Source organism: Centropristis striata, chromosome 2 (assembly GCF_030273125.1).
Source record: "Centropristis striata isolate RG_2023a ecotype Rhode Island chromosome 2, C.striata_1.0, whole genome shotgun sequence".
Classification (NCBI taxonomy): Eukaryota; Metazoa; Chordata; class Actinopteri; order Perciformes; family Serranidae; genus Centropristis; species Centropristis striata.
Window position 1 is genome coordinate 41,836,124 of NC_081518.1, and position 71,449 is coordinate 41,907,572.

At 35.9% G+C, this 71,449-nt stretch overlaps 6 protein-coding genes across 6 annotated transcripts in view; 2 read left to right on the forward strand and 4 right to left on the reverse strand.

The window, feature by feature from the left end:
• The first annotated feature begins 443 nt into the window (after positions 1 to 443).
• On the forward strand, positions 444 to 8,145 carry slc7a6 (solute carrier family 7 member 6). The gene is made up of 9 exons (XM_059351628.1): positions 444 to 987; positions 2,119 to 2,244; positions 2,783 to 2,927; positions 3,535 to 3,658; positions 4,335 to 4,438; positions 4,517 to 4,613; positions 5,368 to 5,517; positions 6,277 to 6,460; positions 7,305 to 8,145. The coding sequence occupies exons 1-9, from the start codon at positions 498 to 500 to the stop codon at positions 7,370 to 7,372; spliced, it is 1,488 nt and encodes a 495-aa protein (XP_059207611.1). The 5' UTR covers positions 444 to 497; the 3' UTR covers positions 7,373 to 8,145.
• A 695-nt stretch (positions 8,146 to 8,840) lies between these two features.
• Positions 8,841 to 16,959, reverse strand: slc7a6os (solute carrier family 7 member 6 opposite strand). Its single transcript, XM_059351603.1, has 5 exons — positions 16,706 to 16,959; positions 13,453 to 13,779; positions 11,274 to 11,480; positions 10,940 to 11,072; positions 8,841 to 9,789 (listed from the first exon to the last, which is right to left on the reverse strand). Exons 1-5 carry the CDS (start codon positions 16,892 to 16,894, stop codon positions 9,656 to 9,658), a joined length of 990 nt encoding a protein of 329 aa, XP_059207586.1. The 5' UTR covers positions 16,895 to 16,959; the 3' UTR covers positions 8,841 to 9,655.
• A 3,713-nt stretch (positions 16,960 to 20,672) lies between these two features.
• Positions 20,673 to 22,298, forward strand: LOC131982120 (E3 ubiquitin-protein ligase TRIM39-like). The gene has a single exon (XM_059346692.1). The coding sequence runs from the start codon at positions 20,673 to 20,675 to the stop codon at positions 22,296 to 22,298; it is 1,626 nt and encodes a 541-aa protein (XP_059202675.1).
• Positions 22,299 to 25,450: 3,152 nt separating this feature from the next.
• LOC131982127 (adhesion G-protein coupled receptor G1-like) lies at positions 25,451 to 37,454 on the reverse strand. Its single transcript, XM_059346705.1, has 11 exons — positions 37,417 to 37,454; positions 36,312 to 36,399; positions 35,555 to 35,683; positions 34,281 to 34,475; positions 34,137 to 34,185; positions 33,956 to 34,047; positions 31,934 to 32,052; positions 29,887 to 30,167; positions 28,491 to 28,590; positions 26,892 to 27,217; positions 25,451 to 26,150 (listed from the first exon to the last, which is right to left on the reverse strand). Exons 1-11 carry the CDS (start codon positions 37,452 to 37,454, stop codon positions 26,041 to 26,043), a joined length of 1,527 nt encoding a protein of 508 aa, XP_059202688.1. The 3' UTR covers positions 25,451 to 26,040.
• A 2,358-nt stretch (positions 37,455 to 39,812) lies between these two features.
• Positions 39,813 to 54,777, reverse strand: LOC131986542 (adhesion G-protein coupled receptor G2-like). The gene is made up of 13 exons (XM_059351553.1): positions 54,710 to 54,777; positions 51,358 to 51,573; positions 51,090 to 51,258; positions 48,409 to 48,568; positions 47,381 to 47,503; positions 47,079 to 47,198; positions 45,971 to 46,010; positions 45,403 to 45,506; positions 45,100 to 45,218; positions 43,805 to 44,073; positions 43,433 to 43,538; positions 42,734 to 43,062; positions 39,813 to 42,172 (listed from the first exon to the last, which is right to left on the reverse strand). The coding sequence occupies exons 1-13, from the start codon at positions 54,759 to 54,761 to the stop codon at positions 42,060 to 42,062; spliced, it is 1,920 nt and encodes a 639-aa protein (XP_059207536.1). The 5' UTR covers positions 54,762 to 54,777; the 3' UTR covers positions 39,813 to 42,059.
• A 4,478-nt stretch (positions 54,778 to 59,255) lies between these two features.
• The window catches only part of LOC131986559 (adhesion G-protein coupled receptor G5-like), an 18,735-nt gene continuing 6,541 nt past the window's right edge, over positions 59,256 to 71,449 (reverse strand). Inside the window, exons 7-13 of the mRNA XM_059351578.1 lie at positions 70,581 to 70,681; positions 69,807 to 69,922; positions 67,692 to 67,960; positions 65,531 to 65,627; positions 62,695 to 62,824; positions 61,082 to 61,238; positions 59,256 to 59,416 (exon numbers count right to left, since the gene is read on the reverse strand). Coding sequence (XP_059207561.1) covers positions 59,322 to 59,416; positions 61,082 to 61,238; positions 62,695 to 62,824; positions 65,531 to 65,627; positions 67,692 to 67,960; positions 69,807 to 69,922; positions 70,581 to 70,681 — 965 coding nt within the window. The 3' untranslated portion in view covers positions 59,256 to 59,321. The remainder of the gene's footprint in view (positions 59,417 to 61,081; positions 61,239 to 62,694; positions 62,825 to 65,530; positions 65,628 to 67,691; positions 67,961 to 69,806; positions 69,923 to 70,580; positions 70,682 to 71,449) is intronic.

The window sequence follows — 71,449 nt, forward strand, 5'->3', positions numbered from 1 at the left end:
TCAAAAAAAGACACAAATAAGACAGAAAATGACCAAATAACACACAAAATGACCCAAAAAAAAGATATTAAGTGACCAAAAAGACATTAACACATTAACACTTTAACACAGTGGAGACAGAGCTGACTTCCAAAATGATTTGGCGACCCCCAGAAATCATCTTGCGACCCCAAGGTTGAGAATAGCTGACATACACAACAGTGTTTTGTTTTCCGATGTATCTTGTGTCTTACTCATATCATTATATTATCTGCCTCTGCAGTTAATGTTTCCATTCTCATTGTCCTTTTCCTATTATCTGTTCATCCAAAACCTCTTTCCTGTTTCCCTGCCGACTCTGTGCTCCAGCCATGACCTTTCTTTCACCAGTGTTTGACACATTTAAGATGAAATAAGACTCTCTTTTCTCTCTAAATATTTCACTCTTCCAGAGGTCACCACACAGGGACTGTAGTGTCCACCTCAGCTCCTGCTGGTTAAGGCTCTGAGACGGCGCCATGGCTGACCACGAAGGATCCCAGAAGATGAACGGCAGTGCCGGTCATGCCTCCGATTCTCCGGAGCCCCCCAAAGAGAGCATGCAGCTTAAGAAGGAGATTTCACTGCTCAATGGAGTCAGCCTCATAGTCGGAAACATGATTGGCTCCGGCATCTTCGTCTCCCCAAAGGGCGTTCTGATCTACAGCGCCTCCTACGGGCTGTCGCTGGTCATCTGGGCCATCGGGGGGCTGTTCTCTGTGGTGGGGGCCCTCTGCTATGCCGAACTGGGCACCACCATCACCAAGTCAGGAGCCTCTTATGCATACATCCTGGAGTCGTTTGGCGGCTTCATTGCATTCATCCGCCTGTGGACATCTTTGTTGATCATTGAGCCGACCAGCCAGGCCGTCATAGCCATCACGTTTGCAAACTACCTGGTGCAGCCGCTCTTCCCAACATGTGAGCCACCGTACGCAGCAGCCAGGCTCATCGCTGCAGCTTGTATATGTAAGTATGTCTGATCTAAATCAAATCAAATCAACTTTATTTATAGAGCCCTTTAAGACAGTGTTAGCTGATACAAAGTGCTGTACATGGCAGGACAGACCAACAATAAAAAACAATAAAAACAAAGAACAAGCAAAAACAACTAAAACAAAGCGAGTCTCATGCTGTAACAGTAAATAAAAGTGGGTTTTAAAATTAATCTCAATTTTAAAATTAATCTTAATTTTAAAAAACCACAAAGAACAAATAAAAACAAAAAATAAAACAGAGCAAAGGCTCATGTTGAGTTAAAAGCCAGTGAATAAAAATGGGTTTTCCAAAGGTTGGGAGTAGCGACAGAGAAAGCCCGGTCCCCTCTGAGCTTACGCCTGGACCTCAGTTCCCTAAGGCAGCTATTCTCAACCTTGGGGTCGGGACCCCAATTGGGGTCGCGAGATGATTTCTGGGGGTCGCCAAATCATTTTGGAGCCCGCTCTGTCTCCACTGTGTTAAAGTGTTAATGGGTTAATGTGTTTTAGTCTTTTTGGTCATTTTGTGTCTTTTTTTTTTATCATTTTGTGTCTTTTTTGGTCATTTTGTTTCCTTTTCTTGGTAATTTTGTGTCTTTTTTTAGTCATTTTGTGTCTTTTTGGTAATTTTGTGTCTTTTCTGGTCATTTTGTGTCTCTTTTGGTCATTTTGTGTCTTTTTTGATCATTTTGTGGTCAATTTGTGTCTTTTTTGGTCATTTTGTGTCTTTTTTGATCATTTTGTGGTCAATTTGTGTCTTTTTTGGTCATTTTGTTTCTTTTTTGGGTGATCTGAACTGTGCGTGTGAGATTGTGTTCAGTGAGCGGGGGTCACGGACAACATGCATGTTAAATTGGGGGTCGTGACTCAAAAAGGTTGAGAACTACTGCCATAAGGAGCAGCTGATCGGCCAACCAGAGGCAACGTGCAGGGGCGTAGGGGTGGAGGAGCTCAGAGAGGTCGGGCGGGGCGGGGCGAGGCCATTTAAAGACTTAAAAACAAATAAAAGAATCTTAAAATGAACCCTAAAGTGCACCGGCAGCTAGTGGAGGAGGCCAGGATGGGTGTGATGTTGATCAGATGTTTCCAGATGTAACTCATAGAAACTCTCCTTTACCACCAGGCTTACTGACATTCATCAACTCTGCCTATGTGAAGTGGGGAACCCGCGTGCAGGATGTTTTCACCTACGCCAAGGTGGCAGCCCTCATCGTCATCATCATCACTGGCATCATCAAGCTCAGCCAGGGTGAGTGGGCTCATTACAGCTCTGACTGTTCATACTCTTCTCCTGTATACCATGGCTGTTATAGGTGCCACAGGCTCTAACATGCTTGGCTCACAAAGTTAGACATGAACTGTACTGTATTCAGTCCTACTAGCATGGAAGCCCATTTCCACCAGAGAAAAGAAGGAAATGGATGAAAACTAAAAAAAACTAATTCCTGTAAGATTACAATGTTAACCTTATTAAAATAATGAGAAACTGTCAATATAAGGGCTTGCATGTCTGGAAATAATGACTTGGTATGTCGAAAACTCATTATTTTGAGAATCTTTCTCATCATAATGCTTTTGTTTTTCATCACAATGACAGAAATTGGCTTCCAGATATAATATAGATATAGATATAATGTCTTGGCTGAAACAGTCCATACTTGACATACTGAATTTATAGAAAGTTTGATATCATCGACAAACAACAGATGATGTTTCAGGACTGACCAACAACAGTTGTGACTGGCCACAAATGCACAAGTTTCATTGATTGTCTCTCTCTCTTTTAGGTTACACAAACAACTTTGAATCATCCTTTCAGGGATCGTCTACAGATCCTGGAGACATTGCCTTGGCGCTCTACTCTGCACTTTTCTCCTATTCTGGGTGGGACACCCTCAACTTTGTGACTGAGGAGATCAAAAACCCAGAAAGGTAACTTTTACGTTTTTTTGCCCTTCTCTGTAAACAAGCTGAGTAGTTTTTTTTCTTTTCTTTTCTTTTCTTTTTTTCTTTTCTTTTATATACTTTATAGGTATGTATATGTGTGTTTTTGTGTATGTATATGTGTATGTATGTATGTGTGTATATATGTATGTATGTACGTATGTATATGTGTATGTATATGTATGTATATGTATATGTATATATATGTGTATATATGTGTATGTATGTGTGTATGTGTATAGTCTTTTTTTTTATATGTATAGTCTTTTTTTTTATTTTAGCAGTCGATTCAGCTGTTACCTTTTTTTTTTTCCTCCTGTTTTCCTTATTGCATTACTTTCTCTGTTGTATTCTCCTTTTTTTTGTAGAAGATATGGGACAATGGGGTGGGGTGGGGGGAAGGGGGGAGTTATTGTGTACACTTACAGAATCTGTAACCTGTTTTATGTTTAATTACAAATGCCAATAAAAAGATTTTTCAAAAAAAAAAAAAACCTAGAAAGGTAACTTTTCCTTTTTTTTGCCCTTCTCTGTAAACAGGCTGAGTACCGTATTTTTGAATCATCCTGGTAATGATCCAATGTTGTCGTTCCAGGAACCTTCCCCTAGCCATCGCCATCTCTATGCCCATTGTCACCATCATATACATCCTCACCAATGTGGCCTACTATGCTGTTCTGGACAATAGCGCTATACTGGCCAGTGATGCAGTAGCTGTGGTGGGTAAAATAAACTAACTAATAAGCTGATGAGACGGAGAACTGATGCATGTGAGTGTTCTAAAAGGTGCTAAACTAGTTTCTTTGTCTGATTCAAGGTTATAATAGTTTTGGATTTTTCATTAGTTTTAGTTTTAATTTCGTTGTGAATTTTTGTTTTCAAATTCAGTTAGTTTTAGTTCGTTTTTAGAGGGAGTTTGCTAGTTTTACTTTAGTTTTTATTTTTTTAAAATGCTTAGTTTTAGTTTAGTTTTTATTAGTTTTAGTGTTAGTTTTAGTTTTTTTGTAATGGGTATGTGCCTTCATTTCCTTTGGTTTATCCATCTCAGCCTCAATAAGGTTATTAACTCTTACAGTTCGGGGTGTTTTGTATTTTGGTTGAAGTGTAAACATCCCAGTCTCAGTAAACATATTCACTGTGTGTTGCATGTTGAAATAGAAACACTGAATTATGTATGAAAAAAGTTGACAAAGATGAAAACGAAGGACATTTTCACTATAATTTTAGTTAGTTTTAGTTAGTTTTGTAACCACACAATACAGTTTCAGTTAGTTATCGTTTTTTTAAAAACTCTTGTTTTTATTTTATATTTCAGTTAACGAAAATGTTTTTTCAATTTTAGTTTTTGTTATTTTGTTAGTTTTCGTTAACTATAATAACCTTGGTCTGATTTAGACTTTTGCAGATCATACTCTTGGTGTGATGAGCTGGACCATCCCCATTGCTGTGGCTCTGTCCTGCTATGGAGGCCTCAACGCCTCCATTATAGCTGCTTCCAGGTAGAACACACACACACACAGTAACCCACAGTAGCAGCACTGTGATTATGTGTCTTAATTCCTGTTTGTTGTGTCCAGGTTGTTCTTTGTGGGCTCTCGTGAGGGTCACCTCCCAGACGCTCTGTCCATGATCCACATCCAGAGATTCACTCCAATCCCTGCTCTGCTCTTCAATGTATGAAAATGCATCAATTACATTTAATTGTAACAGAGGCAAAACAGGAAACTTTCACTTAATGCTTCGAGGTGAAGCCTTCAGCAAAAAACTTTATTGGTGGTAATGGAGGCTAAAATCTGGCAACTCTTTACCCACTAATGGATTTAACAGTTCTTAAGTCTTTCAGTTATTTTCATTTAATTTTTTCATTTTTTATTAATTCTTCTTTTCAAACCGAAAAAAAAAAAACAACATAAACTACAACAGCGTAGGCTAGATGCATATACATATTCATACACATACTCACATAGACACAATTTACCGGTTGTACATAAACATATAAACATTTACACACATACAGTATATAAAGCCCTATACATATACATGCATTTGCCCCGTTTAAGTAATAAGATAGAAATAAGAACCAGTTAACTTAACATTCACTAAGCATTTCCTTATATAATTTTGGTTCGGAAAAAAAAGGGAGTAGACTGAAGTATAAAATACTTATCTAGGCCTCTCCCCTGATACTCAACACTTCAAAAATAAGAAATTGTATCTCTATATATAGCCACTTAATGTCAAATAAATATGTATTATTATTTATTTACTTATTTTCTTATTAGTCAACCATAGTATATCAAACAACTTAGATCTGAGAATTTCTATTACTCCCGCAAAGGTGAATAAAAATCAGAGGTGAAGATGTTGCAGTGTACATTCATTGACACCTTTTTAACTATTTTTGTTTCCTCTCACTGTTTCTGCCTAGTGTGTCATGTCACTGATCTACCTGACGGTGGAGGACGTCTTCCAGCTCATCAACTACTACAGCTTCAGCTACTGGTTCTTCATGGGTCTGTCTATCGCAGGGCAGATCTACCTCCGCTGGAAAGAGCCGGACAGACCCAGACCTCTCAAGGTGAGACCAGCTAAACACACCAGTGTAATTGTGGCGACAGGAATTAAGAATAACTAGAGAAATAGCCGATCTTTTCACTGATGGTCTTGTTTGCTAATATAGCTCATGAAGATCCATGTTTCATAGCCAGTTAAAACTCCATGTAGAACACGATAATGTAATAAATTCCTGATAATGTAATAAAAATCTGCACTTGAGTCCATTGAAAATGTAATAAAACCTAATAATGTAATAACTGCCCGATAATGTAATAAAGTATTACATTAATGGGAGGTTATTACATTATCAAGTTAGCCTTCGCAAGTCCTGATAATGTAATAATTCCCCAATATTGTAATAATTTAACAGCAGACCACCCATTACTTGGGTTCAAGTGGTGATACTGTGTAGGCAACTCTAGCTCAAGAGCTCTAGCGCCACCAACAGGTCAAAGTTGAATGTTTATTCACTTGACCCGTTCATCCGTTTTTCACAAAGGATGTATCACTGGAACCCTTGGGCCAATCCCAGCTCAGTGCATCCTCAATGGGGTTTTTCGGCCATATTGGATTATCGGGAATTATTACATTATCAGGTTTTATTACATTTTCAATGGACTCAAGTGCAGATTTTTATTACATTATCGGGGTTATTACATTATCGGGAATTTATTACATTATCAGGTTCTACACTCCCTATTGCTAATACTTAAGTATTAAAATACAAGGTGTTTTTATTCTGTTTCTAGCTCACAGTCTCTCCTGATTCCTCCCTCCACAGCTGTCTTTATTGTACCCCGTGGTGTTCTGCATGTGTGCTATTTTCCTGGTGGCAGTTCCTCTCTACAGCGACACCATCAATTCACTGATTGGCATCGCCATCGCCTTGTCAGGGGTCCCGGTCTACTTCCTGGGTGTCTATCTACCAGAGTCCAAACGGCCACCAGTCATCACCAAGCTACTGCGTGAGTGTTCAACTCTTCCAGACATGACACTTCACGTCATTTACATCGATCCTCACCATCTGTCAGCAGTGGCGGTTCTAGACCAATTTTCCTGTGGGGGCCAATGAGGGGCCAGTGTTTAATCAGAGGGGCACATTAGCACATGAAAGAATGGCAAAGATGATATTTAAGCATTCAAAATCTTTGAATGTCTTGAAAAAGACACAAAATGACCAAAAAAGACACAAAATGACCAAAAAAATACACAAAATGAGAAGACAGAATAACAAAAAAAATCCCACAGAAGACAAAAATGACAAAAAAAGACACAAAATGACCAAAAAAATACACAAAATGAGAAGACAGAATAACAAAAAAAACCCACAGAAGACAAAAATGACAAAAAAAGACACAAAATGACCAAAAAAATACACAAAATGAGAAGACAGAATAACAAAAAAACCCACAGAAGACAAAAATGACAAAAAAAGACACAAAATGACCAAAAAATGACACAACAACAGACACAAAATTACCCAAAAAAGACACAAAATGACTTACAAAGACATGTAAAGACATGATTCAAAAATGGACAAAATAGCCCAATAAGACTCCATAGAGTTAAACTATTATACAATGTACACATTCTGGGTTTCTTTTGTGTACAATGAGATATTGTTTGAACAAAAAAAAGGTTAGAATTGTTCCATTGTTCATTGTTATAAATTGATCATTTTATTATTGATTTGACACAGGGGCCACAGGCTTCTTTACAGGGCCAGTGGCCCCTCTAGGACCCTGTGTAGGACCGCCACCGTCTGTCAGCAACAGCTGGTTAACATGTTGTTCTTGTCTCCTCCTGCAGGCTCTCTGACTCACTCCACCCAGTACACCTGCTACTGTGTGCTGACAGAGCTGGACAAGAGTGAATAGCATCTTGTTTCAGCAGTCTCTGTATCCTTGCAGCTGACAGTCAGACGAGGGATTCTTGGGTGTGTGACAAAAGGATTTTATCGTACCGCTCACCATGTTTGAAGCTCTCAGGACTCCACTGACTTGTTTACAACTCTGAAAATGCTGCCACAGATGTTCACCTGCAGATTTATCCTGGAATATAAGGACATTCAAAGACAGGATAGACCGTACTGTTATACTGCATATTGTGGAAATTCTTCATCACAGTATTTAATGACCTTGATTATAACTCGCCCTGTTAGCTCCACAGGTGAATGTATATATGCCTTTGAAACACTATGCACCTGTGAGGTCATACAGGTGCTGCACATGACCCCAGGGAACTGATAATGATGCAAGTACATTTTTAATAATTATATAGGTTTAACCCATGTTGTGTGCAGTATGTGTGAATGTGCTTAACCTCACCTGAGAATTGAAAAAAAATATATAAATTGTCTCATGTTAATTTCCTTACTGAAAAAAAGGGAAAACATTTTCTTTTTCTGCTGCTATGTGAAGACTGAGTCCTCATTCTAATGTTATTGCCTTTATGTACTTTTGGTGTCATTGTCTGTCACGTTTGTCTTGCATTTTAACTTTTATATGTTGAGAAAACTTATTTTCATGTGGTGGCTGAAGTGGATTAACTGTCTGCTGAACCCACTCTGACTAGTATTGTAGGAAGCTGTAGCCTTCCTGTTTCTTTGTAATGGCTTTAAACTGTGTGGCAATAAATACATTTCTAATTATTTATAGTGTTCAATGTGCCATACTTAAGACATCAATAGATGTTTAGACTGTTAAAACTGCAATTTAGGTATGTTATAGTACTAATTATTTCTCTAAATCTGCAAATAGTTTGAATTAGAAAAATCTCCTAAGTTATTGTTTCCCCTGAAGTTCTTAACCACGTTGCTGATCATTATAAAACGAATTATAAACTTCCTTTTACTGAAACTTGTAGGCTTTAATCTTTAGTTGTGGATTACTAAACTGATCTCTTATTGTTACATTTTAGGTTAATTCTCCAAACTGATCTTACTTCACCGTTTACAGATAACCCCCCAGTTTAGACACAAACTGGACAACAGTAAATCAGAACTGTGCACTAAGTGTAATGTCGAGGTGGGGAGTTTTATTCATTGTGTCTGGACTTGTAGATATATTGATAAATACTGGCAAGATGTAGAAAACCGACTACAACTAGTTTTTGACATTAAACCCAAAAAAGACACGCGTCTACAGTTTGGACTGGCAGACACACAACTTAAAAGTGCACATTCCAAAAGAGTCTTTTCTTTTCTCACTTTTTGTGCAAGAAGAATATATTGTTGAAGTGGATAGACTGTAAACCCCCCACAATAGCTGGATAGCATAAAGTTATTTTTGATATGTTACCCAAACTGATCTTTTGTGTTTATCATGTAGAACAAATTGACACCGAGATGTTTAAAGTTTATTTTGAAAGGGTTTTTTTTATACACATCTACATATTTACAAAATTCAACAGGCATTCATGAGAAACAATCTGAACTTCAAAGGGAAATTTCTGAACCAAACTCTCACATCCACAACAGAACATATGCGTCACGCTTTCACATTATGCAAAAAATCTAACACACAATTATACCTACACACTCTACCATGCACAAAATGCACTCTAAATTGCAACCACGCGCAGCCCAAGACGTCTCACTAACAGAAGTGTTAACAGCACAAAGCATACGAGGCATATCACACTAATGTGCAACATTTTTTAACACACATCCACATTGAACAAACACCCACACACAAATTCACTCCACCACAGTAAAAAGAAAAAGACACTCTGGAAATAACACACACTCCTTTACCATCTGTGTAGCAGAGATAAAGATGGGTTTCACCTTAAAAATGTTAACTGATATTTGGTATGTATGCAATGTTCTGAACCACTAGTGGTTGAAAAGCTTTGTGACTCGTGACATTTTTAATACTTTTGTACATAAAATTCAACTTCTTTTAGACATACAGAATGGTGTTACAGGTATTACAATAAGAACAGGATATTTTCATTCAATTTAACTTAATTTTCAAATTAAATCTGATGAGTGCTACACCTTAATTGCTACACTTTAAGATGGGATTTCTTGAAGTACATTTCTCAGGTTTCTATTTTGTAGTTTCCCTCCAATCTCAGCTACACAGAGGTCAATAGAGTGTGGCGTTTTTCATGGAGAGGACATGGAGAATATCCACCGTCAAGCGAGGGTTAACAGATCAATCGGAATTATATTTGTCTCCATCCTCATCCTCATCTTCATCTTCACCACGGCCGCCCTGCTCATGCAGCACTTCCCTCTGGTATTGCCCCCAGCTCCTCCGGCTGTAGGAGTGCTCCTCCTCCCAGTAACCTGCAGACATGACCCACAACATCAGCAAATTAATGGCATGAATGAAGGAGTGACCAACATTTGGAACTATAGCCACACGTCAGTAATGCACCATTGCAAAGCATGGATTCTTTTAAGTCTTGTAGTAAACTGACATATGTTTTTCACAGAGCAAAACTGTATTAACCCTTTGATGCACAACATGGTCTAAAGTGACCCGACTGAGGTTTTAATTTTCTATATTTTTGCAATAAATTAATTTCATCATTCAGTATTCCAGGTTTTCCTCAATCAACTTGTTTTTGATCATCATACATCCTAATTTTTAGTTTTTTATTTCTTACTTTTTGAATAAAAACCCTTTTTGTATCACTACGCTTCTAATGCACAACATGGGTCAAAACATTTCATTATGGGGGTATTGTGTGTGTATAATTTTAAGGAAAAATGAATTTAATCAATTTTGGAATAAGGCTGAAACATAAAAAAATGTGGAAAAAGTGAAGCGCTGTGAAAACCTTTCAGATACACTGTATGTGTGTGACAAAATGATACATAAACATGTTAAATATATTAAATATATGAGTGTGGAAAGTAACTATTTGAAACAAATTACTATTATTATATCATCTAATGTCATCTAATTTTAAATCAAATTTGGATGAATGAGTCATTTTTGACCCATGTTGTGCATTAGAAGTGTTGTCCATATGTTGTGCATCAAAGGGTTAAATTATGTAGACTGAGTTTAGAAAAAGTACAAATCAGACTTCTCATTAGAGCTCTAATGGCTTGTGTAATCGTACCAAACAGTCACAGGGGTCACGGTCAGATGCACACATCTGCATGCAGAATACATGCTTTGAAGATTGATGCATGTAATGTGGAACCAAAGTTCACAAGTCTGTGACACTTGCACAACAGTCCTGTTATTTTTCTTGTTAACTTGCACTATGTGACACAAATATGCAAGCTAAGATGGTCGAATCCAGTTCCACATTCTTCAAAAAATAACTACATAAAAATACACTACTAGACATATAATAGATGACATTCATTCCTTTCAGGCATGAGCAAGAACGATATTCTCAATACAATTTTTAAAGAGAGAAATGAGGGATTTTGGACAAACCTACACAGACCTCAATGATATAATTTAATAAATACTCACCACCATATCGCTCCTCTCGGTCACTGTCTGCATCACTCTCCTCATCTGGGTAGTCATTCCTCCAGTTGCCTTCCTCGTTTTCATCATCCTCATCTTCATACACCTCTTCTTCATGAACCACAAGGTCAGGAACCTGGAATAAACCACAGACACCCGTTTATCTGGAATATTCGTTTTTATCTATTCAAATAATTTCATAGGCGGTTTGCACATTGCAGGTGTGAACTCAGAGCCCTCGTTTTCCCCATGTCTAGTTTCTATTTCACCCATGTTTTCATTCACTCACTCCGATTCCAGCACTCATTCATCTGTCCGTCCATCCATCCACACACACCAGTTCTCCCTCGTCGGCGTAGGCCCTGACAGAAAGGATGTCCTGGATCCACCCTGGTGTGACCGTTTCTTGGTAGTAAAGATCATAGACGTAGTCCTCATCCTGCTCCCGGTGCTCGTCCCCGACTCTCTCTCCAGATATGCTCAGCCGCTCGCGCAGCATCTTGGTGCTGTTACACAGGATCACCTCTGGGTCTGAGGACAGCGTCTTAAAGAAAACAGAGCGAGGGAATCAATCACTGCTGAGGCTTTTAGACTTTCAGATGTTGCCTAGCCCCTTGAATTAGAACCACCAACCAGTTAACAAAGGCAGTTAACACACCATGTAGGACGGAGTTGAACAAACAAACAAACAAATAAAATCACAAACTCCACAAAAAGACACGTCACAGCGATCAGCTGACACCTCTGAAGAAGACTGAAGTTGTCAGTTGAAACATGTCAGGTAAAAAAACATCTCCTACTTACCCTTGTCTGAACAAAAGAAACTAAGAACAATATTCAGAAGTAATTATTATTCTATTTTATTTTTTAAATATTATTTACTTCTATTTTATTTTTTGCATTGTTTATCTTTCGGCAACTCGTTTCTTCTTCTTTGTATCTGTGCATTGTATTGCTGTTAGATAAAAATAAATAAATAATAAAAATAATAATAATAATAATAATAATAATGCTCTTCCCTTCAAATAACTTGCTAGTAATTGCTGTTCTCGATTTTTCTAATGCTTTTCATCCAACATAATCTAACATAAGTAGACAAAATGAATTTGCTGGAAATAAATAAATAATTTGTATATACACACACGTATATATATACACACACTGTAATTACCACTCTTTTCTTAATAATTCTAACCTTTCATTAGAGGGTTCTCCCCAGGATTTTGACTAAGATGAGGGAGGTAAGCATTGTGTTATGGCAGACAGGTTAAAGCATGAAATAAATTAAAATACAGTTAATGCTTACCGGAATGGGCAAACTAAAAGGTTGGTAATTGGTATATCATACATTTGTAGTATTTGGACACTGAAGAAAGCTGCTTCAGCACCAACTTCAATACAACCCATCCCCTCCACTAGCAGGCATTACCCCATTAAAATGTGAGTAATAGGACCAGGTATTACCCCATAATAAGACACCAGCACTAATTGAGATATTGTGATTTACTTCCATTTCTCACAGTACTGTTCCATAAAACGCCTTTCTTCTTTGCATTTGGGGACAATCTATTCTAGTCAATGTTTCTCAGCTTTAAGTTAAAGTTAAAGACATGTAGCTGGGCAAGCCTAATTGCAAGACATGGTTAGCTTTGTTTTGAATCTGCACAGTGATGTGATATTAGTCCAACAAGTTCCGTATGGCTATGTTAAACATACTGGCTATGGATGAAGTGACAGAGAGCAGACTGTGAAGTTGTCAGGTTAATGCAAATTTATTTTAGGCTTCACAGGTCAATTTGTTTTACACTTAATTACTCTGTTGAATGTAGTCTTTGAAAGATTTGTTGTACCTTTTATTTGTAAGTATCAATTTTAATAAACAATATGACACTTTGCTATGTTATTAATGTTATTACTATTATTATATATACTGTTGCTGAAATTACTATTCTTATTATTACTATATACTGTAATATACTACTATAATTATTATACCGGCCTTATTTTATTATAATTATTATTATTACTAGTACTATTATTATTATTATATATTATATACATCATACTATTTTATTTATATTTTATTTATTTTTATTTTATATTGTTACTATTTATTATTACATATTATATTATATACTGTACTATTATTACAATTATATACCGTCTAGTCACTATAGCATTGTTGCCATCATATCATCAGTATAATTATAATTACCATCATCTTGCCAACCTACCAACTGATCTGCTTTTTTTAAACTTATTAAGTGTCCTTGTTCTATTCTGTGTTTTTTTCCTATTGTTGTTTTTATTTATGCTACCTCAGTATTTTATTGTATTCTATTGTATTTTATCGTACTTGAATACCGGACTGCTGTGACAACCGAATTTCCCTTCGGGAATGAATAAAGTAATCTATCTATCTGAAAACTGATGATACTACTACTACTACTACTACTACTACAGACATATACCCTAATAATACTCATTCTAACCGACTACATTTACTCTCAACTCACCTTGCCAGATTTACCCTGGTCCTCTACATCCTCATGCACCAGATCCACCACCTGGATCGCACCAAGACCCAAACATTTGTCCTGCTCCTTCACAGTCTCCTCTGCTCCCTCAGAGGCTTCTATCTGGGGAGTCTGCTGCTCCGCTTGGCTCGACAGACCTGCGCGGTGGCTGGCGAGTATTCTGTAGCGTTCCTCCCTTCGGGTGCTCCACTTCGTGCTCCGCAGGTCCCCGTTTATCCGTTGTGAACTGGCAGCAGAGGGGCGCAGTGCGTGGGCCACACGAGGCCGGGCCAAAGCCTGTCGCACCTGCGTCTGAACAGGAGCATCCTGGTGGGAAATCAAAGGGACTCTTACATATAAAGATGAAAAAACATTTGGCTTTACTTTATGAAACCTAGAAGTTGAAGGGAATTACTTTGAAAACATGTATTTACAGTTACTGGCTATATTAGTCCATATTTTACCTTCTGAACACACTTCTCCACATTTAGTTTGAGGACAGGCTCTACAGTACCTATTATAGATAATTACTATTCACCATCTCATATTCTATATAGTTATTTCAGTGATTATTGTCCCAATTCTCAAATTTTATATCAAATTACTGTAACCTATTTTCGATCTATGACATTTGACATTTGTTTACTGGACAGGTTTACCAAAATGCCACCAGAATGGTCTTTAAGTTTACAATTAGTGCTACTACCTTTGTACTTTGCAGAAATGCCCTTATTCTTTTCAAGAGTACTGTAGGAACTTTTCAGTTTTCAGTTTCAGTAGTACTTAATAAGTTTACATAAATGCCAGCAGAAATGCATTTGAGTTTACAGTAATGATTTCTGCAATTTGCAGAAATACCTTTATTTTCAAACTTTATTTATTTTTTCATATTAAGTTATTTGGAAAAAAATACAGTGCTGTAAACTTCAAGTTTTGTATTTTTTTGTGTCATATTTGTATGTTTTGACTTGAGAAATATACAAACTATTGTAATTTTCTGTTGTCCTTGATATTCAAGCAAGTATACTTATGACACCATTCATTTATAATACAGCAAATCGCAATATAGTCCACAATAATCGCAATCGCACATTTTCATCAAATCGTGCAGCACTACTGGACAGTATGTCCTCCGAATTTGCTGTATTAGCTACTGGATACCTGATTTTCCCTCTGAATAAATTAAGTAGTATCATCTATTTATCTGCCGGTCTGAGTCGAAAATTAAGTAGGCACCAACAGAATCCTGTAAAACATCTCACCACCCAAACATCCTTTTCAAACCCAATCCACCGTGCATCAATGAAAACATTCCGGTTTTTGTGAAATGTCACAGTGATCAGACACACATAAGCCGGTTAGCATCACAACATCTAAATAAAAGACCACAATCATATTCACTTTTATCAAAATTGTCACCCTGTTAAAATAATCGCCTAACTCATTATTTCAAGTTTTGCAGAAAACACAAAAAACTTCACCAAAAGTATAACATATGACATTTAGTGATCATTTCACTCAAAAAGGATGTAACAAAGGCTGACTACTGCCATAGTAATAACACTGTGTGTAAATTATGCAACTTAAGAGAAATAAATTACTTAGGCAATTTTTTGAAAATGCATTTGACTTAAGCAAGAAATGGTAACACTTTATTTTAAAGGTGTCTACATAAGAGTCACACAAGCCTGTCTGAAACATGACATGACAAGTATCATGAGCATTAATGTTACTTCAAAGTGTCATTAATGTTCATGACACATCCCATGTCATGTTTATGACATGCTCATGTCACTCTTACTTAGACACCTTAGAGTAAAGTGTTACCAATATTAGTGTCAACAATAAAACACTGATAAACTAACTTAAGAGAAATAAATGATTGTTGAATGAATTTTTTGAACATGCCTTTGTGACTTAAGCAAGAAACGGTAACACTTTATTTTGAAGGTGTCTACATAAGAGTCACACAAGCCTGTCAGAAACATGACATGACACGTATAATGAGCATTAATGTTACTTCAAAGTGTCATTAATGTTTATGACACGCTCATGTCACTCTTATGTAGACACCTTAGAGTATTGCCAATATTAGTGTCAACAATAAAACACTAATAAACTAAACTGATAACTAAACAATCTCCCTCTAGCTCTTCTTTGTTGGGTTCTTATCTGATGACTATGAAAGTGGCAAATTGTCAAAGAAGTGATGATCTTAAAATAAAAAATAAAAATCACATGATCTGATCAACTGAGGATGTAGGTGATTTTACCATAGGTGGCAATTAGGAGATGATTTAGGAAAAAAAAACAAATGTTGACAAAAAATGACTTGGGAGATTATTTTAACAGTGTGACGATATACCAAACATGTTTACCTGCTAAACTAATTAGCATAGCTTTCGTGATGGATGAGGCTTGTTTGTGTTGTTGTGCATTAAAATCAAAGCGTGTTTACGTTGTTGTGTCAAAGCTACGACGGCTCTGACATTAATTTGAGTCATGGGATTTTTTAGGCCTTCAAACATATCACAACTACGTCATCAACATCAACAAAACGAGCTAACGGTGGCACAGGCTAATGCTAGCTCATAGAGTTACCCAAACGGAGTATTATGCTAACAACAACTAGCACGACAGACGCGTTGTTTTCCAACAATATAAGCAGTTAAATTCAGTTTGTTTTCAGTTGGTCAGCGTTACGTCATTGGTACGTTTGTACCGACAAGCTAACAAACGTTTCCAGACGCAGCTGCTGCGCTAACATTAGTGAGCTAACAGTAGTGAGCTAACAGTAGCAAGCTAACAGTAGTGAGCTAACAGTAGCGAGCTAACAGTAGCGAGCTAACGGCTAGCGAGCTAACATTAGTGAGCTAACATTAGCGAGCTAACAGTAGTGAGCTAACGGCTAGCGAGCTAACAGTAGTGAGCTAACGGCTAGCGAGCTAACAGTAGTGAGCTAACGGCTAGCGAGCTAACAGTAGTGAGCTAACGGCTAGCGAGCTAACAGTAGTGAGCTAACGGCTAGCGAGCTAACAGTAGTGAGCTAACATTAGTGAGCTAACAGTAGTGAGCTAACATTAGTGAGCTAACATCAGTGAGCTAACATTACTGAGCTAACTATGTGAGCTAACATTAGCGAGCTAACGGTTAGTGAGCTAACATTAGTGAGCTAACAGTAGTGAGCTAACATTACTGAGCTAACAGATAGCTAACAGTGAGCTAACGGCTAGCGGCGGGCCTCTCCTCTCACCTGTGTCGCTACGGTCGCCACGAGTTTGAAGACAGAGTTTTCCACCTCGGCTTCATTCGGCTCCGGGACCGTGTCGCCTGAGCTCTGGGACGTCTCCGGTCGGATACGTTTGCAGGCAAGCAACAACGCATCCGCGGGGTCGGTCCCCCTTTTCCTCTTGACTCGCAGGATCGTCGTGTTTGGGTCCATGTTGTCCCTCTGTGTCTGAGTTTGTCTGGTTTGTGTCTGGCAGGGAGAAAAATGGAGAGCTCCGCCTTTATTTCCGGGTACCACAAACGTCACAGCACGGCACTATAATAATAATAATAATAATAATAAGTCAAATAAAAAATGTGAACGCACTCTGCTACACTAAAAATGTATTTTCAGAAGCCCTAGAATAATATAGGAGAAGCACCTTATACCCTTATGTTATTTTATTTTTATACACTGTATTAGACTTACTGTTACTGACATTTTTCTTTGTATATCTTGTTTATATACTGAATGCCTGTATTTCCTTCATTCTTAAATAAAGATCTGAAAAAAAAAAAATAATAATAATAATAACCACATACACAAATGTAAGTTTTTCAAATAAAAAAACTAATTTATTTTTGTTGAAGTCAGAGTTTGAACAGTATATCTCAACTCTCTCCTGTCTACAAAACAAAAAAGCTGCGTTTAATTTCTTTAACATGTAATCTTGCAACTGTTTATTTTATTATTTATTTGTTGTTGTTTTTTTCATTCTTTTCCATTTAATTATTATTCTATTTTATTTTTTAAATATTACTTACTTCTATTTTATTTTTTGCATTGTTTATCTTTCGGTAACTCGTTTCTTCTTCTTTGTAACTTTGCATTGTATTGCTGTTTGATAAAAATAAATAAATAACAAAAATAAAAATAATAATGTAAGCATATTTTTTTTAATTATTATTATTTGTTGTAATTGTTATTTTATATTCACACACTTTTTTATTTTACTTTCATTTTTATTCATTTTATTTTATTTATTTTTTGTGTATGTGTGTTCAGCGGGGTCCGCCTGCTTTTCATTATGTTGCTAGTGTGGTGAGTGTTGATGTGTTTTGTATGTTCTTATTGAAAATTAATAAAAACATTGTTCAAAAAATATATAATAATAATAATAATAATAATAATAATAATGCTCTTCCCTTCAAATAACTTGCTAGTAATTGCTGTTCTCGATTTTTCTAATGCTTTTCATCCAACATATTTCGCTCACAAAAATGTAGCCCAACCGATATATTGAATTTTATCTCCGTACAGGTTTATAAGACACATTCATATAAATATAATTGCAAACACATGTAATATAAATATAATCATTTTTTTCTTTTCTTTTCTTTTTATTCAATAAGCTAATTCTTGGAAGTCTGGACTCTGCCATTTTAATAACAATGGCTTAATTACAACAAATTCAATTTAAAATTAGAAAATGACATTCAAAAGCTAAATGAGTAGCTATTGTTATTTATATTTCATTATTGTTTGTTTCAAGAAAGCCTAAATTAATTTAAAATATGAAATAGATGGACAAGTTATTAAAAAGGCTTGTAGTATTGTACTTTGTTTCCCTTTATGTTATCCGGGTGTTTAATTTTATATCGCATCTCACATCATTTATCATTAAAGTTTCTGCCCTAAAGGAAGTCCAGTCCACAAATCAGTTAGACCAGTTCATGTCATTGGCCAGCAGCTATTAGTGTGTGGGAAATTATATGTATACATTTTAAATGCTCTGTTATAAATGTAAAAAAATAAAAAAAAGTTATGATTTCAATATAGTCAAGTGGAATTATTATTTTGAGCATAATTTAAATGTTAGAAAAATACTGATCAGATTTTCAGTATGACACTTATGGAACTTATTAGCTCAAATTTTCACCAATTTTAAATCTTATATGTGAAGGTATCTTTCTTTATTTGTGTCTCCTGAATCATGTGCTGAGACTCGCTGTCTTTTCAGCTCAGACTTGTTACCTCCATATTCTTGATTTGGTGTAACACTGCAGCTTCAGCAGTTTAACCGTGCTTTGTAAACATTCTGTGCATGTTGGGACAATGACCATAGCCACTACTGAGGTCACCACAGCTCGGATGACTGCAGTGTCATTGGTCACTGGTCTCAGGAAAGAGTCAAATAACCAGTTTAACCTCATCACTCAAGAGGTGGAGCCACACTTAAACCCCCTCCCTACACACACACACACACACACACACACACACATTGTCAGTCAGCTGTGTTGGGGTGACAGATGGTCTGCAGTCTCCATTTCTACAAAGAAAAACAGAAATTTGGTTCTTTCGGCATTATTCAAGAAGTTAATTCTTCAAGTCTTAAAGTGGGCTGCATAAACTGGTAAGTGCAAATTATTCTCAACAACATAACATGGGCATATTTGGAACATTACTTTGATATGTCACCATTTCTGACAGTCAATCCAAATAACCAGTAGAACCTGAAAATGTAATTTAATGTGCAATTAACCTGATCTCAAATGTCATAAATAGCCTAATATAATGATGAAACCAATAATGTAGGTTGAACCCCAACTGATATTGTAATAACATTGTTACAGATAATGTAATACCTTTCAAAACACCACTTCTGTAACGTGGGTGAAATACTGCCTGCGTTGCTTTTAATATTAAGTCGCCACGTTACTGAACAACATTTCGAGGGATACCATTATTAATTACATAATTTCAGTGCATTACTTTTTGTAGGTAATCATAGAGAGTCCGAGGAAAGCCCCAATGTTACGTTACCTTACTTTATTTAAAACGGTTGTGTTGTTTACCTTGGAGTTAAGGTGCAGGTTACGTGGCATATTCAAATAATGAATACAGGATATCGCATCCTTATGACTTCTGACGTAAGCTTCAGACACGTAAACGTCATTTTTTACCGAGCTTGAGAGTTTCTGCCGGTGGGCGTGGCTTCTAGACCAGTCTCTGTTTGTGAAGAGAAGTGCATGGAAAATTGGGCTGATTTTTTTTTAAAAAATGGTGGAAAAAAATTACCATACTGTTGTATTATCCATTAAAGATATAATATTGTCAGTTTTGAAAAAAAAAAAATGACCACCTGAAATCAGTGGCGGTTCTAGACCAATTTTACTGTGGGGGCCAATGAGGGGCCAGTGTTTAATCAGAGGGTCACATTAGCATATGAAAGAATGGCAAAGATGATATTTAAGCATTCAAAATCTTTGAATGTCTTGAAAAAGACACAAAATGACCAAAAATAGACACAAAATGAGAAGACAGAATAACCACACAAAAAAACCCCACAGAAGACATAAAAATGACAAAAAAAGACACAAAATGACAAAAAAAAGACACAAAATAACTAAAACAGACACAAAAAAGAAACATAAATGACACCAATGACAAAAAAAGACACAAAATGACCAAAAAAAAGACACAAAATAACTAAAAATTACACAACAACAGACACAAAATTACCAAAAAAAAAGACACAAAAGTCCAAAAAAGACACAAAATGACTTACAAAGACATGAAAAGACATGAAAAGGATTAAAAAATGGACAAAATAGCCCTATAAGACTCCATAGAGTTAAACTATTATACAATGTACACATTCTGGGTTTCTTTTGTGTACAATGAGATATTGTTTTGAACGGTATATATATAATAAATAATTAAAAGTATAATAATAATAATAATAATAATAATAATTAAGTATTCATAAAAAATGTTACAATACAGCAGTAAGAATATTTTTATTAGCTACATTATTGGTGAAGTTAATACAATATTGGGGTTAAATACATTTCCAATGTGATTGAGTGATCATTTTATAACTTAATATTATCAGGTTCTACAAGCTATAATATTCTAAAAACTCAACATTGATATTCTTCAAACAAGTATTAAAGAATTCAGTGCTGTCATTGTTATTTCTCATCCTTCCTTTGTTCTCAGTGTGTTTAACATGTCATCTGCGGCCTGCCTGCTGTCTGAGGATCACTTCCTGTGCTCCATCTGCCTGGACGTGTTCACCTCTCCCGTCACCATCCCGTGTGGACACAACTTCTGCAAAAACTGCATCACTGAAAACTGGAGAATCAATAGAAAAGGCCAGTGTCCCATGTGTAAAAAGTTTTTTGACAAAATGCCTGAGTTGCATGTAAATACTTTCATATCTGAGATGGCGTCTCAGTTCAGACAGTCAGCTCTAAAGAAAGCCTTAGAGGAGGCCGGACTAGGAGAAGTACCCTGTGATGTCTGCATCGGGGTCAGACTGAAGGCTTCAAAGTCCTGCCTGGTGTGTCTGGCCTCGTACTGTGAGACTCACCTGGAGCGACATCAGACAGTAGCCGGCCTAAAAAGACACACGCTCATTGATCCTCTGGATAACCTAGAAGACAGGGTGTGCACAAAGCATAATAAACTCATGGAGCTCTTCTGCAAGACCGACCAGGTGTGTGCATGTCAGTTTTGTGCAGAGTCAGAACATGCAACACATGACGTCGTCCTTCTGGAAGAAGAATCTGAGGGAAAAAAGACGGAGCTGGGAAAGACAGAGGAGGAGTTTCAGCAGCTGATCCAACAGAGACATCTGAAGATACAGGAGCTCAGACATGCAGCAAACCTCAGCAAGGGGGCAGCAGACAAAGAGACAGCAGATGGCGTTCAGGTCCTCGCTGCTCTGACACAGTTTGTTGAGACGGGCCTGAGCGAGCTCATTGAACAGATCAATAAGAAGCAGAAAAACACAGCAAAGCAAGTTGGGGACTTCATCGGAGAGCTGGAGCAGGAGATCTCTGAGCTGATGAGGAGGAAAGCTGAGTTGAAGCAGCTGTCAGGCTCCAAAGATCACCTTCACCTCATCCAAAGCTTCTCGTCCCTGAATGCATCTCGACCCACAAAGGACTTGACCAACATCAGCGTTCCTCTGCCCTCGTATGAGGGAACTGTGGCAAGAGCTGTAGCTTCACTTAAAGAGACTCTCGATAACAGGATAGAGAAGCTGCTTGAAGCCGAGCTGAAGAGGGTGCAGCGGTTTGCAGTGGATGTGGTTCTTGATCCGGACACGGCACATCCTAAACTCATCCTGTCTGACGACGGGAAACAAGTGAGTCACAGTGACGAGGCGAAAGATCTGCCCGACAACCCAGAGAGGTTTTCATTTTGTGTCATTGTGTTGGGAAAGCAGAGTTTCTCTTCTGGCAAATTCTACTATGAGGTCGAAGTAAAAGACAAAACTAAATGGGATATAGGAGTGATCAGCTCATCGGCCAGCAGGAAAGGAGAACTCACATCGAGCCCGGAGTGCGGTTACTGGACTCTGCAGCTGAGGAATGGAAACGAGTACGTAGCTCTGGCCGACCCTGATGTCCTGCTCTCTCTGAGGTCCCAGCCTCAGAAGGTGGGAGTGTTTGTGGATTATGAAGACGGTCTGGTCTCCTTTTATGACGTTGAAGCTGCAGATATTATCTACTCCTTCACTGGCTGCTCCTTCACTGACAAACTCCACCCGTCCTTCAGTCCCTGTTTCAATGATGGCGGTGATAACTCTGCTCCTCTAAGGATCGCTGCTGTCCATAACACTGATTGAAAACTGAGTGAAAACCCCCATAATGCACCAAACGTGTTCACTTGGTTTGACTTTAAAATGGACGTTGTTTAACTACAGAAGCCCTATAGGCCAGCTGTTCTCACCCTTAGGGTCGGGACCCCAATTGGGGTCGCGAGATGATTTCTGGGGGTCGCCAAATCATTTAGGAAGTCAGCTCTGTCTCCACTGTGTTAAAGTGTTAAAGTGTTAATGTGTTTTTGTCTTTTTGGTCACTTAATGTCATTTTGTGGGGGTTTTTGGTCATTTTGTGTCTTGTTTTTGTCATTTTGTGGTCAATTTTTGTCTTTTTAGTCATTTTGTTTCCTTTTTGGTCAATTTGTGTCTTTTTTTGGTCATTTTGTGTCTTTTTTTTGTCATCTTGTGTCTTTTTTGTCATTTTGTGTCTTTTTTGGCCATTTTGTTTCCTTTTTGGTCAATTTGTGTCTTTTTTTGGTCATTTTGTTTCTTTTTTGGCCATTTTGTGTCTTTTTTGGTCATTTTGTGTCTTTTCTGGTCATTTGTTTACTCTTTTTAGTCATTTTGTTTCTTTTTTGGGTGATCTGAACTGTGCGTGTGAGATTCTGTTCAGTGAGCGGGGGTCGCGGACAACATGCATGTTAAATTGGGGGTCGCAACTCAAACAGGTTGAGAACTACTGCTATAGGCAAGTTAGGAAAAAAATGCAGGTAATCTATTCAATTCTAAATCTAACCTAAATAGTTTTCTCTTCTGCATTCACACTAAAAAACGGGTGGAAATAATTGACAGGAAGACCTTCCTAACTTCATAAATGACCCTTTTTCATGTGTGAAGACAAATGACAAGTATTTAGTGGCATGTATGTATATATTTATTGTATAAAATTTGTTGATGTAATACTTATTTCAACCACAAGAGGCTAACATGCACTACTACCTTGTGTTTTGAACTGGACTAAAAGCTTTCACATTTTCATTTAGGTGACTTTTAATATCTCCATGCACTCTAACCACAAGGGTGATGCTACATAACAAACACACAGTATATATTATGTTTCCATGCATGGAGAAGTAAAGGCTGAATTTACACCTAAAGCTCTACTATCACTTGTGTGGCAGATCACTTTACTTATTTGTTGAAGTTTATTTGAAGCCATCAGTTCATCTGTTTAGACATTTATCCTGTGCATGGTTGTGGGCGGGCTTATTCTAAACCAGCTGTTCTCAACCTTGGGGTCGGGACCCCAGTTGGGGTCGCGAGATGATTTCTGGGGGTCGCCAAATCATTTTGGAAGTCAGCTCTGTCTCCACTGTGTTAAAGTATTCATGTGGTTTAGTCTTTTTGGTAATTTTGTGTCCTTTTTTGGGTAATTTTGTGTCTTTTTTTGTCATTTTGTGTCTGTTTTGGTAATTTTGTGTCTTTTTTGGTAATTTTATGTCTTTTTTAATCATTTTGTGGTCAATTTGTGTCTTTTTTGTCATTTTTTGTCTTTTTCGTAATATTTTTGTCATTTTGTGTCTTTTTTTGGTCATTTTGTGTATTTTTTGAACACTTTGTGTCTTTTTTTGGTCATTTTGTTTCTTTTTTTGGTCATTTTGTTTCTTTTTTTTGTAATTTTGTGTCTTCTTTGGTCATTTGTGTCTTCTTTGGTCATTTGTGTCTTTTTTTTGTCATTTTGTGTCTTTTTTGTTCAATTTGTGTCTTTTTTGACACAACTGTGCGTGTAAGATTGTGTTCAGTGAGCGGGGGTCGCAGACAACATGCATGTTAAATTGGGGGTCGCGACTCAAAAAGGTTGAGAACTACTGTTCTAAACTAATATATTATATTTATTATATCTAATTTATATCCATTAAGCCATGTCATTATAACATTTTTACATAAATAAATAACAGACAAACAAGTTTGAGTTTACATTTCTACAAGTTTAAACTTCAAAACATTAAAAAAACAGAAAAAATTAACTTGAAAATGTGTGAAGCATTCTTGTGGTTCTTTTTTTTTCTTTATATGCCAAGAATGACTTGACATGTGGTAGATACATCAATACAATCAGAAATGATATAATCAGCATCAGTAGTAAATGTGCACTAAATGTGGGCTGTGATGATCTATGATGTAAAATTATTATTTCCCTGGTGTTTTGCAAGAGAGGACAGAAAGTATGTTTGTTCATGATTTTATTTTTTACAAATGGTACAGACAATATATGTAAGAGGTGGCTACATCTTATGTATTTTGTACACCATTCTTTTTTAATAAAGCTCCTCTGGACCAATAAATATTACTTTTTAAAGGTATCTCTTGAATGTAATGTGAAAGAGCAAGCAGAACACGCTTAGAGCTGCTTTGAAGTATATAGTACATATCACTTTACAGAAAGACAAAAGCAAATATCCAGGCAAATAATGATATTTCACTAAACAAATGAATACAACAGAGAACACGAGGATTTCTCAAAGAACAAATGAGATTCTGTGAAATGACCTTTGACCTTTCTTGTTGGAGTTTTAAAGGAAACAGGCTACTGACCAATAGCAATGCTAATCTTTCAGGAAACAGAGACAATGAAAGACAGTTACTTGGCAATAATAACATAATAACACTTTCAATTGTTCACAGCTTTTTTTCATCAATACTTTTTGTTCAACTGTTCTGTGCGTTTTGGACAAAGGGGGTTTCTCACATGTGACTTTATTTTGAGGTCATCAAGCAAAATTCCTATAATAACCTTTTAGCATATTGTAAGTGACAAGTTGAGACTTTGGCCAATCACAGAGGGCTTTCCTATTGTCTGTTACTTTAGATCAGACCTGGGCATTGGGCGGCTCGCGTGAGGTTACCCAGAAATTAGAAATCAATACAACCGCCGTGCTTTTATTTTGAAGGCGATTTACGTATAACTGAGTTACCCAGGTTACCGAGGTACCTTGTCAAAAACACGTATTGCTTTTTGCATAAAGTTAATAAATTAACAATTAACAAGTTAATAAATTCCTCGGTCACCTTGTGAATTCACCGTAAGAGCTACGAGGTGGGAAACAATAACAAACATTAGCATTAGCACTTGAGCTAACAAGCACTTTTACTATAGTTAAGACAACAAATATAGCCACTAATATATATATGACAGAAGAAAATAAACTTTAACAAACCTTGTGTCCTGTCAGCCACTATAGAAGCCTTTTTCATACTTAACATACTAATTACATTGTAAAACACCTAGAAAATGTACAAACATGACAAACAAGCTATATAACACAAAAATACCAATAGGAACCTTGCTAAATGTCATTTACAGTTGTGTTTAAAATAAATGTTAAAGTGATATAGTGATTGGAGTATTTACTACTTTTTACTGCTATATTTGATTTACTCCACATTAACAGTCTTATCATAACATGTATTGTTATCAGTAGCAGCTCAAAACCAGATAATTTACTGTATTTCATAAAGCGATTAAATTAATATTGAGCAGAATTTAGTTCAGAGTTTTGGTCCGGCCCCCATAACCTTCGTGGTATTGGTCATGTGGCCCCATTTCTCAATAAAAAGGAGGCTGTATAGTAAGTGATTAAAAAAAGAATCAAAATACAGCTTATTTAAGAGAAAAGGTCAGTAGAAGGGGTTCATAGTGCATGTTTGTCTATATAATCTTTATTTAATTAATTAAGTTATTGTTAGTTGTCATTTAATTGGAGTCCAAAGCTCAGTAAACACCTAATGTAGGCAATGGATAATACATTTGTTGTATGTGTGAATATCAGAAACTGGTAGTCATCACTTTCTGAGAAGAAGGATCTCTGACTGAGGAGTTATTGTCAGAACGAGATTTGTAGGTCAAAGCCAGGGACCACAGGAACAGAAACACACCTGGAGAGAGAAAAAAAAAGAATGGCTTTGAATTCTTCCAGCAAATCACAAAAGCATAGTACACTGTAATAAATTATTCTGTAGTCATTTCATTTACTTAATATAGTTGATAACATGTAACATGTAAAGACACAAAATGACTTAAAAAAGACACAAAATGACCAAAAAAGACAAAATGACCAAAAAAAGACACAAAATGACCCAAAAAAAAGACCCAAAATGACCAAAAACAAGACACAAAATGACCAAAAAAGACACAAAATTACACACAAAAAGACACAATATGACCCAAAAAGACACAAAATGACCAAAAAAAGACATAAAATGAAAAAAAGACACAAAATGACCAAAAAGACACAAAATGACCAAAAAAAGACACAAATTGACAAAAAAAGACACAAAATGACCAAAAAAAGACACAAAATGAAAAAAAGACATAAAATGAAAAAAAGACACAAAATGAAAAAAAGACACAAAATGACCCAAAAAATGACATAAAATGACCAAAAAAAGACACAAAATGACCCAAAAAAAGACACAAAATGACCCCAAAAAAAGACACAAAATGACAAAAAAAGACAATCATGAATCATGAAGGTATACATAATTAAAATTAATTAATTAATTAAATAACAACAATAATAATAATGAAATAAAATTAAATGGACAGTTTAAGGCAGAGTAGCTATTTTTTTAAATCTTTTTTACAGTGTAGATGGATGAAGATGTTGACATACTGACCCTGCAAGGAGGTGAGTATAGTGAATATGTAGATCCCAGGGAGGGAGATGTAGGTGATGCTGGCTAAGCCCCAAGGTAAGCCCAGCACACAGCTGAGCCCCAGCACTGTGGCACTGTCCTTCCATAACTTGCTCGCTTTCTCTTTATTCATCTTCTTCCAGCCACTGCTGCTTTCAATGCCTTGTTGAGCCGCCCTCAGCCCCCAGAGTTTAACCACCACTACGCCCAGCATGATGGAGTTACACAGCACCACGAGGCATGGGAAGGCCAGGGTAGTCACATAGCTGACTAAAAGCCTGTGTGGGAACTTGCTGCTCAGCCAGCATCTGCAAGTTATTCAAAAAAATAACATAAACATCATAAATGTCCACACTGTAAACACTTGTCTTGTAAATTAACAGTAAAATACGGCACTGCAAAAAAGCCAACTTAAATTTTTTGGCCTAAAACAGTGATTTAAGTTGGTAAAACTTGGAAATATAAATTATTGACATTTAGGGCAATAATGTAAGTTAGCACAACAAAGCGAGCCAGTTGTCTGCTCAAAAACAAGTTTGTGAGTTGTTGTTACTTATATCTTTAAGTTGGGGTTCACAACAAGGGACAATAGTTCTGCTAACTCTTATTTCTTTGTTGTGAAATGTGGGAAAGCAGTGAAATTTGGTCATTAGCGAAAGCTAGCAGCTAACTGATGCTAGCGGCTAACTGATGCTAGCGGCGCTGCTTGTTACAGCTACATGATTAGCCATTAGCGTATCAATGCTAACTCAAAATTGACATTTCATAGCCGCATTACAATCGTGCCAATTCAGCACATTGCAGAAGTTAGCAGAAGTAAGGATTAAAAGTTATTACAATGTAAAATTATAAGTTAGTACAACTTCCAGTTGAGTTGACAAAAATCTGAATTCAGAGTTGAGCAAACTCAAAAACAAAACTTAAAATATTTAGTTTAATTGTCCAACTTAAGATTTTATCGAAGTTTGTTGCCTTGAAATTTTGAGTTCACCCAACTTTTCTTTTTTTGCAGTGTGGCAGCAGGGTTACCAGCATTCTACTGTTAATTTTACATTTCCCTTACTGTTATTTACTTCAGAGTATGTTACTTTGATAAAACCACATACTGAATTACAGTACAATCCTGTATATCCTTGATTTGACAGTAAAATACTGATACTGCAAACATCATCTAACAAATAAAACGTTTCAGTTCAACTTCCCCTGTGATTTGCTCAAGAAATGCAGGATTAAAAAGGATGTGTTTCAAGAAAGGAAAGACCAGAGTTGGCTGAATGTCATAATACAGTAGCTTTCCGTATTTTCTCAGCCTCACTGCTGTTGATTCTACCATAACTCCCAGAATGCAATGCTATTTATGGTATATTACAGTATTTTATGGGAAACAGTACAAATATTGCCCAGAATGCATTGTTTTCTCCAGTATAATACCTTTTTAATGGGAAAAAAGTATGTTACTGTCACAATTTGGCTGTTTTCTTACAGCAATTTGTTACAGTGCACGGTACTTTTGGGCTAAGAAGTTAAATCTAATATGTGGTTAAATTACTGAAATCATAACAATAAAGTTTGGTTTCTTACATCTGTGCTGTTGAATTGTTGCTGGCATCAATGACTTCCACACTGTATTTGCCATAAACACCCAAAATCCCGCAAACCACTGCAATCAGTGTAGGAATACCTGCCAAAACACAAAGATACAGAATGTACTTCAACGAGCCTGGGCTAAGGTTAAAAGTGGTAAATATGTCAACACATACAGAGCAAAAGAACACTTCTGTTCCCTGTTTTTAATATTACTTTATTTAAACATAAAGTTAAACTAGAGACCTAAAGAAAGTTTGTATTCAAACTCAAACATTTAGAAGAAATTCTGAAACCTTTTTTTTTTTTTTTTTTTTTTACATCTACCGCAGACTTCCTCTTTCTCTTTTATTGCATTTCTGGGTTTTTTTGTCAGGCATTAACGCCCCCACCACCAGCATTTAGCAGAAATGTGCATCACAATGATGATGGTTAGGCTGCCAAGTCAAAAAAAGCTGTGGGAGCCTATAGATTTCCTCTTTGCATGAATGTGTTTAAAGGAAGTGTTGCGATATCCTTTTTCTTAATGTTAACAAATCCTATTAAGACCAACACCTACAATTACTGATCCAACTACGAATTATTGACTGTATAAATTGCTCTAAATTAAAAAAAAATGAGCATAATACAATGTGAACATGAATTTAGGATTATGTTAACTAACCAAACAATGTATTATATGCATTTACATGACTGTTAGCAATTAAGTTCTCACATTTGAAAATAAAAAGCAGAATAATTGAAGGCTTTTTCATCATGTATAGTCTAATAATAATAGGTTTTCTCTGACTTATAAACCGTCTAATGCACTGCAAGAAAGCCAACTTGTATTTTTTGGCCTAAAACAGTGATTTAAGTTGGTAAAACTGGGAAATATAAATTATTGACATTTAGGGCAACAGTGTAAGTTAGCACAACAAAGAAAGCCAGTTGTACGCTCAAAAACAAGTTTGTGAGTTGTTGTTACTTATATCTTTAAGTTGGGGTTCACAACAAGGGACAATAGTTCTGATAACTCTTATTTCTTTGTTGTGAAATGCGGGAAATCGGTGAAATTCGGTCATAAGCGAAAGCTACAATTACAATCGTTACAATCGTGCCAATTCAGCACATTGCAGAAGTTAGCAGAAGTAAGAATTAAAAGTTATTACAATGTAAAATTATGAGTTAATACAACTTACAGTTGAGTGGAAAAAAAAAATCTGAATTCAGAGTTGAGCAAACTCAAAAACAAAACTTAAAATATTTAGTTTAATTGTCCAACTTAAAATTTTATCGAAGTTTGTTGCCTTGAAATTTTGAGTTCACCCAACTTTTCTTTTTTTGCAGTGTGTATGGGAACAGATTCATACAACATTTGACAAAAACATCGTTTCAACCAAGCTGCACTCACCCCATCCCACCAGGCTGAGTTTGAGCAGGTATTTCCTGATGTAGATGTTAAAGACTCGGACTAAAAGCAGGTAGAGGTGGAATCCTTCCAGAGCCGTCCAGCAGAAGGTGGCCAGCAGAGACCAGTGTAAAAAGAAACCCAGACCCTGGCAAACCCAGCCCTCCTCACTCTCTTTTGTATTCCAAATCCAGAAGCTGCACAGCAAGAAGCCGAGGTGGAGGCAGAACACTGCTGCTGTTAGGTGCAAATGCACACCAATAGCCTTCTCTGGACGAACCCGTCTGAAAGGGAAACAGTATACAATACATTAAATATTTATTATATATTTTTATATCTAACCCAAACAGCTTTAATTTAACTAAGCTACTGATTTAGTAGTCTTTCTGCAATGCAAAAAAGCCAACTTGTATTTTTTGGCCTAAAACAGTGATTTAAGTTGGTAAAACTTGGAAATATAAATTATTGACATTTAGGGCAATAATGTAAGTTAGCACAACAAAGGAAGCCAGTTGTCTGCTCAAAAACAAGTTGGTGAGTTGTTGTTACTTATATCTTTAAGTTGGGGTTCACAACAAGGGACAATAGTTCTGCTAACTCTTATTTCTTTGTTGTGAAATGCGGGAAAGCGGCGAAATTCGGCCATTAGCGAAAGATAGCGGCTAACTGATGCTAGCGGCTATTTGATGCTAGCCGCGCTGCTTGTTACAGCTACAAGAGTAGCCATTAGCGTATCAATGCTAACTCAACATTGTGTTCTAAACATTAGCTGACATTTCATAGCGGCGTTACAATCGTGCCAATTCAGCACATTGCAGAAATTAGCAGAAGTAAGGATTAAAAGTTATTACAATGTAAAATTATAAGTTAGTACAACTTACAGTTGAGTTGACAAAAATGTTGACTGAATTCAGAGTTGAGCAAACTCAAAAACAAAAGTTTGTTGCCTTGAAATTTTGAGTTCACCCAACTTTTCTTTTTTTGCAGTGTGTGCAGTCTGTAGGGGCCACACTAACTTGTGACTTTATCCTGATTCTGCAATCCTAGATCTTTCTGGCATACTAGAAACTAGTTTGTTTGACATGTGATTTTCACAAGGATTTCATTGTGTTGCAGTCAGTTTCTTTGCAGAGCTTGTCTGAAGCCTAAAAACAGAGCCAAGAGGAGGAGCAGAAGTCTAAGTCATGGTCCTTGCTACACAGTCGCCCATACATACGTTGGAATAAAATCATTTTTTATCTCCTTCCATGAAATGATTGTGACCATTTTATTTATTCTTGACAGATGTAGTGTATATATTATCAAAACTTTATTAATCAATCTCTTCCAAACATATCACTATGAAAATGAAACCACAATTAACAAAGGATTGTGTCTGAAAACAAAATTATTCAAACTTTATGGGCAACCATGTATTTTGACCTCTGTAACTAAATTATCAAAAAAGAGTTTCTCTGGTAACGCTTTATAATAAGGTCCTTAATAACCATTAATTGACAAGTAATAAGGCATTGTTCTCGCTTTAGATCCGGTAGTTGCAAAAAGCATAGTTAACTTATAATAGATGAGCAATAAAGTATATTTTAATATCAATAAGCAAACAAAATAAGATTAATAAAGGCATGGCAAAGACATAATGGGTGGGTCATGGGTGTTTATAATGCCATTATTAACACTTATATAAGCTTATAAACACACAATAATGTTAATACGCATCTTGTATGGACTTACAAGGGCCTTATTACTTGTTAATTAATGGTTATTACAAGCACCTTATTAGTGTTACCGTTTCTCTTTATCTCTTTATCTATCTTGACCAACAACACGTACCAGAAAAGAACAGTGAAACCACATGACAGGCTCAAAATTCATCCGAATGCTAAAGATAAATTAACCATAAACCACTGATAATAGCATCCTCTTCACATCCACATCCTTTAGACGGAAATGACTCATTTTAAACAAAGCATTAAATATATTTTTATTAGATTTTAATATAATCCACCCTCGACTTGTGGAATCATAATATAAAGTCAAACATAAAACTCACTGTAGACATATATAGATGATCAAGCTGAGGACTGTGAAGAAGATGGAGAATGCAGATCCGATGTAAGTGATGTAGCTCAGGGCCACAGCATTACGCTCCTCCACTGATAAAACTGGGTTCTGGAACAGAAAAATATACAATCAAAGTAGTTTAATATTATATATTATACACTGTACTATTTATTATTATATACTGTCTAGTCACTATAGCATTGTTACCATCATATCATCAGTATAATTACCATCATCTTGCCAACCTACCAACTGATCTTCTTTTTTTAACTTCTTAAGTGTCCTTGTTCTATTCTGTGTTTTTTTCTATTGTTGTTTTTATTTATGCTACCTCAGTATCTTATTCTATTGTATTTTATTGTACTTGAATACCGGACTGCTGTGACAACCGAATTTCCCTTCGGGGATGAATAAAGTAATCTATCTATCTATCTATCTATCTATCTATCTATCTATCTATCTATCTATCTACCTATCTATCTATCTATCTATCTATCTATCTATCTATCTATCTATCTATCTATCTATCTATCTATCTATCCATCCATCAGTCCATCCATCCATCCATCCATCCATCCATCCATCCATCCATCCATCAGTCCATCCATCCATCCATCCATCCATCCATCCATCAGTCCATCCATCCATCCATCCATCCATCAGTCCATCCATCCATCCATCCATCCATCCATCCATCCATCCATCCATCCATCAGTCCATCCATCCATCCATCCATCCGTCCATCAGTCCATCCATCCATCCATCCATCCATCCATCCATCCATCCATCCATCAATCCATCCATCCATCCATCCATCCATCAGTCCATCCATCCATCCATCCATCCATCCATCCATCCATCCATCCATCCATCCATCAGTCCATCCATCCATCCATCCATCCATCCATCCATCCATCCGTCCATCCGTCCATCAGTCCATCCATCCATCCATCCATCCATCCATCCGTCCATCAGTCCATCCATCCATCCATCCATCCATCCATCCATCCATCCATCCATCCATCCATCCGTCCATCAGTCCATCCATCCATCCATCCATCCATCCATCCATCCATCCATCCATCCATCTATCTATCTAGTTTAAGTCATACATCTAATGGAAGTCTCTTCAGTAGATATATATTGATATCAATTGGGATGCAGTGTAAAACATAAGTTACAACAAAATGTTTCAAAATGATATATTTAAAAAGAATAAAGTTTTCCTGTTTAAAAATATCAAAGTTCACTAGAGGTCGCCAGGTAACAACAAACGTTAATATAGGTAGTAATAAGCTTATATAATAAGCTACTTATAATAAACTAACGATCATGATGGTTATATGCAAACATATAGTTAACAGCTTAACAAATTAGACCACCTGTCATAAAAATGAGAAATTATAAATAATTGGTCTTTATTTGGCAAATAACAAACTGAATTCACGTCTTTATACCCAAATTTGAGCGAGCTCAATGGGCTTCTCTGAGAAGTCAGAAATTCATCAAACATTCAACCACTAAAACATATGTTTCTGTTCAGGAACGTAAGTAAAAAACTATATTTGACATCTTAATCAAGAAATAATAATGTGTTTACTATTTTTACAGGTTTTTTTGTTAAACAAATGTTAAAATAATTATATTTTAGCAATAAAAATATCAATTTGATTAAAGAGCTTCTAAATACTGGTGTTTTTAGCGTTATAGAAAAAATTGTTTGGTAATTACTGATGCTGTTAAATCAGGACAGCTGTGGTACAAAACGATGTTCTAATAAATTTGTTAAGCACTGTATATATTAAAGTTAATTACTTTTCATGGGAATAATGATTGAGAACAGCCTCCGGGTAACGGAAACGTATCCTCAAACAACAATCAATCAGTTACGAAGTGAATTACGCTGACATTTAGAGAGTGTCACTCACTTTCACTTTTGCTGTTCTAATTTTGAAAACCAAAAAAAAACGTGTAGCTAATAAGAGAATGAGAACATTATTTTTTTTTTTACCACAAGCACAGCAAAGAAGCTCAGGTGGTTGCAGCTGCAAATGAACTCAGTTCCGGTGTTTTTGGTCTCACAGCCCTCTGTGCTCCAAAAACCTAAAACGAAAACCATATGAAGTATAAATCTGATTTATCTTTTTAATCAAAAGCAAAATTACTGTGATTTGCTGGAAGGTGTAGCATACCTGCTCCATCATTAGTCGCCTGCCAAAACACACATTCCCCTTTTTCCTTCTGAAACATATTAAACGGTGTATCAAAATAAAATGAAAGCAGACCGATACAGTCTCCAAATGTCTTCACAGCTGACTTTTTTTTTTTTTTTTTACCTGTTGTGATGTGTTGTGTTTGAAGGATAATTGAATGGGTTCTGTGAGGTTTTTGACAGGCTGGTTCCCTGCCTTCACTGCCAGGACTAGTCCCCCCAAAACAGTGCCTTGCCTTTGGACAGGCGGCTCTGGTAGGACCGGTAGGACTGGTCCCATGCGTCCTTTTCTCTGAGGGGGACTCAGCGGTGTCAACAGCTACAGGTGGTAGAAAGGACACATGACACAAACATGCAGAAGAGAACAACAGTATTAACCTTTCACCTATTTTCATAGTACATTATGGCGGACTGTGAGTGTACAGAGTTCATGGAAATTAATGCAAATCAGCATGAAGGGACAGAGCTACCTTTATGATTATGCAGATGGAATGGAGAAGATAAGGGAGAAGCCAGTGTCAGTGTAGAAACATTTTAGTGATGGATGAAAATGAGCGAACAAATCTTTTTAAATTACTCTTTTTTTGAGTCTTACAGAGAAACTGACGCCATATTTTTGAAAACAATGCAAAAAACTTTAAGATTTGACTCATTGAGATCAACTTGAAGGGGTTGATTCTGTGCAAAGAAAAACCATCACTAACAAAATATGAAGGTCCTCCTCCTTATCAGTGCTCCTGAATTCCAGCCAGTTTTGTATCAGATTTCCCAAAACTAAAGAAAAAACGGTAACGCTTTATAATAAGGTCCTTAATAACCATTAATTAACAAGTAATAAGGCATTGTTCTCGCTTTAGATCCGGTAGTTGCAAAAAGCATAGTTAACTTATAGTTAACTTATAATAGATGAGCAATAAAGTATATTTTAATATCAATAAGCAAACAAAATAAGATTAATAAAGGCATGGCAAAGACATAATGGGTGGGTCATGGGTGTTTGTAATGCCATTATTAACACTTATATAAGGTTATAAACACACAATAATGTTAATAAGCATCTTGTAAGGACTTACAGGGGCCTTATTACTTGTTAATTAATGGTTATTACAAGGACCTTAATATAAAGCGTTACCGAAAAAACGTCCTTAGTTTACCTACTTCTTTTATGTACGTGTACATAATGATTAATGTTTGTGCAGTATGTCATTCTGGGGAAAGTAGTTGATTGTTGATTCACATTTCTAGGTTCTCAAATACTGATGCTTTGGGTTGGTGTTTCATTTCTACGGCTATCTTTCTCCTGAATTCTCTAATAAAGGTAATCAGGTATCAATTAAGCAGTCTCACCTTTTTCAAACCAAATCAGATCTTAAATGCTGAACCTTCAGAGCCACTGACCTTGAAATAAGTGCTGCTGATCACATGGGCCACCACCCGTGCCGTCTTTTCAGACGAAGCTCCTCTGCTTCTCAGCAGAGCTGAGGATGGGATGTGAACCCTGTGTTGAAGAGTCGGTTCCGCTTCAGCCTAAAAACCATGAAATATACACAAAATATGCAAAACAAAAAGGAAATAAGATAAGATAAGATAAGATGAGATATACTTTATTCATCCCAGCAGAGACATTTAGGTGTTCCAGCAGCTAATATACACACAACACAACACAACACAACACAACACAACACAACACAACACATGTATACATACATAATCCATCTATTCAAAACATGAGCCCACAATACATAGCCTAGTATAGAAGAGGTGGAATGGATGGTCCATGTGCATTAGTAGCTGTTACTCATAGATAACAGTTACAGCAAGTGTGCAAATATACAGGTGTGTTAATAAACAGGTGTGCAAATATACAGGTGTGCAAAAATACAGTTTGATACATACAGTATAGGCAGCTTAAGCTAAAGTTTAAATAAATATTAAAAAAATAATCTTCTGTCCTTACTAAAAGGGGAGTCATTATAAAGTGATCTAATTGTTTATGAAATTAACAAGTTGATGATAATTGCTCAATTTCTAAAGACATGTACCTTCTATACATGTATGTGGATGATGAAGACAACTAAAACCATGTTTCCATTGCATACAAATCTTCAGAGAACCAAAAGAGCTCGGAGCCAGTTATCAAAAAGTATGAACTCACCTCTTCAGACCAGCTCACTTGCAGAACTCTGATGTTTGGAGCGAAGCGGCCTCTTAGTTTACAGCCTCGAATTTTGTCCTCATAACACCTAACAAAACATATTTGACATATTTCAGCATGTCACCAATCAAGACAGTCACAGAAACTTTAATAAGTGTTTAATAACTGTGTCTTTAAAGACACAGTCGTTACTAGTTTGAGAAAGCTCTAATGAAGCCATTGCAAAACATTGTGGCATAAACAGAGAAATGCACAGTCATGTGTATTTAGTTCCTGAAGAGAGATGAGAATACTTTCCTCCAGTAATAATATGGTAAGTTATAATAACTGTGTATGTGCTTGTTTACTTTCACGGTCTCAGAATCATGTCATAGCTATCGTAAGATCCATAGGACAGCAGCAAACTACGCAACAACTCCTACACTGCAAATAAAGAAAAGTTGGGTGAACTCAAAATTTCAAGGCAACAAACTTCGATAAAATTTCAAGTTGGACAATTAAACTAAATATTTTAAGTTTTGTTTTTGATGCCGCTAGCATCAGTTAGCCGCTAGCTTTCGCTAATGACAGATTTTCACTGCTTTCCCGCATTTCACAACAAAGAAATAAGAGTTATCAGAACTATTGTCCCTTGTTGTGAACCCCAACTTAAAGATATAAGTAACAACAACTCACAAACTTGTTTTTGAGCAGACAACTGGCTTCCTTTGTTGTGCTAACTTACATTATTGGCCTAAATGTCAATAATTTATATTTCCAAGTTTTACCAACTTAAATCACTGTTTTAGGCCAAAAAATACAAGTTGGCTTTTTTGCAGTGTAACCAGTTGTTTGTTCCTCGCGCTTTTATGACCCACAGAAGTGTTTCCTAAATTAGCGCCCCTACTGGTTGAAGGGAAATCAGCGCATCCTCATAACAAAACTGTTTTAAACATGTGTTTAATGTACTTTGTTTCTCTTTATACTTCTCTTTTCCAGAGAAATTACTATACACCCACTGCCTAACTAAATTCTAAATATGTTTCGTAATAAGCTGCTTAGTGTGGGAGAAAGATATATTACCACACACCTTTCTTGGAACTAACATTTTCTAAAATGTAGTTACCCCACTTGATGCTGGCGGCAATCTCCGTGTCTGAGCATGTTACTTTTTAACATACATTGTGTTACTTTGACACATTCAAGTGTATTTTTAACTCTGAAATCATGTTATTTCTTTTCACTCATGTGATAATTAACATTCATTGTTTTGTTTTACAATACATTAAAAGTGCATTCTGTCTTTAGCCGAACATACAAGTCACAAAATCTAAAAAAAATCAACTCCAACTGAAGTGAATCTAACTCAGGTGTTAACATGTAACTCGCTTGATTGACAGCTGGCAGAGCTTTTTGATCACTACAAGTGTTAAAACAAATCCAAAATCAACACCCACCAACTCAAAATTATTAACACTGAAAAAACCACACTACAGATTTTGCTGTGTACAGTCTCAATCGCTAGTAAAAAATCTTCTTCAAGACAATTTGATGTCAATAGTTCTAATAATGGCCCCATTTAGAAGAAAATAGAAGATAAAGATTCATATGATTTGGGGCGTGGCTACCTTTGATTGACAGGTGGCTAACAGCACTGCAAAAAAGCCAACTTGTATTTTTTGGCCTAAAACAGTGATTTAAGTTGGTAAAACTTGGAAATATAAATTATTGACATTTAGGGCAATAATGTAAGTTAGCACAACAAAGGAAGCCAGTTGTCTGCTCAAAAAAAAGTTTGTGAGTTGTTGTTACTTATATCTTTAAGTTGGGGTTCACAACAAGGGACAACAGTTCTGCTAACTCTTATTTCTTTGTTGTGAAATGCGGGAAATCGGTGAAATTTGGTCATTAGCGAAAGCTAGCGGCTAACTGATCCTAGCGGCTAAATCACGCTAGCGGCGCTGCTTGTTGAAGCTACAAGAGTAGCCATTAGCGTATCAATGCTAACTCAAAATTGTGGTCGCAACATTAGCTGACATTTCATAGCGGCGTTACAATCGTGCCAATTCAGCACATTGCAGAAGTTAGCAGAAGGATTAAAAGTTATTACAATGTAAAATTATGAGTTAGTACAACTTCCAGTTGAGTTGACAAAAATCTGAATTCAGAGTTGAGCAAACTCAAAAACAAAACTTAAAATATTTAGTTTAATTGTCCAACTTAAAATTTTATTGAAGTTTGTTGCCTTGAAATATTGAGTTCACCCAACTTTTCTTTTTTTGCAGTGAGGGCGAGCCGTCATCAGGAGAGAATATTATAATATATGTATATATTATAATATATACATATACATACAATATACATACAATATATAGATACATTTTGTTTTTGTTTTTTTAATTTAACATCATTTTTTAATTTTGTTTATCTAATGTACTGGTGATGCTGTCTCTAGTGTTGAAAATCCCACAAATAAATAATGTATAAAAAGAATATTAATAAGAGTATCAGCTTAGTTTGTATGAGTATGAGTTACCCGATCCAAGGATCGCCCCCTTGTAGACATTCGTCAAGCACTTTCATACAGTCATCTATCAGGGTGACAGAGGAAAAGTGAAATAGTCAAACATGTGGATATAAGATTGACAGTTGAGTAAGATAAACAATACAAGAGGCAAACAGGCAGATTTTGATCAAACTGTGGCTTTCAGTGTTAACCAACAGGTTCAGAGTTCCTCCAGAGGACGATGAGTGACATTATTTTTCTCTCTACCTTAATATGTTAACAGTTGAAATTGTTTTCACATCATAAGCATACAACCATAAGAATGACAATAAACATGATTAAAAACTCACCAACTGCTTGAGTTGTAGAAAACCTTACAGCTGTAACTAGAAATAGAATAATCCACATCGTGCCTCACTCCTGATTCAAACAGACATATTATGTGCACAGCCACGCTCTGTTCGCTTGAGGTTTCCTTGATGAATGACCAGTAAGTTTCACATCTACATATATCACATGGTAGTGGCAGCGTGTGGGGGTGGAACCGCTCATATGAACAAGAAGTGATTCACATGTGACGTGTTTTAAAAGCATTTTAATGGAAAATTTATTGTTTGATCTAGTATGTGTGTGCCATCATGGCAGAACCTGGTGCTGGAGACACCTTCTGAGGTAGTAAAGTACTGAATTTTCATGAAGAAAAAGAAAGAAGAAGAAGAAAGAAGAAAAGAAAATACCCTTCATTTTCAGTGTAATTCTGGTTATTCACAGAAACAGATTATGTCATTATTGTACAATGACTAAATCTCCAAGTTTAGAGAAAGGGGAAGTTTCTAAATGTTAGTTTCACATTATACACAAGGAAAAAGAAATAATCATGTCACAATCATTTATCAAGTACTAACACTTAGGCTTGCTGGGGAAGTGAAACTGAGACTGCAACAAAATGTTTGTCTTAAAACTGGCAGCACACGTGACAAAATGAAAATACACTTGACATTTGGGTTATTTGTATATGCTTTAATCTACAGTATCATCTGAATAATTCAAAGCTATGCATATGATTTCAAGAAGTGTAACTTAAAACAGCTTTTCCTAAATGACAGAACTGACTTAAAGCTATACAAAATATTTATGTTCAGATGGGGAATCTCAGATTTTAGGGAGCTGCACAGACATCTCCCCCTTCAGTAGAAAATATGAAAACACCACAACTGTATTTACAAACTTTGCACAGATACAAGTTAGTACATTCAAGGTCAGAAACATAAAAAAAACACATTTTTAGTGGAGAGGCTTTGACTTAAAGATACACTGTAAAAAATGTTTGTTTAAATTACAGTAAAAAACTGTCAAATTGCATCAGAAATAGGTCGTAAAATTAAACATTGTACATCACCGTAGTAGATACTTTTAATTACTGTAAATCAAACAATAGTATAAAACTTTAAATTCTACCGCCATAAACTGTAGAAAACACACAGTTTTGCTGTAAAAATATAAAATTTTCATGTAAAGTTAATGGAGAAATACCATGATGAAACAATTATCCTAAAAGTAATGGGATTATTCTGTATAAATTACAGTTTTTGCTGATATTTACATTTACATACCCTCACTGTATTTTTTACGGTGATGTCCTGGCAACCACAGCTGCCGGTATTTTACCGTAAATTAAACAGATTTTTTTTTACAGTGTACAGAGAACAGTGGCTACATTTACATTTACACTAATATGCCACTATTATTGCAATTATGACAATATTCCAAACTTGATACCGGTCATATAAACAACATACTCTGTTTGGACATTCTGAAATCCGTCTTGTTCCAAATGTAGCATTTTCCAATTATTCTTGTCAGCAAAAGGCTGGAGTGTTTACAATACTACAATTCTACAATTTTATTCAGCAGACGCTTTTATCCAAAGCGATAAACATTTGAGAGTTAATACAACACAAGTAAAGATGAAGTCAAAGGACAATACATGAGTAAGTTGAGTCCATTAGGACATAAATGCTATCAGGCAGTGTATAAGGACAGTGCAAGTTGTGTTTTTTTCTTCATATGTTTAGATTATGTGTGAAGGTGTTCAGTGGAAAGCTGGGTCTTTAGTCTCTTCTTAACCCTATAAAGCCTGAACCATTAAATAATTGCCAGAAAATTCTTTTTTTTTTTTAAACTGGAGTGTTTTTTGAACCTGCTGACAGATCATTTAAAAAAAATCTAAAAACAATAGGCGTATATGATTTTAGTTTGTATCATATTTGATACATCAGTTCTTTTTGTGCAATTTGTTGCTCACAGTTTGTTTTTCCTTGAACTAACAAAAACATATAAAACCCAACATTTTAACCTTCTAAGACTTTACTTTCTTTTAACATTTTCCTCAAACATGCAAAATATTTTTTTTCATATAACACAACATCATGCATCTGCTGATATGAAGTTTTCACGCAGCAATGACTGATCCACCAGTGGAACCTACATATAATTTTTGCTATATCTTGTATTTCTGTGCAATTTGTTGCTCAGTTGTTGTTTTTTTTCAACACGTCAGGTTTTTCAGGAAAAAAATATCACACTGATGATGTTTAGGTCTCAAAAACTTGTGTATCAAATATGATACACTTGGCTTTATAGGGTTAAAGATTGAGAGGGATCAAATCGGATGGAGTTTGGAAGTTTGCTCCACCGCCAGAGAACTAAACGAGTCTAGTTCGATACATAGGGCGGCTTTTACTAAAAGAGTGTAACCTGCAACTTGGAGCCAGTGCAGATGTGTGAGTAGTTTCCTCTTTCCTGTACTCTCTCTTGCTGGTTGCATGATTGCATGGTCATCGCCTCATATACACAGCCTAAGATACCACATTTGAAATACACTTTTAGATTTTTAACACAAGTCCTCCGGCCTGTTTACGGTCAGATCTGTGTGTCAACAGTTTGCAATAGTGTGCATTTGTGGTTGGAAGGGGAAGCACACCAACATATTCACATTATGAAAGACTTGAATATCAAAAGGTTCTTGATTATGCGCTAATATCTCAATGTCCACCTTTTTTAAATGGAAAAACGTATTAATCAGAGTATGCACGACTGCATATAAACAGGAATATTGGTGGAATATTAATTTTCATTAGCCATGTTAACAGTTAAGTATTCAATGTTTACATCACAAGTTACTGTTACTGCAATGGTTACATGCAGTTAGGCAATAATTACACCACAGCTTTGTTATCTGAAGCATTGGCAGGAAACTGATTCTAATCAAATTTGACGCCTGAAGTCTTCACACCAGATGAACTCATTCTGTCCTCCATTTCCCTCTGCCTCTGCCTCTTGACTGACAGGGAGATCCACAGGAAGATAAAGAAACCTTGACAAAGAGACACAAACATTGTTAAACCATGAGTGGAGTGATAGTGGTAAAAGAGGGCATTTGATGAAGACAAACCCTCTGTTAACCCTTAATAGGGCACTCATTGAAATACTTGCAAATTCCAAATTTCAACCCTAGAGAATATTGGAGGATATTACATACTGCCAGAATGTGTAAAAAAAACCATACGAAAATAATATTTTGAGAAAAAAGTTTACGAGATTAAAGTGGCAAATCTACAAGAAAAAAAGTTGCAGATTTAAGAGATTTAAAGTGGCGAATCTGCACGAAAAAAGTCACAGATTTACGAGATTTAAAGTGGTGATTCTTGGAGAAAAAAGTTGCTTTTTTCCACTTTTTTCTCGTTAATCTGTGACTTTTTTCGCACAGATTTGCCACTTTAAATCTCTTAAATCTGCTATTTTTTTTCTTGTAGATTTGCCACTTTAATCTAGTAAATCTGCAACTTTTTTCTCGTAATATTACCTGAAGTTACCAAATATAGTTCTTTGCCTGATGAAGGGTTAAAAACAGAAAGAATCAGAAGTGAAAGCAGACCTTGAGTGGAGTTGAGGATGCAGAAGAGGTAGAGGATGGGTAAGTTCACATATCCTGAGCCGAGGAAGGCCAGGCCCCAGGTGGTCCCCATCAGGCAGGTCAGACCCATCACAGTGAAGCCACTCTTGCATGACTCACTGGCCATCTCAGAGTTGATCCTAGGGTTTCCCTCAGCCTCTGCTCCGAGCGTGGAGGTGTTCCTGAACACCTGTTTCATCTTGCAGATGTTAGAGGACACTACCACCAATATGCCGGTGTTGAAGATGAATATGAGGGTGAAATACACCAGGTTCACAGAGTAGAAGAACGAGTCATCGGTGATCCAACAGCTGTGGGACAGACAGGTATGAAGTATAGTTATTATCCAAAACGCACTTTCCTTTATTATAGCGCCACATAGTGGTGGAAATTCAGGATGACAATAGATTACAAAATTTTTCACCATGTGTGACTTATATTTAAAGTTTCATGAGTTTTGGGGTATGTTCAGGCAGTGAAAAATGCAATCATTTGGGAAGAAGAAAAAAAAAATAATTCGAAATTCAATAGGGACCTCGCAGGTCGTTGCCTGCTCGGGCCCTAATAAACATTTTGTGATTAGACAGTATGAAAAAAAATGTCGTAACTGAAATGCACAAATGTTGTTTGATCATATACATTTGTGTAGAAATGACACATTTTGCAAAATGTTTTACTTACATGGCGCTAGTTTGGTTACTATTTGCCATGTTCATTTGTTTAACTCCATAGAACTGTTTGAAGTCCTTCACTGCCAAAGAGACTCCCACAATTATCCCTGGGATCCCTGAGGATAACACACACACACACACACACACACACACACACATACACACACACAGAAAGCATCAGAGAAGATGGAGAAAAGAAACACTCACACTATAGTAACAATTTTCTGGTGCTTTCTATGAAACAGAGGTTCTGTGGGTAAAAAAAATTGTTCTTTATTATTAAAACTGAACCATGTCCCTGGGACCTCCTGTGTCATCATCATTTTTCATCATGCACTGATAAAGCACACCAGCATGTAGTGAACTCAGTAGGATCACTCACCCCATCCAGCGAGAGACAGTTTGACCAGGTAGTGTTTGAAGTAGGTGTTAAACACCTTTATCAGCAGAAGATAGAGGTGAAGTGCCTCTATGGCCATCCAGGTGAAACAGCTGAGCAAGGAGTAATGCATGAGAGCCGCGACAAACACACACACCCAGTCTGGGTCCATATTGGCCCCCCACTCAGTCAGTAGGAAGGTTGTATTGAGCAGAAACAAGGCCCCGCTCAGACACACATGGATAGAGATGGAGTAATCCATTTTGTGGTTTCTGAGGAAGAGACAGAAAAAGTCAATTAGGACATAATGAAAAGGCCACGATCTAGAAAAAAAAAGAATGCTGAATCTCTTTTAATCAAACAGCTTTATCCCATTTTATCATATTATAAGCTGAGATAAATTACAAAAGACCCTCGTTTGTCTTGAGTGCAGCAAAAAAAGTTAATGTTAAGTTATTTGATTGAGTTCTGGTTATAATAATTTAGGTTTTGTTGCTTACACATAGTTCTGTTGAAGGTCAGGGGTTGAAAACTGTTTAAAAAGCCTCAGAGGTAGGAGTTGAATGACATGCAAAAAGCTAAAAATGTATAGATATGACATGCAAAATATCCATAAAAGTGTCTAGCTATTTGTACACAGTATGACATCATGCTATGGGCAACACTGAGTTGATAGGATGAATAGCTGTCCGAGAGCTAGCTGCATAAAATGCATAAAATACATGTATACACTGCAAAAAAAGAAAAGTTGGGTGAACTCAAAATTTCAAGGCAACAAACATCGATAAAATTTTAAGTTGGACAATTAAACTAAATATTTTAAGTTTTGTTTTTGAGTTTGCTCAACTCTAATAATTTTACATTGTAATAACTTTTAATCCTTACTTCTACTAACTTCTGCAATGTGCTGAATTGGCACGATTGTAACGCCGCTATGAAATGTCAGCTAATGTTGCGACCACAATTTTGAGTTACCATTGATACGCTAATGGCTACTCTTGTAGCTGTAACAAGCAGCGCTGCTAGCATCAGTTAGCCACTACCTTTCAATAATGACAGAATTTCACAACAAAGAAATAAGAGTTAGCAGAACTATTGTCCCTTGTTGTGAACCCCAACTTAAAGATATATGTAACAACAACTCACCAACTTATTTTTGAGCAGACAACTGGCTTCCTTTGTTGTGCTAACTTACATTATTGCCCTAAATGTTAATAATTTATATTTCCAAGTTTTACCAACTTAAATCACTGTTTTAGGCCAAAAAATACAAGTTGGCTTTTTTGCAGTGTACCTACCGATTGAAGACATATACGACAATGGACAAAGCAGTGAAGAATGCAGACAGGCCGCAGCCTATGTAACTGATGTATGACAGGATTTCCCAGTGGACTTCTGGTATTTCAGTTTCTGCAATCTGCAAAAAAAAGAGGTGTAGTGGAAACTATTTTAAATATATGGGTTCAGTTTAGCTGAATGAAGATTAGCAAATATGACTCTTATCTGTTGTATTTCCTGTATGAAAGATGCTGGCTGAATAAAAGCTTCAATAACTGATTATGATCAGGAACAAGTCAGTGAAATCTAAAGTGTCTTCTTACCAGGAGGACTGCGAACGGTGTTGCATGGTTACAGCTGCAAATAATGTCAGTCTGGGTATAATTGGTCACACATCCATCTTTTTTCCAGCTCAATTGGGATGAATCTAGGAATTAAATTAATTAAATTATTCAGGCCAAATTCAGTTGATTGTCTAGACAGCAACATCCACCAAACATCCAAAATATATATATATATATATATTATATATATCTTATAATATTCTCAGACTTCAATATATATTCTCAGGTTTCAAAATATATTCTCAGATTTTAATATATATTCTCAGATTGTAATATATATTCTCAGACTTTCGATATATATTCTCAGCTTTTAATATATATTCTCAGACTTCAAAATATATATTTATTATTTAAAAAATGTTAACATATGATATAGGCAAAGACGGACTATTATCACAAAATTGGCCTTTTAACTGATGTTATTCTGCTGACACAATAATTTAGCGGAAGCTTTCTGATGAAACATTTAGTGAGTGAGTTAATACAACATGCAATTCCAGTGCTTTGTGATTTTTCTGCTGTAATCAAAAACTGTTATATAACCTACCATGTTCATCAAAATAGCGACACTGTAACCGTGGAGTACTCTGTGAAAATACAAAAATACAGAGCTGCATTAAAGTAGTGGATGCCACCCAAAGAGTTGGTTTAATTAGAAAACTTTGTGATGAACTTTAGCAAGTTAAATGTGATGATGCCACAAAAAAGGACATAATGTAGGAGGCTGAGAACACACTGCAAAAAAAGAAAAGTTGGGTGAACTAAAAATTTCAAGGCAACAAACTTTGATCACATTTTAAGTTGGACAATTAAACTAAATATTTTAAGTTTTGTTTTTGAGTTTGCTCAACTCTGAATTCAGATTTTTGTCAACTCAACTGTGAGTTGTACTAACTTATAATTTTACATTGTAATAACTTTTAACCATTACTTCTGCTAACTTCTGCAATGTGCTGAATTGGCACGATTGTAACGCCGCTGTGAAATGTCAGCTAATGTTGCGACCACAATTTTGAGTTAGCATTGATACGCTAATGGCTACTCTTGTAGCTGTAACAAGCAGCGCCGCTAGCATTGGTTAGCCGCTAGCATCAGTTAGCTGCTAGCTTTCGCTAATGACAGAATTTCACCGCTTTCCCGAATTTCACAACAAAGAAATAAGAGTTAGCAGAACTATTGTCCCTTGTTGTGAACCCCAACTTAAAGATATAAGTAACAACAACTCACAAACTTGTTTTTGAGCAGACAACTGGCTTCCTTTGTTGTGCTAACTTACATTATTGCCCTAAATGTCAATAATTTATATTTCCAAGTTTTACCCACTTAAATCACTGTTTTAGGCCAAAAAATACAAGTTGGCTTTTTTGCAGTGCAGAGACCATTGAATATATGACACCTTATATCTGGTTCTGATCCTGGGAGCTTAATGGACTGCTTGGCTGCAAGACAGACGCTTTACAGGGGAACCCACCGAGGTGCAACTAACTTTAAATCCATGCCATCATCAACATAGAGTCAAGTCTTATTCATATGGCCCAAATTCACATGTGTACAATCTGTTCAGCACGGGGCACTGTCTATCCTTAGGTTCACAGGTAACATTCAATTTGATCAATGTTGAAAACATTAAAGCATGCATGCACAAACAGACTTACATTTGTATATGTGTCAAAAATTCTGAAAGTCATCTCAATTGGCGTCTTCAGATTACGAAGAGGTTGGCCGTCCAGTACCTCTATTCTCAGAATCATTGATGAGATATTTTCCTGTTCAAACTAAGAGACTGTTTCAGAACACTCATGAAACAAAACTAGTACACATATAATATGTATAATGACCAAATAATCTAAACATCTGATCATGATCAGACCACAACTCAATTTAGAACTAAAACACAAGGAAGTCAGGACTGTGTATTGAATGAATAGATAATTTCAAGAATAAATAAAAGAAATACTTGGAATTGGCTCTGCTCCATGTAGCTGACCAAACCAATAACCCTCTTCTCCATTGGGATGTTCTGCAGGTCGAACGTAGGCAGCCAAATCTCTGGGATAAATGAAGTGTTTTGGGGCAGCAGCTAACAGTGGATGTAAAGAGATAAGGTTGGGCAGGGAAGTTTGTGGTTTACACTCAGAACACACAAAAATCTTGAATGTTATCCGAAAATTGGTCAACAAAGGGTTTCAGTGGCGGACTCAGACTGTTAGAAGGGCAGGGGCGAAAAAATAAAAAGGGCACATTCTGCACAACATGGGACCCCCACGCAGAAAGCTCTGATGCATCATGTATGATGAAATATTAGCATTAAGTTAAAGGGAGATCCAGATCAAAGTAATTAATGATATGGTTCTGACAGTTAAAAGTATTGAACCGAACCATGTAGGGGGTCCGGGGGCATGCCCCCCCAGGAGAAAATTTGTAAATTTTTAAGTAAAATGCATCTATTTTGTGCATTTTGAGAGCTAAATGAGAGCAAACATCTCACAGCATTATTCACAGTTGGGTGATATCGTATTATAGAATCTCTAGAGGGCACATCAACATAATTTATTTTATAAAAGGGAACCCTAGAGGGCAATCAATACGTTTTTTCATGTGTAAAAGGCAGCCAATAAGGCACTTTCTCTCATTTTCACCACTCTCGAAGGCACTTTTGCGCGCTTTTTCAACCACGGAGGCACCAAACAGGAAAAAGGGCACTAGAAGGGCTCTCATTAAGGCACGTTATCGAATTTTCTTGCACTAGAGGGCACATCATCATAATTTATTGAATAAAGGGCCACCCTAGAGGGCACCAAATCATTTTTTGCACGTGTAAAGGGCAGCCAATAAGGCACTTCCTCTCGTTTTCACCACTCTAGAGGGCACTTTAGCGCGCTTTTTCAACCGTGGAGGCATGAGAGGGGGTGGTCGCCCCTCCTGCCCCCCCTCTGAGTCCGCCACTGACAGGTTTGCTTTAACTGAGCATCTCAGTTTGTGTACCTGTGGAGCTTCTATCTTGATGATGGGGTCGGTGGAGCTGAGATCAGTTTCAGTGATGTTGATCACATTCAGAGACAAGTCCTTCATCTTGTAGGTAATGGAGCTTTGAGTCTCAAGCGGGGCTTTTCCCATGATGTTATGGATCATGTGCTTTTCCACACTGCAGAAAGACAACAGACCTCAAATTTTGTTAAAACATGTTTTAACCAGTTATGGTCCAGACCTGAAAAACACACTTATTTGACGTTTAACCCTTTATCAGGCGAAGAACCGTATTTGGTAACTTCAGCAGATATCCAAAATTAAAAAAAGGTTGCAAATTTATTAGATTAAAGTGGCAGATCTACAAGAAAAAAAGACGCAGATTTAACAGATTTAAAGTGGCAAATCTGCGTGGAAAAAAGTCACAGATTTACGAGAAGTGGGAAAAAAACTTTTTTCTCGCAGATTCATCACTTTAAATCTGATAAATCTGTGCATTTTTTTCTCGTAGATTTGCCACTTTAATCTCGTAAACTTTTTTCTCAAAATATTATTTTCATCTTGTAAATCAGCAATTTTTTTCGCGCAGATTCACCACTTCAAATCTCGTAAATCTGCGACTTTTTTTCGCGCAGATTTGCCACTTTAAATCTCTTAAATCTGCAACTTTTTTTCTTGTAGATTTGCCACTTTAAATCTCGAAAATCTGCAACTTTTTTTCTTGTAGATTTGACACTTTAATCTAGTAAATTTGCAACTTTTTTCTCGACCCCATTTTGATATCCACTGAAGTTACCAAATATAGTTCTTCGCCTGATAAAGGGTTAATGGCTCCATTTAACTCTGTAAATATAGTTCATAAAAGTCTGCCATCACTGAGGATGCTCCAGTCTCTAAATGTATCTCAGAGGAGACAAGAAGAGAGGAGACAATCAATCAGAATCTGTGTATTGATTGGTCAGCTGATCTGTTGGGACATTAAAAAGAGCAGTTGGTTTGTAAAGTGGCTGCTGATTGTGGCCTCCTGGTGCCAGGAAGCCTGGCTGGAGGAGGCTACTGTGGTTGCTAGAAGTAGGCCATTGCGTGCCTGCAGCCTGGTGGTGTGGGCTGCTGCAGTTTCTGACAGTAAGCAGCAGGATGCACCTGTGTTCTGGTTCTTGGTTACCACGAGTGTGCTTGCTGATGCATCTCAGCGTTGGCACGAAATGCAAAAAGGAGGAGGAGAGGGTTAGGTAGGGTGGAGGTGTGCTCCTGCTCCTGAACTTAGCTTCAATCCAAGGCCCCGTTTACATGAGGACGCTTCCGGGTAAAAACGACAAAATATTTTATCGGAAGTGCCTTTCGTTTAGACTGAAACCACCTTCCAAAGTGGAAAAGTTGAATCCGCTCCTCCGTAGCGTGTCGTCTACACTGACAAGACACAAAACTCTGATCTGATCTGCTCACGTCACGTATGTGTTTACGTCACATACATGCTCCAGTACAGGAAAATAAACAAACATGTGGGATTATTTCCATGCGTCGGACCTTCAAGCTGCTCTGGCAGCTCTAATAAACTTACAGGAGTCTTTCCACCAAATGTACAGGATATGTACAGATAGTATTAGTGAACAGAGAAGGATCTGGAATACCTGGGAGATCTAGTGATGGTGGAGAACTTTGTGGAAGGAGTAGCTGATGGAAATGTGTGGCGTGAAAACTTCCACATACCCAAAGATGCTCTTATCGCTTTAAGTGATGCCGCCTGGCATGAATACAATCGAAATCCACACACTTTTGCGTTACCGTATGCAGTAGATTTCCTCCCGAAAATGCTCGTCTAAACGAGGAATAAAAAGTGAAGACGTGACGCCACTTTTGCGTCTTCTGTTCAGACCGTCATCATGTAAACGGAGCCTAAATGACAAAGTTTAGAAACCTACTACTGCTCCTACTGTAGGAGGTCACTGCCACAAATGTTTTATGAATCGTCCAATGAATTGTTAAAATCATGCTTAACCCTTTGATGCACAACATGGTCTAAAGTGACCCGACTGAGGTTTTAATTTTCTATATTTTTGCAATAAATTAATTTCATCATTCAGTATTCCAGGTTTTCCTCAATCAACTTGTTTTTGATCATCATATATCCTAATTTTTTGTTTTTCATTTCTTACTTTTTGAATAAAAACCCTTTTTGTATCACTACGCTTCTAATGCACAACATGGGTCAAAACATTTCATTATGGGGGTATTGTGTGTGTACAATTTTAAGGAAAAATGAATTTAATCAATTTTGGAATAAGGCTGAAAAATAAAAAAATGTGGAAAAAGTGAAGCGCTGTGAAAACCTTCCAGATACACTGTATGTGTGTGACAAAATGATACATAAACATGTTAAATATATGAAATATATGAGTGTGGAAAGTAACTATTTGAAACAAATTACTATTATTATAGTATTAGGTCATTTAATTTTAAATCAAATTTGGATGAATGAGTCATTTTTGACCCATGTTGTGCATTAGAAGTGTAAATCTGCGACTTTTTTTGCACATATTTGCCACTTTAAATCTCTTAAATCTGCGACTTTTTTCTCCAAATATTACCTGAAGTTACCAAATATAGTTCTTTGCCTGATAAAGGGTTAAACCACAGCTAAAAACAGTATTACAGGAAACAGTAGCACTGAGTGTACCTGCAGTAGGTTTGCTACTTACCTGATATATGATGCCTTGACTACATAGCTGACTTGGAAGAGATGTGGACATGATTTCTTTATGTGGAGGAGTCTCGACAATTGCATCTGTTCGGACTCTTCCGTCTCCAATGACTTCATCAGTTCAACGATTTTAGTTTCGTTGCAAAGGTACACAGTACAAGTGGTATCTGAGAAGTGAGAAAGGATGGACATAAGATATATTTATTTATGTGATATTTATTTCTGACCCCATCAGAGATAATTTGCTACAGAGTCAGTGTACTTACATGGCTCCATGTTGTACTCAACCACACTTCCTTTTATTTTCTTATCAGCCTTCAAACAAATAGATCCAGTAAACTGTGTTATGTTGCTCAGCGTGCATTCAATGAGACAGGGCAATCCATCCGCATAACGGCAGTCCACATAACGAGTTGTATTGTCAGAGATGATGGTATCCGTCATGTTATTAATTGTGGTGTAATCTGAAATTTGGAAACAAACTGAACACAGAAACAACTCACTGTATCGTACATACCTTCAATAACAAGGACTTTTTCATTTTTAGCTAATGGTTTAACAGTTGCTTCAGTGTCCAGGCCTAAAGACATCTACACACCCAGTGAGTCACAGTCGTAGCATCACCTACTGGCAACAGGAAGTAGTAAAACATTTGTATTATGTCAATTCCAACACAATGCACTCCAGGAGATAATACTTTCAGTCATAGGTGCAGCATCAGATGGCCACAGGAGTGCACTGCTGTTTCACTTGTTTGTTTTTTTATCAGTATAGCTTACAATGTTCCTTTATGAGAAGTATTACTGCCATTAGTACTTATTTTTAAAAATTTGAAATAACTTAAAAATAGATAGAAATTAAGGAAAAATAATCATTATGTTAATAATTATGATACCGGATGAAGTGTGAGACAAACTGAACACAGAAGTAACTCACTGGATCTTACATGTATTTGACACTACACTGCAAAAAAGCCGACTTGTATTTTTTGGTCTAAAACAGTGATTTCATTTGGTAAAACTTGTAAATATAAATTACTGACATTTAGGGCAATAATGTAAATTAGCACAACAAAGGAAGCCAGTTGTCTGCTCAAAAACAAGTTGGTGAGTTGTTGTTACTTATATCTTTAAGTTGGGGTTCACAACAAGGGACAATAGTTCTGATAACTCTTATTTCTTTGTTGTGAAATTTGGTCATTAGCGAAAGCTAGCGGCTCACTGATGCTAGCGGCTAACTGATGCTAGCGGCTAACTGACGCTAGCGGCGCTGCTTGTTACAGCTACAAGAGTAGCCATTAGCGTATCAATGCTAACAAAATTGTGGTCACAACATTAGCTGACATTCATAGCGGCGTTACAATCATGCCAGAGGAATTCAGAGTTAGCAAACTCAAACACAAAACTTAAAATATTTAGTTTAATTGTCCAACTTAAAATTTTATCGAAGTTTGTTGCCTTGAAATTTTGAGTTCACCCAACTTTTCTTTTTTTGCAGTGTAGAGACCTGAAGTAGTATTGTTTGTTGTTTCATTGAGGGGAGAAAAAAAAATATTCCAAGCAAGCAACCATCTTTGTAAAACATTTTTAGATTTGTATATTCAAATGTTTTTTGTTTGTTTTTCATGAAACCATGATTATATCATAGGGGGTACAAACAACAGCGTGATAAATGACCATAATAAAGGCAAAACATGTTTTAAGAGAGCACCAAATTTGCATATGGCTATTGGCTTATCAGACTGGAAAAAAACAAAATACAGGTTATCTGATTAGTTTAGTTCAATATATTTATTTGGGAAGTATTATTTACTTATTCTCTTTACCTTCTTACAGTCAGAATGTTATAATTCCCTCTCAGATGTTTGTCATTGGGTTTACAGACCCCTAATATCCTATCTAATATCCTATAACTAAAATCCTATCTGACCTTGTTTATTTCAACATAAAAATGACACTGAAATACTTTGGAGCACCGGAAAAAAAAATCTAGGTTTTAATGTGATTCACTGATTTAAAAGTAACTGAATGTGTGAGGAGTTTTACTGGTGTCTCCCATATCATCAGTGTATAAAGCACAGAATGACATGGCTTTTAACACTGTCGGGTGAATGCATTGAGTAGATCATAGCGTACTGAGGCAGATTAGATTTTTAGACCCCTGCTCTGTACAATCATTTGACTTTCAATAACAGAAGCTACATTTTTCGGTCACGCTTTATATTAAGGTCCTTGTAATAACCATTAATTAACAAGTAATAAGAAGAAGAGTACTTTATTAATCCCACAATGGGGAAATTCAACCTCTGCATTTAACCCATCCTTTTTTTACACACAAGTGAACACAAGGAGCAAGGAGGGGGGGTTAGGTGCCTTGCTCAAGGGCACTTCAGTCCTAGACCTGTCAGTACCGGGATTCGAACCAGCGACTCTCCAGTTACAAGCCCGATTCCTAACCTCTAGGGCCACAGACTGCCCTTGTAAGTCCTTACAAGATGCTTATTAACAGTATTGTGTGTTTATAAGCTTATATAAGTGTTAATAATGGCATTACAAACACCCATGACCCACCCATTATGTCTTTGCCATGCCTTTATTAGGGTTAGGGTTAGGCTTGATCATCTATATATGTCTACAGTGAGTTTTATGTTTGACTTTTTATTATGATTACATAAGGCGAGCTCGAATTATATTAAAATCTAATAAAAATATATTTAATGCTTTGGTTAAAATGAGTAATTTCCGTCTAAAGCATGTGGATGTGAAGAGGATGCTATCAGTGGTTTGTGGTTAACTTATCTTTAGCATTCGGACGAATTTTGAGCCTGTCATGTGGTTTCACTGTTCTTTTCTGGTATGTGTTGTTGGTCAAGATAGATAAAGAGAAACTGTAACGCTTTATAATAAGGTGAATCTGTAATTTCCCAGCTTGGGATAAATAAAGTATATCTATCTATCTATCTATCTATCTATCTATCTATCTATCTATCTATCTATCTATCTATCTATCTATCTATCTATCTATCTATCTATCTATCTATCTATCTATCTATCTAAGGTCCTTGTAATAACCATTAATTAACAAGTAATAAGGCCCTTGTAAGTCCTTACAAGATGCGTATTAACATTACTGTGTGTTTATAAGCTTATATAAGTGTTAATAAAGGCATTACAAACACCCATGACCCACCCATTATGTCTTTGCCATGCCTTTATTAATCTTATTTTGTTTGCTTATTGATATTAAAATATGCTTTATTATTTATATGCTCATCTATTATAAGTTAACTATAACTTAACTATGCTTTTTGCAACTACTGGATGTAAAGCGAGAACAATGCCTTATTACTTGTTAATTAATGGTTATTAAGGACCTTATTATAAAGCTTTTTTTTTTTTAAGTCCTCAGAACCAACTCCAAGCCAGTTGTTTTGTGTTCTGCTGTCCTAGATTACATATTTGGTGCTATTATTCAGCTATTCTGGTTGAAAAATGAATTGCAAATATACCAAAATAATAAATAAATAAATTAGTTATATCTGTTTCTACCTATTTTGCATTTATGCATTGTTCTTTCTTTGGTAAACAAAGCCTAAACTAATTAAACTGCCATTCATACCTTGTTCAGCCAGCAGTCCAGGCAGCAGCAGTAACAGCAGTAAGGGAACCATTGTACTTCCTCTGAATATGTTCCTGATGGAAAAAATAAAAAAAGCAGAAATAAAGCTGCACTGTAGTGCAGATACTGTATATTCAATTAAACTCAGCTGGAAGTCAATTCATATCCCAAAAAAACTTTTTTTCTGTCAGAAAAAAGAAATGGCACGAAGCAGAATATATGACACCCACTGCTGTTCTTTTGTTGCTTTTTCTATTAAATCAAATACCCACAAATAGTAACACACTCTCCAAATTAGTGGCACAAGTGTACAAGCAATTAATTATACTTGAGTCAAACTATGATTTAGTTTATATTAATAATCAAAATAATTTGAACACATTCCAGTTTTATTATGTGTTGAAATAGATTACCCTCACATGGACACAGTAGTCCTGTCAAATCCAAAAGAGAAAAAAAGACAATTATAGCATCAACTCTCCTCATGGTAACAATATGGAAATAATCTGAAACTCCAAAATGTAAAAATATACAGTACAGGCCAAAAGTTTGGACACACCTTCTCATTCAATGTTTTTCCTTTATTTTCATGACTATTGACATTGTAGATTCATCAAAACTATTAATGAACACATGTGGAATTATGTACTTAACAAAAAAGTGTGAAATAACTGAAAACATGTCTTATATTCTAGTAAGCAAAGGGTGGCTACTTTGAGGAATCTAAAATACAAGACATGTTTTCAGTTATTTCACACTTTTTTTGTTAAGTACATAATTCCATATGTGTTCATTCATAGTTTTGATGCCTTCAGTGAGAATCTACAATGTAAATAGTCATGAAAATAAAGAAAAACGCATTGAATGAGAAGGTGTGTCCAAACTTTTGGCCTGTACTGTAAATAAAAATAAAAACTGTTGGCCAAATAGAGGGACATCCTTTATACAGTCCTACATTTCTAAAAACTAGCTAAAATATTCAACTGTTTTTAGTTTTTAGTTTATTGTAACTTCACCACAATGACTTTATGTTGTCTTTAGACTTCCACAAGCAACTACAAAATACCATCACATTAATATTCAAAGAATACATCAAGGAAGGACAAAGAATTGAACAAATACTTACGTTAATGCTCAGAGGACACAGGGGAGCTCTCTCTGAAGTGAACAGGATCAACCAGACGAGTATTTGTGAACCGTGCTGGTTGTGTTACCTCATGGTTTAGAGCTTAAGGTCTAATACAATCGTGCTTATGTTGCGGTCTGTTTGTTTTATGCAAATCATTTTTTTATCAGTGCATTAAATTTACTGCAGGTGAATTTGTTCCACGTTTATATGGTGAGGACTGATGTCATAGTCGGCTGCAGTAAACCAGGTCTGTCAACACAAATTTGATATCATGTAACAAAACCTTATGGTGCGGAAAACCACTGAAGACTGTAAAGCAGCAGGTGTGCTGATGTGTCTCTAACCTCTTATCAGTGGATTAGAGCAGCTATTCTCAACCTTGGGGTCAGGACCCCAGTTGGGGTCGCAAGATGATTTCTGGGGGTCGCCAAATCATTTTGGAAGTCAGCTCTGTCTCCACTGTGTTAAAGTGTTTTAGTCTTTTTGGTCATTTCATGTCTTTTTTTGGTAATTTCTGGGATTTTTTTGGGTCATTTTGTGTCTTTTTTTGAAATTTTGTGTCTTTTTTTGGTCATTTTGTTTCCTTTTTTGGTCATTTTGTGTCTTTTCTTAGTCATTTTGTGTCTTTTTTTAGTCATTTTGTCTTTTATTGGTCATTTTGTTTCTTTCTGCGTCATTTTGTGTCTTTTTTGGTCATTTCGTTTCCTTTTTTTGGTCATTTTGTGGTCAATTTGTGTCTTTTTTGGTCATTTTGTTTCCTTTTTTGGTCATTTTGTGTCTTTTCTTAGTCATTTTGTGTCTTTTTTTTAGTCATTTTGTCTTTTATTGGTCATTTTGTTTCTTTTCTGCGTCATTTTGTGTCTTTTTTGGTCATTTTGTTTCCTTTTTTTGCTCATTTTGTGTCTTTTTAGTCATTTTGTGGTCATTTTGTTTGTTTTTTGGGTGATCTGAACTGTGTGTGTGAGATTCTGTTCAGTGAGCGGGGGTCGCGGACAACATGCATGTTAAATTGGGGGTCGCGACTCAAAAAGGTTGAGAACTACTGGATTAGAGATTAGAGAATCAGGCCTGTAACCGGAGAATTGATGTTCGAATCCCAGGACTGAAAGGTCAAGAGTGGCCGAGGTGCCTTTGAGCTAACCCCCCACTGCTCCCTGGGCATGGTGTGTTCACTGGCGTGTAAAAGGATGGGTTAAATGCAGTGGTTGAATTTCCCTGTGCGACTAATAGGGGAATATCTATATATTAATGTTAATCTCAGTGATAGGTTGAAACGATGTTGGAAGATAAAAACACACATTGTGACATTGTGAAACATATGAAAAAAGATTTAATTTATATACATGATTAACATTTTCACAAATCAGTATTTCAAATACAATATGCCGTAGATAATTTTTACATTCCCATGCAACAAAACTACAATGTAAATAATAACATATTACATTTGTTATGATTCTAAATCAAAGCCCAAAGGTCTGCAAAGGGAAGAGGTCCACTGCTTGTGTTCCATGTCAAATCTATGTTAACTTATTTTGCTAACAAATATATATATATTATATATATATATTTTTTATTTTGTAAATATTTTAACCCCCTTCACCATCCCTGAAGTCCTCACTAAGTGGACATTGTCGTTTTTCATACCTCACCTTTGCTTTTACTCTCAGTATCTCACTTCTGCCTCTGCGTCCTTCATCATAACTACAGTTTCTAACTACATACATTAATATGGGTCATCATAAGCTGCTGTGCAAACGACATATGAGATCATATTTAGGGAGAGGACCGTCTTGTTGAATAGGAATGTCATTTTTAGGAGACAAGGTTGTATTGCTAAATGCATTCTCTCTCTTTAAAATCCTCTGTAATGACTAATATTTAGTTCAACATTGTTGTCCCACATTAAAAGGAGAAAAAGCTATTTTAGAAAGGGGCCATAAGGAGTTTTTGAATCTGGCGCCTGCCCCGCCCACCACCTTGCACTACACTGCAAAAAAGCCAACTTCTATTTTTTGGCCTAAAACAGTGATTTAAGTTGGTAAAACTTGGAAATATAAATGATTGATATTTAGGGCAATAATGTAAGTTAGCAGAACAAAACAAGCCAGTTGTCTGCTCAAAAACAAGTTGGTGTTGTTACTTATATCTTTAAGTTGGGGTTCACAACAAGGGACAATAGTTCTGCCAACTCTTATTTCTTTGTTGTGAAATGCGAGAAAGCGGTGGAATTCGGTCATTAGCGAAAGCTAGCGGCTAACTGATGCTAGCGGCTTACTGATGCTAGCGGCTAACTGATGCTATCGGCTTACTGATGCTAGCGGCGCTGCTTGTTACAGCTACAAGAGTAGCCATTAGCGTATCAATGCTAACTCAAAATTGTGGTCGCAACATTAGCTGACATTTCATAGCAGCGTTACAATCGTGCCAATTCAGCACATTGCAGAAGTTAGCAGAAGTAAGGATTAAAAGTTATTACAATGAAAAATTGTAAGTTAGTACAACTTACAGTTGAGTTGACAAAAATCTGAATTCAGAGTTGAGCAAACTCAAAAACAAAACTTAAAATATTTAGTTTAATTGTCCAACTTAAAATGTTATCGAAGTTTGTTGCCTTGAAATTTTTAGTAATATCTGCTATAATGCTACAGTGTGTTTAAGCTCTCTGATAAGTCTGCTCTGTGCTGGAGGTTTTAAGTTTATTTACAGCTTTTGCTTGGCTTACGAAGTTGTGACATACAAAATCTAGTTGGCCCGTCGTATGTTTGGATCTCAGTTGTTTACAGACGGGCACAGCATCCTCCACTTCAGTTAAGTACTATAAAAACACCTCTCAAACTTAAGACATATACATGTCAGTTTAGTCAAGGAACATATCTTACAAAAAATACATTTTTGAGTCGAGAGTGACTTTAACGGTCATTCTGGGATCTGTTTATTGCACTATTTTCTACTGAAACTTTCACAAAAAGGAGAGACAGGGTAAAAACCTGCCATGCTTCCCCAAAATGAAAAAAATTAACTATCCTATATATGCTGCATTAGAATATGCTTTAAACATATTCTTTGTAGAAAAAAAAGCTCAGGATACCACAGTTTCTCAGTGTGCACATCACACCGTAACAGGTTCTTGATTTTCTGTTAAAAGTTTGCATGTTCTCTTCCTGTTCACACATTGGTGCACAGAATTCACAAAGCAGAAGATCTTTTAGCACACCAGGGTACGACATTAAAGACATAACCTTTAAAATAGCACTGAAACTGTGAGTTGTTCAAATGTTTTGCATTTAATACTAGCGTCACTTCCTCGAGTTAGCTCTAACTAGCATGTCTGTTTTTTTGCTACACTGTTAAAAAAAAAAGGGGAAAAAAATCAAATTTGACAAATTTGATGTATTACTTGTAGTATTTCTGAATAAATCCCCCTAACACACACACAAGAAAACACAAAAAAACATTTTTTAGTGTGTGATGGGTTGAGGCTTAGCTTTTGGAGCTGCGTGTTTCACTACTTGTCCTAGTTGCTTGGTTTCCAGTCTTTCCCAAAGACATCAAAAACCACAGGAAGATGAAGAAACCTGCGTCAGAGGAGTGAAAAGCAAAGTGTTAGAGAGAATACAGGAGGAGAGGATCATGCAAAGCATGCAAATGCCCCTGATAAGCACTCTAACCGAGTCATGTCACTGTTTGTCAATATACAAATAGTCCAATATTCACCACACATGAAATATTATTATATATTATGCCCCATTTATTCTTGACAGACTTCCTGACCTTGGATTCTGTTGGAAATAGGAAAAAACATTTTCAACCTGGTTGAAAAGACAGATATGCTGCTGTTGTGAAGCTTTCCATGCGCTTGTACAAATTTGTGTTTCCATTACACATTAACAATGGGACATTCCCACAATATTACAGTTCCTGCTCTTACCCAAGTTAGACTAGACTCAATATAAAGACTTGTTTTTATCAGCCATCTGTAGTTTTATCAAGCCAACAGGATCTGCTTTGCATATACAGTTGAAACCAGAAGTTTACATACACTATATAAAAAGATACTTTTTTTCTCACTGTCTGACATGAAGTCAGACAATCACTTTTCCTGTTTTAGGTCCGTTAGGATTACCAAAATTATTTCTATTTGCTCTATGATGGCTGGACATTCCCATGGTGTTCATACTTGGGTATAATTATTTGAACAGATGAATGTGGAACCTTCAGGCATCTGGAAATATCACCCAAGGATGAACCAGACTTGTTCAAGTCCACAATTCTCTTCCTGATATTTTGGTTGATTTCTTTTGACTTTCCCATGATGTTACACAAAGAAGCAGTGTGTTTCAGGTGTGCCTTAAAATACGTCCACAGGTGTGTCTCCAATTAACTCAAATGTTGTCAATAAACCTATCAGAAGCTTCCAAAGACATGACAGCATCATCTGGGCTTTCCCAAATTGTTTCAAGGCATAATAATGTTAGTGTATGTAAACTTCTGACTTTGAAGAAAGTCATAAAAAATTGTCTAAAAAAATCCTTCTCTCACTATTCTGGCATTTAGCAAATAGAAATAATTTTGGTAATCCTAACGGACCTAAAACAGGAAAAGTGATTGTCTGATTTCATGTCAGACAGTGAGAAAAAAAAGCATATGTGTCTTTTTATATAGTGTATGTAAACTTCTGGTTTCAACTGTACAACAACAAACAACAACAAAACAAACAACAAATATGCGCCCAATAAGCCTTTCTGTCATGTTTATGGGAACCTGGTCTCACAGAAATACGTGAAATAGCCACAGATTCACTCAAATTTCTGTGAAACTGACACGGATTTCGCTACAATGCAAGTTAATATTTTTTCCTATTGGTTTATTCCAAGTCACATGACTTTCAAGGTCCCGGCGGTCTGAACAAAAAACATGGCGGACAGTTCTCTCATTTTTAGTGAAAAAAACTATATTTTGACTTAGTTTCTGCATAAAAATGGATTTTGATCACATTTCTAGCGAGAAATATATGTTTTATTTTCTAAATATTCACTCAGTGAATGTACATAATCACTTTGTATGTTGGAATAGCCACGGGATATGACTGGCATTAACTTGCATTGTAGCGAAATCCGTGTCAGTTTCACGGAAATTTGAGTGAATCCGTGGCTATTCCACGGATTCCTGTGAGATCATGTTGGTTTATGGGAACACCAACACAAGATAGAGTTGAACATGTGGAAGCTAATTGTGCAGACCTTGCAGTGAGTTCAGGATGCAGAAGAGGTAGAGGCCAGCAGTGTTCAGGTGGCCGAAGGAGAAGAAGACCAGGCCCCAGGTGATGCCCAGCAGAGCTGTGACCCCCATCAGGGTGCAGAAGTCTCGCTTGGCTCTGGCACGGTCATTCGGCCCGAACTGATCAGCAAAATATAGTGTAAAATGACACATTAGCAGGTCATACACTATCACAGCTGTTCTCAACCTTGGGGTCGGGACCCCAATTGGGGTCGCGAGATGATTTCTGGGGGTCGCCAAATCATTTTGGAAGTCAGCTCTGTCTCCACTGTGTTAAAGTGTTCATGTGTTAATGTGTTTTAGTCTTTATGGTCACTTAATGTCTTTTTTTTGGTCATTTTGTGTCTTTTTTGCTCAATTTGTTTCTTTTTTGGTCATGTTGTTTCCTTTTTGGTCAATTTGTGTCTTTTTTGGTCATTTTGTGTTTTTTTTTTGTCATTTTGTATTTCTTTTTTTGTCATTTTGTGTTCTTTTTTGTCATTTTGTGTCTTTCTTTAGTCATTTTGTGTCTTGTTTTTGTCATTTTGTGTCTTTTTTTGGTCATTTTGTGTCTTTTTTGCTCAATTTGTTTCTTTTTTTGGTCATTTTGTGTCTTTTTTTGGTCATTTTGTGTCCTTTTTGTTCAATTTGTGTCTTTTTTTGGTCATTTTGTGTCTTTTTTTGGTCATTTTGTGTCCTTTTTTGGTCATTTTGTGTCTGTTTTGGTCATTTGTTGACTGTTTTTGGTCATTTTGTTTCTTTTTTGGGTGATCTGAACTGTGCATGTGAGATTCTGTTCAGTGAGCGGGGGTCGCGGACAACATGCATGTTAAATTGGGGGTCGCGACTCAAAAAGGTTGAGAACTACTGCACTATCAGAATCAACTGGAAAAATAAACATCAAAACTGCTATTGAGGATAATACAGGAGTCTACAGGAGTCATGCCTGCTGTGGTAATAAAAGATAATACTGTGGGTGATGCTTTTTTCTTTTACATACTGTTATATAGATATAATTTATGTCAACATGCACATGCAGCTTCCACAAAGGTAAAAAAAATATATAAAAAAATAGACAAAAAGGTCACAAATATATAGTTTGATTTTGAAACAAGACTCTTGGAATTCCTGGAAAAGTTGGCCATTTTAGCTTTTCTACTAAAGAGGATATCTTTTTTAAAATATGGCAACCTTTTCTTGATTTAATGTCTAAAAACGGAATTAGTGTTACTCTGTTGCTTTGCCATTTATGTTATACCCTTGTTTTGTTTGTCTAATGTCAAAAACTCTGTCAAAAAAAACAAAACATGTATTGTTCTGTGTAGCTCCACCAATCATCTCTAATTTGTATATATTTTTCTGTTATGAAAACAATAAAAAATAAATACACAAAAATACATATTCTGTGCGCTAGTATTTACAGCAGCAGGACAGCATCTGTGGGATTGACACAAAATACAAAGACAATACTTGGTAGTAGGAAGAGTTCATTGTTGGTTGTGGTTTCATCACAAAAGATATAAATAATATCACCAGACCTCTCCATTTAAAGATCAGTTTTTAAGACAAAGATTAAAAGATGCAGATAGATTCGAACCTCTTGGCTTTGGCGGAATCCCACGATGCGTCTGATTGTCACTGCTAACATGGCCACGTTAAAGAGGAACACCAGCCCAAACACTCCCACTGTAGTCACCATCTTCACTGTGGTATCTCCTATATAGCATCTATAAAGAGAGACAGAGACAGAGAATATTGATGAGGATTGAATCTCAGAAATCAAGTCAAGTCAAGTCAAATTTATTTATATAGCGCATTTACAGACGGCTGAGCCGCACCAAAGTGCTTCACATAAAAGTGCAAAAAGTGCAATAAAATACAGAATTGACAAAGGTAAAAAGAGACTAAAACAAAACAAAGCAAAACAAAACAAAACAAAACAAGACAATACAAACAAAACAACAAAAAAACTTTAATTGTAGGCAAGAGAAAAGAGGTGGGTTTTTAAGTGAGACTTAAAAACATTTAGGGACTGCGCTGCACGGATGTGGAGGGGGAGGCAGTTCCAGAGTCTGGGGGCTGCTACTGAGAAGGCCCTGTCGCCCCTTGTTTTTAGTCTGGACCTGGGCACCTCCAACAGCAGCTGGTCAGCTGACCGTAGAGCTCTGGAGGGGGTGTGGTGGTGCAGGAGGTCAGACAGGTATGTAGGGGCCAGACCATGGAGGGATTTGTAGACAGTTAGAAGTAGTTTATAGTTGATGCGGTGACGGATGGGGAGCCAGTGGAGTGATGCGAGGACCGGGGTGATGTGATCATGTTTTTTAGTGCAGGTGAGGAGTCTGGCGGCTGAGTTTTGTCTGATCTGATATGAATTCTGTAATATAATTCAGGGGACTAAAGATTAAGCTAAACAGTTAAAATATCTATACCTGCCTTGGAGCTCTCTTTGTCAAATAACCAAAAGAATGTGATTTGTTTTGTGACACTGTTAGCGAAAAGAACAATTCTGCTGAACTGGAAACAAAAAAATCCTCCAGTTTATCAAACTTTAATGAATGATATAATGAAACATTTGCAGTTAGAAAAAATAAAATTCACCCTGAGAGGTAAGATAGATACCTTTTACACAATATGGCAGCTATTTTTGTATTATTATACTAAATATAACCCAGTGAAAAATTAACAAATGTAAATTTTGGAAAACCTGACGTCCTCCCAGTTGTATTATTAATATTTAAATCTATTTTATTTGTAAACCTTATTTTTGTTTTGATATTTGATTTGACTCCACCTAGGTTTTTTTTTTTGTTTGTTTGTTTTGTTTTGTTTCTGTTTTTTGTGGGGGTTTTTTTTGTTGATTTTATTTTTCTACTATCATTCTGCTCTTTCGTGTTGATTTTAAGCATAAATGAACATGTACATTCTTTATTTTTGTATGTGAACGAAAGAAAAAAACCCAATAAAGAGAAGTTTGAAAAAAAAAAAATCTCTACAGCTAAAAGAGATTTGGTGTCTCAACTTGAGCCACTCAGATGCTTGGTGACATGGGTTTTCTGTCCATTATTGATTTTTTTTATTTGATTTATTTGGCACAGTTTTCAAAGAAAGAAAATAACATAATAACAACAACAATAATACAATTTATATATTCCATATACATATTGAAATAAAATAAAGACATGCCAGGAAAACCCCAAAAACCCTCATGGGGGTTGAATAGTGGGATTCCCTAATATAACATAAAAATAAAAAAAGAACATAGCAATGAAACAAGAATTATAATAGGTTATTGAAATAGAAATAGGTTTTTTAAAGATTTTTTAAATGATAAACGAGAAAGGTTGAGTAAGTAAAGAGGAAGTGAGTTCCATATCCCGGATCCTCTATATCAGCTATTCTCAACCTTGGGGTCGGGACCCCAGTTGGGGTCGCGAGATGATTTCTGGGGGTCGCCAAATCATTTTGGAAGTCAGCTCTGTCTCCACTGTGTTAAAGTGTTCATGTGGTTTAGTCTTTTTGGTCATTTTGTGTCTTTTTTGGTCATTTTGTGTCTTTTTTTTTGTCATTTTGTGTTTTTTTTTTTTGTCATTTTGTGTCTTTTTTTTGTCATTTTGTGTCTGTTTTGGTAATTTTTTGTCATTTTGTGTTTGTTTTGGTCATTTTGTGTCTTTTTTGTCATTTTGTGTCTTTTTTGGGGGGATTTTGTTTCCTTTTTTGGGTAATTTTGTGTCATTTTTTGTCATTTTGTGTCTGTTTTGGTCATTTTTGTGTCTTTTTGGTCATTTTGTGTTTTTTTTGTCATTTTGTGTCTGATTTGGGAACTTTGTGCCTTTTTTGGTCATTTTTTGTCTTTTTCGTAATTTTTTGTCTTTTTGGTCATTTTGTGAATTTTTGGGTCATTTTGTGTCTTTTTTGGTCATTTTGTTTCTTTTTTTGGTCATTTTGTGTCTTTTTGGTTATTTTTGTCTTTTTTTGGTCAATTTGTGTCTTTTTTTGTCATTTTGTGTCTTTTTTTGTCATTTTGTGTCTTTTTTGGTCATTTTGTTTCTTTTTTGGGTGATCTGAACTGTGCGTGTGAGATTCTGTTCAGTGAGTGGGGGTTGCTGACAACATGCATGTTAAATTGGGGGTCGCGACTCAAAAAGGTTGAGAACTACTGATCTATATGTAATGCTTAACTATGATGAGGTGGTTAGTGATTTGGGAGGCCGAAGTTGTAAAAAAAAATTAAATTAAATTAAATGTAATATATCAGAACATCTCGGCTATTCCTCCCTATTAGTTATCATTATAACTGCAAATGGGTTATGTGTACCATTTCCAAATATATTTAAATACACGTTATGTAAATACACATGCAAAACAAATGATAAATGTAAATTATGAGTACATATTGGCCATGCTTGCAAATGAGTTCCTACTTTTCCCCTTACATGTTGGTGCTGTTGGGCTTAGACGAGTCCAGAGGGAAATGTCCATAGAAGTCTTCGTTGATGATGACCACCAGGGACACAACGACCGCAGGGAAACCTGAAACACAACCAATAGCTTAAGAACAATGGTGGAAAGTAACTAAGTACATTTACTCAAGTACTAAAGTACAATCTTGTGGTATTTTTTCCCCAACTTTACACTGTTACCCCACATTCAGAGGCAAAGACTGTACTTTTTACCTTGCTACATTTATTTGATCACTTTAGTTACTTCGCAGATTAACCCTTTATCAGGCAAAGAACTATATTTGGTAACTTCAGGTAATATTTCGAGAATAAAGTTGCAAATTTACTAGATTAAAATGGCAAATCTACAAGAAAAAAAGTTGCAGATTTAAGAGATTTAAAGTGGCAAATCTGTGTGAAAAAAGTCGCAGATTTATGAGAAAAAAGTTGGAAAAAAGCAACTTTTTTCTCCCAGATTCACCACTTTAACCCTTAATAGGGCACTTATTGAAATACTTGCAAATTCCAAATTTCAACCCTAGAGAATATTGGAGGATATTACATACAGCCAGAATGTGTAAAAAAAAACATACCAAAATAATATTTTGAGAAAAAAGTTTACGAGATTAAAGTGGCAAATCTACGAGAAAAAAATGTGTAGATTTATGAGATTTAAAGTGGTGAATCTGGGAGAAAAAAAGTTGCTTTTTTCCACTTTTTTCTCGTAAATCTGCGACTCTTTTGGTGCAGATTTGCCACTTTAAATCTCTTAAATCTGCTACTTATATAAATAATTGTCTTAATAGTAATCAACTGGGGAAGTTTCATGGTGATATCTATTAGTTATCATTCTTACCCTATTCATTTGTAATATAGATTATTCTAAGAGTCTGCATAATGAGTACTTTTGCTTTTGGTACTTTTTTTTTTTTTTTTTAAACATATATTTATTGGTTTTTGTGTTAATATAACAACATCCAACAACCAGAACTTCAAAAACATATGGCAGCAAGGAAATAATAATCAAAATATCAATAATACTGAAAAGGACCAAAACAAATGAATAATCAAATAAATGTAGATAACAAAAAATAAATAACAAAAACATGTAAATAAAATGAAAAAATAAATAAATAAATAATTAAACTGTGACGAGTATTCTTACATTCTTACAGGTCACATTCCCAACAACAAATTACATATTTTTCATTATCTTATTTTCCCACCGCCTCCTCCATATCTCCATTCCTCAACAGTTCCAGAAATATTTTCCAAATATTAAGAAATTCAGAAGCCCTCTTTCTAACAATATAGGTCAGTTTTTCAAGAGCCAAACTCGATGTTAAGTTATTTAACCAGTATTTAAAAGAGGGACAACCAACATTCTTCCAACACAACGCCTTTTGGTACTTTAAGTAAACTCTGATGCTCATATTTTTGCAATAGTAAAAAGATCAGAGCACTTCTTCCATAATCAAAAGCTTATTAACTGATGCTGCCAATGTGTTTATCCCTGGCCTCATCAGCTATACTTTCTATATCTGCTCCAAGGAACGATACAGAAAGTCGTTCCTTCCTTCTGCAATAAGACTATACAATTCATCTACCTCTGCCAGAACCAACATTACTGAATGTTATTAATATTATTACTATTATTATTATTATATATACTGTTGCTGCCATTACTGTTATTACTATATGCTGTAATATACTACTATTATTATTATTATACCGGCCTTACCGCCCTTATTTATTATTATTATTATTATTATTATTATATATTACATATCATATTATTTTACTTAAAATTACTTTCTTTATATTTTTCATTTTATTTTTATATTGTTTATTATCTATTATTACATATTATATTATATATTTTATATTATATACTGTACTATTATTATTATTATTATTATTATATACCGCCTAGTCACTAGCATTGTTGCCATCATATCTCCAGTTTAATTATTACCATCATCTTGCCAACCTACCAACTGATCTTCTTTTTTTAACTTCTTAAGTGTCCTTGTTCTATTCTGTGTTTTTTTCTATTGTTGTTTTTATTTATGCTACCTCAGTATTTTATTCTATTGTATTTTATTGTACTTGAATACCGGACTGCTGTGACAACCGAATTTATATCTATACTCACCCCATCCCACCAAGCTCAGTTTGAGCAAGTATTTCCTGATATAGATGTTGAAGACTCTGACTAAGAGAAGGTAGAGGTGGAACCCCTCTATGGCCATCCAGGTGAAAGTGGCCAGCAGGGAGTAGTGAAGAGCAAGGGCCATGTAAAGACAAAGCCCATCTGAGGACATTGCTGCCACCGCCTGGTTGGGGAGGAAGTGCACGTTGAGGAGGATCAGAGCAATGGCGAGGTTGATGTGGACCTTCATGGAGATATCTGCTCTCGCTTTTCTGGAGGAGAATTGGTCTGTGGTCAGTGTTAAATTATGCACAGATTTCATGATCATATCATGGGGGCAAAGATGAATAACAGGAAGAAAATAAGGAAGGAAGGAAGGAAGGAAGGAAGGAAGGAAGGAAGGAAGGATGGCATTACTGTAAAAACTTTTCATTTTAAAGTAATGGAGAGAAAAAGTAACAAATATGGCAAGACATGGACAAAGACGTTAACCATTAATAGGGCACTCATTGAAATACTTGCAAATTCCAAATTTCAACCCTAGAGAATATTGGAGGATATTACATACTGCCAGAATGTGTAATGTGTAAAAAAATGGAAAGGGGGGTAATTTTTTGAGAAAAAAGTTTACGAGGTTAAAGTGGCAAATCTACGAGAAAAAAATGTGCAGATTTATGAAATTTAAAGTGGTGAATCTGGGAGAAAAAAGTTGCTTTTTTCCCCACTTTTTTCTCGTAAATCTGCGACTTTTTTCACACAGATTTGCCACTTTAAATCTCTTAACCCTATAAAGCCTGAACCATGAAATAATTGCAAGAATATTATATATATATATATATATATATATATATATATATATATATATATATATATATATATATATATATATCAATTTGCATATATGAATTCTAATTTTTTATCATATTTGATACATCAGGTCTTTTGTGCAATTTGTTGCTCACAATTTGTTTTCCTTAAACTAACAAAAACATATAAAACCTGATATTTTTAACCAATTAGAACTTTGACTTTCCTTTTAACATTTCCCTAAAACATACACAATAATTTTTTTTCCAGATAACACAACATGATACATCTGTTGATATGAAGTTTTCATGCAGCAATGACGGATCCACCAGTGAAACTAGCTAATTATTTTAGCTATATCTGGTACTTTTGTGCAATTTGTTGCCCAGTTTGTTTATCTTCAACACATTTGCAATGCTCACTTTTTCATCTAAAATTACACACCAAAAAAAAACCCCAACTAAATATGTATTTCTTTGAATTGTTTGAGAGATATCTAAATTTTACTCTAAATATACCTAATTATATCAGTTAAACCTTTACTTAGTTCACCTGAATGAGAAAAATACTTTATGTTGCTATATTTAATGCATAATATTTGAAATGCAAAAAAATGACAATTGACAAATATTCAAATAAGTTATCGTTAATACCTGCTGTATTGAATATGATACACACATTTTCAACACGGTTTTACTATAGATTAAGTTATAAAATTTGAATTAATATACATTACATCAGTCCATTAAATATTCCTATTGAAGTATCTTTAACAATTTGAAAGTTTTTCTTATCTTAATTTTTTTCAAAATTGACAAAAATATTCTTGAAAATACCATGTGGGTCATTGATTGTATACATCAGGTTTTTCAGGAAAAAAAATGTCAGACTCATGATGTAGAGGTCTCAAAAACGTGTGTTTCAAATATGATACATTTGGCTTTATAGGGTTAAATCTGCGACTTTTTTTCTTGTAGATTTGCCACTTTAATCTAGTAAATATGCTGTCATAGTCAAGTTCTCCTGGTACAAGTCATTGAAGAATAACTCTGTTTGTACGGCTGTTTCTTGCAGATTTTTTTTCTAAATTTTTCATTTTTACATTGGAGGTCCAGGTCAATAAAGTTAATATTATTATATTATTATCATACTGATTGGTCAGATGTCATGGTGTCACTGTCTCACTGATGATATCCGCTGAAGTTACCAAATATAGTTCTTCGCCAGATAAAGGGTTAAGAAAGCACCGAAGGAATAGATTGGAAGTGAGGAGAGGTAAAGGACAGTCACCACCTGAGGAGAATATTTTACCTATTTTTGATGAAGAGCACAACAGTGAGGACGAGGGTAACAAGAGAAAGACTACAGCCAATCACAGAGATGTATGTCAGAACCTCCTGGTCTTTATCTGAGGGAGAAGAAGGCAACTGTGGAGAAAAAAACAAAGATTACAATTTACAGGGGATTTTTTTCTATATAGGCTACTTCATAAACTGTATTTGATGGAGTGGATTCAAATTTATTTTATAATTTAGTAGCCTAGCTCTATTCTCATCAGCTTTAGTATGGAATATTTTGTGAATTTATGTTGTCTGTTCTCAAAACTCATCACGTCTGCTCTGAAAAAAGAACAAAATATTTTTTGTGTTTATGTCCACATCATATAAAATACAAAAGGAACCCAGAATGTGTCCATTGTAGAATAGTTTAATTGTGCAATAAAAGCTTGTGTATATATAAAAAAGATCATTCTCACTATACTGCACTTTCAAAATAAAAAAAAGTAATTGTGCACAAAAAAATGTCATTGTCGTGCAAAAATAATGTTTCAATCAGTGTATTTGTATCTTCCAAATATACTTAAATGAGATTTTTAAATGAGCTAAAATAAAGGTTTTGAATGCTTAAATATAATCTTTGCCGTTTTTTAATTGACCCCTCTGATTAAACAGTGGCCCCTGCTTGGCCAGGCCATTTGAAAGCAGTTTCAAATAAGCTTTTAATTAATATTGAGTCTCAGTAAACATCTGACCACTTTTTTGTGATTGTCTCTACAGTTCTACTTTGTATGATGGAGACGGACACGCCTACCATGAGCACGCCAAAGTATGTGAGGTGGTCACAGGAGCAGGTGACTTCATTCTGATCAGGTTTCCAGTCTGTTTGGCAGCCATAGGTGCTAAATGCTGAAAAGTCAAATAACCAGAACAACAAAATTTTATACAAATGATGCTAAGACATTTGAACAACATCAGCTCACTTTGCGGGTCATGTGTGAAACCACAATGAACCAAACAAACTTATCTTCCTAACAAACAAAAAACAGCCTTTGTCACTGGTATTCATGACGGATGTGATGCCAGTGGCGGACTCCATGGTTGAAAAAGTGCGCTAAAGTGCCTCTAGAGTGGTGAAAACAAGAGGAAGTGCCTTATTGGCTGCCCTTTACACATACGCAAAAAATGATTGGGTGCCCTCTAGGGTTCCCCTTCATATGATAATTTGTGATGATGTGCCCTCTAGTGCAAGAAATTTCAATAACGTGCCTAAATGAGTGCCGTTCTAGTGCCCTTTTTCCTGATTGGTGCCTCCATGGTTGAAAAAGCGCGCGAAAGTGCCCTCTAGTGGTGAAAATGAGAGAAAGTGCCTTATTGGCTTATTGAAAAAACATATTGTTTGCCCTCTAGGGCAGTAGTTCTCAACCTTTTTGAGTCGCGACCCCCAATTTAACATGCATGTTATCCGCGACCCCCGCTCACTGAACACAATCTCACACGCACAGTTCAGATCACCCAAAAAAGACAAAATGACCAAAAAAAGACACAAAATGACCAAAAAAGGACACAAAATGACCAAAAAAAGACACAAAATGACCAAAAAAGGACACAAAATGACAAAAAAAAGACACAAATTGACCAAATACAAGATACAAAATGACTTAAGAAAGACACAAA

What these genes read in the sequence shown, in the direction of transcription:
- LOC131986542 (XM_059351553.1), bottom strand. Translation starts at nt 54,761, where the DNA reads ATGGTTCCCTTACTGCTGTTACTGCTGCTGCCTGGACTGCTGGCTGAA. An exon ending in TGAGTACAACATGGAGCCAT is followed by an intron (nt 51,259 to 51,357) that starts GTAAGTACACTG and finishes CTCACTTCTCAG; the next exon opens with ATACCACTTGTACTGTGTAC. An exon ending in CATCCTCAACTCCACTCAAG is followed by an intron (nt 42,173 to 42,733) that starts GTCTGCTTTCAC and finishes CTCTTTGTCAAG; the next exon opens with GTTTCTTTATCTTCCTGTGG.
- LOC131982127 (XM_059346705.1), bottom strand. Translation starts at nt 37,454, where the DNA reads ATGCTCAGACACGGAGATTGCCGCCAGCATCAAGTGGG. An exon ending in GCTTCTTTGCTGTGCTTGTG is followed by an intron (nt 32,053 to 33,955) that starts GTAAAAAAAAAA and finishes TTTCTGTTCCAG; the next exon opens with AACCCAGTTTTATCAGTGGA. An exon ending in TATACTCACCTCCTTGCAGG is followed by an intron (nt 26,151 to 26,891) that starts GTCAGTATGTCA and finishes TTCTCTCTCCAG; the next exon opens with GTGTGTTTCTGTTCCTGTGG.
- slc7a6os (XM_059351603.1), bottom strand. Translation starts at nt 16,894, where the DNA reads ATGGACCCAAACACGACGATCCTGCGAGTCAAGAGGAAAAGGGGGACC. An exon ending in TGGCGACCGTAGCGACACAG is followed by an intron (nt 13,780 to 16,705) that starts GTGAGAGGAGAG and finishes ATTTCCCACCAG; the next exon opens with GATGCTCCTGTTCAGACGCA. An exon ending in ACCAGGGTAAATCTGGCAAG is followed by an intron (nt 11,481 to 13,452) that starts GTGAGTTGAGAG and finishes GTTTTCTTTAAG; the next exon opens with ACGCTGTCCTCAGACCCAGA.
- slc7a6 (XM_059351628.1), top strand. Translation starts at nt 498, where the DNA reads ATGGCTGACCACGAAGGATCCCAGAAGATGAACGGCAGTGCCGGTCAT. An exon ending in CATCATCAAGCTCAGCCAGG is followed by an intron (nt 2,245 to 2,782) that starts GTGAGTGGGCTC and finishes TCTCTCTTTTAG; the next exon opens with GTTACACAAACAACTTTGAA. An exon ending in ACAGACCCAGACCTCTCAAG is followed by an intron (nt 5,518 to 6,276) that starts GTGAGACCAGCT and finishes CTCCCTCCACAG; the next exon opens with CTGTCTTTATTGTACCCCGT.
- LOC131982120 (XM_059346692.1), top strand. Translation starts at nt 20,673, where the DNA reads ATGTCATCTGCGGCCTGCCTGCTGTCTGAGGATCACTTCCTGTGCTCC.